This window comes from Heterocephalus glaber, unplaced genomic scaffold (assembly GCF_053883595.1).
Source record: "Heterocephalus glaber isolate CG9 unplaced genomic scaffold, H.glaber_assembly_v1.0 deba00001504, whole genome shotgun sequence".
Lineage (NCBI taxonomy): Eukaryota > Metazoa > Chordata > Mammalia > Rodentia > Bathyergidae > Heterocephalus > Heterocephalus glaber.
In genome coordinates, this window is record NW_028258324.1 from 985,859 (window position 1) to 1,057,947 (window position 72,089).

General features: G+C 41.0%; 1 protein-coding gene across 1 annotated transcript; it reads left to right on the forward strand.

Moving 5' to 3' along the window:
- The first annotated feature begins 3,431 nt into the window (after positions 1 to 3,431).
- Btc (betacellulin) lies at positions 3,432 to 58,618 on the forward strand. The gene is made up of 6 exons (XM_004833908.4): positions 3,432 to 3,741; positions 34,403 to 34,501; positions 49,530 to 49,647; positions 54,694 to 54,840; positions 57,161 to 57,271; positions 58,488 to 58,618. The coding sequence occupies exons 1-5, from the start codon at positions 3,630 to 3,632 to the stop codon at positions 57,267 to 57,269; spliced, it is 585 nt and encodes a 194-aa protein (XP_004833965.1). The 5' UTR covers positions 3,432 to 3,629; the 3' UTR covers positions 57,270 to 57,271; positions 58,488 to 58,618.
- Positions 58,619 to 72,089: the final 13,471 nt, after the last annotated feature.

A 72,089-nucleotide genomic window follows, 5' to 3' on the forward strand; every position in this document is an offset into this window, starting at 1 on the left:
AGTCCATGTTGGAAAGTAATCCCCAAATGTGTGTGCCATAATGTTTGGAGGTGGAGCTTTGGGAGGTGGTTAGGACTATGTGTGGTCACAAGGATGGGCATAGTCATGGTATATGTAGCTTTGTAAGAGGAGGAGGAGAGCCTGGGCTGGCTCACTGGCTCTGACATGTGTGTGACACTCCTGAATTATGACAGTGCAGGAAGGGGGCCTTATGGATGCAGTGGTCCTGTTCCTCAGACTCTCCAGCATGAAGAGCCATGAGCTGATAGACCTCTACTCTTTATCATCCATGTGGGCTATGGTATTCAGTCACAGCAGTAGAAAATGGACTGAGACACTGCTCAGTAAGTTCTCATGTCCTGGTTACTTGCTGTCTTGGTATCTACAGTGTTGAAGAGAGGAGAGGAAAAAGAGTTGGTGGAGAAGGTCAGAGGAGTCTAAGGGATCAGGAGGAGGCACAATGATGCCCCAGGCCATGGAATTTCAGCTCCATGATGACTTTCCACCATTGTCTTACTCTGTGTTTTGTCTCCTCTTCCTCTTAACTAGGAATAATACAGGGTTATTAAGAAAACCAATCCCTCCTGATCTTGTCTATGAAATCTGTAAAATTTAATAACATAACACCCATCATTCATTGAATAACTTCTATTCTGCCAGACTTTCACCTTGGAGACATGTATTATTGTGGATCATGAAGTCTGCAAATCACTGCATCACATTTGACAGATAAGGAGAGGAGGCTGGGGGAAGCCACTGTGATTTGGCCAATTAGTGACAACTCACACACACACAGACTGAACAGACTCCTAAACCCATTCTTCAGATCTTCCACCTTGTCATCCTATGCAGAGGGTGTCTATACTAGGGGACTCCAGGACTAGGTGGGAGGGAGGAAGCCACTGTTCCTGGGGTCTCAGGGAAGGGCACATAGGGGCTTCCCACATTACAGCACTCAGGTCACACCAGTCAAGGACTCTCTCAAGTCACCTACAACTTGGACTTGCAGAAAAGCCCAAGTTTATTTTAAACAGCAGCTTCTTTTAAAAACATATATGAATATGGCCCCAAATCACTACAATGGTGAACTGAAACCATCAAATTTACAGACCCAGAGAGGATTCTGCTTGAGATTTGCTGAACTTGTGTTGAGTTGCCATTTTCAAAAGATAGCAAACCAAAAAGTTTGGGGCACACATATAAAACCAAGGCTCCCCAAAAGACTAATGATGAAGGTGCTATAAAGTGGGAAGGAAAAGGAAAAAACAGTAATAACTACTTTCTCCCAATTAGATTTGAAAACAGAATCCAGTTGTGATTTTTCATTGGTATTTCCTTACAGACTAATTTCAATATAACAGTTTTCAATAAAAATATTTGCAAGTTCTCTCTCTATACCATGCTATTAATTTTAATGATATATAAAGTATTATGCTCATTATTACTGTACAACATTGCACTTTTAAAATCTTTCGTTCTTCTCATTCACACATTCTTACTGAATTAAGTAATTTCAATGGACATTTGGAGAATGTGTTGACCTAGAATGAATGCATTCCAAAATCTTCCTTCCCAACTCCACGTGTGTGTCTGCTGATGTGTTCCACAAAAAACTACAAGCTTATTTTGTCCTGTCCAGAGGAGGGGGAGGAATGTGCCTGCTGGAGGTTGCTCTGGGTGGGAGGGAGGAGAAGGCTGATTCTTCCAGGCCACAAAGGAATCTGCTTGAGCCTCATACCGGGCTTGGGAGGGCTGGTTCTACCTGCCTGGTCCTGGTTTGGGCTAGACACCATTCAAGCCATCCAGCTTGGGGATGCTGGGGCACAAGTTCTACCCTGGAACTCTGGAGTGATTTTGATCTTTTCTTCTTTTAGTAACAGCTTAGCTTATGTCTAAAGGATGGAGACACAGCTTAGTGATAGGGAAAATCAGTTTTTACCTTCAACCTCTACAATTTATCTTCCTTCATAAGCAAATGGAGAAGGGAGGGAGGGAGAGAGGAAGAAGAAGGAGATGGAAGAGAGAGAAAAGGAGAAGAGAAAGAGGAAAGAGAGGAAGAAAGGAAAAGTCTCTTAACCTTGAAGAGATTGGATTTCTGGTGTCAGAAAATGCAGAGGGCACTTTCCTGGGAGCACTTTACTATTTCTGGCAGTAAACAAAGCCCTTAGGGAAGGTTATTAATTTATCTGGCCTATTTAATATATTAAATTACACTATTTCATACTCTAGTGGCCTGAGAAAGTTAATTTGCCATTTGAATGGCATGAATGATGAACATTTACCTGAAGTCCTGACAATGTACAACACTCAACAAACATGTAGTACTTTTTGCTTAGGTGTGCTTTATTTATTTATTTATTTATTTCCTGTGAAAAAGGAAACAGGACTGGAGCACTCTGCTGGAGATAATAGGATAGCTGCTGGCTGGAGTGCCCTCTGGGGATGAGAGGCCCTGATACTGACAAGGGGAAAAGTCCAGAGAGGGAGAGGTGATTCCAAGCCCCTTGCTTTTCTAGTTTTGCCCTTGTCATCTGGAATACTGTGACCTTTTACCCCAACTTTGGGCTTCTCTAAGCCCTTGCCTGCCCTGTGTACCAATGCTGTATGAGCTGTTGTGTGGGGCTAGAATGGAGTCTGGAAAATTAATAGCTGTGGATCTCTTACCTCGGGACTCTAAAATATTTGAATTGGTTTTGGAATGCAATGTCACCTGTGCAAGTAAAGTGTGTGATACATTTGCTTCATTCCAACAGTGGGGTTGGAGGAAGGGGCAGACACTTGAACTGCATTTCATGTCCAAAATAGTGTTTGGTGGACAGTTTGATGCAATAGAAATACAGCTTCTAAAGGGGTGTGCATCCTGGTATTGCTCTTAAAAGAGAAACACAGACCGGCACCTAACACCTGTACCTTTGGCTACTTGGAAGGCAAATATATTAAAAGTATAAGGTCAAATTGGGCATAATTGTCTGTCCTTGAAAACTGAGTGTCTGTAAAATAACTTGTTCCACCAACACCAAACTCCACCTTTCCACAACGCCACAGTGCCGCAGGCAACAATGTTCTTGTTTATACAGACCTAACTAAAATAAAGAGAATTATAGAGGAAGTACAATAAGTAAATATAAATATAGGGAATAAACGAGTGAATGGATGAAGACATTGTAAATGAAATTTCTAAAGTAGATCTCGGTGAGCTGCGTTCCCAGACAGCTAAATTATGGGCAGACAGTGAGCGCTGCAAAGAGGTCACCTTAGCGTCCTGAACATGACGCTGACCCTTGAGTCCCCTGCCCTGAATCTGAGGCTGTGACTGTCAGCAATGACTGCAGACTCAGGTGTTTCCTGGCCCGGTGCACTCTGGTTCCCTGTCCCAGATCCACCCCCCCCCACCCCCCGTCTGGGCTCTGTCCCGGGTCCCACCCCACTCGTCCCGGGGCAGGGGACACAGGTGTCTGTCACCCGGAGCGGGCCGTGGGGCTCGGGCGGCCAAGGGCGGGACATAAATAGGGGGCGCCCTTGCCCTGGAGCTCCGGGACGCGCAGTCTCCTGCCAGCTCCAGTCGGCCGCGCTGATCTGGAACGGCAGTGGCAACGGGAACGGGAAGGGGAACGGGAACGGGGACGAGAATGGGGACAGGGACCAAGACGGGGCCCGGGACTGTGACCGCCCGCCCTGCCCCGCGCCGCAGAATCGCGACCACGCCGCTGCCGCCCCCGCTGCTGCTGTTCCTGGGCCTGGGTGAGCTGAGCGGGGGCTGGGACTGGGACAGGACGGGACGGGACGGGACGGGACAGGAGGGCAGGCAGGGGCCGGCGGGGGCCGTGCACCTGTCTCAGGGTGCTCTGAGCCCCGGGGGGACCGGGGAGAGCTCGGGGACGGGGCGGTGTGCATGACAGGGGACTGGGGTCCAGCGGTGACCGGGGGACCTGGGGGCCGGGGGTCCTGCGGGAGGGAGGGAGGGAGGGAGGGAGGGAGGGAGGAGAGAGTTGGCTGCAGCCCTGCCCAAGCCTGAGGTGGAGAACTGTTGGCCAGAGCTGCGTCCTGGGGCCTAGCCACAGGCACAGGGGGACCACTCTTGGAGATGTGGTGGCTAGCAATGAGATTCACCTCCCCACGTTTTCCTGGACAATTGGGCACCTGGGAAGGAAGACTCAGCTTCTGAGATCTTGCTCTTGTGGCTGATAGGGAAGCAGGTCTGGGAGGTGATGTGTTTATTGAGGACCTGTGGATGCTACACATGCACACATGGAGTCTGTTTCCTCCTGATTGAAGGAGATAGACACTGTGGGGTGGGGGGCATTTCCTTCATTACAAGGTTAAACCTGGTGGTTAGGTTTAAACCTGGGTGTGATCCTCGGGTGAGGGGCAGGTGGTGGTGGTGGCAGAAGCAGGTGCCAGGCACTCATCTCAGCTCCCCAGGCCCCTGTGGGACTCAGGATGCATGCAGGGAGGCCATTCCTCTTCAGGTGCAAGGGGGCAAGAAGGCATCTGAGTGGGGAGATTGCTCTGCCTCAGCGGTGCCCCCTGCTTCCGCAGTTACATGGAGACTGGGAAGGGAACAGACACCAGTGATGTTTCCTGGTCCTAGCTGGAGTGTGGCAGCATCAGGCATTGCAGCTTTGGGAGCAGGGCTCCCAGCCTAATGGGCACCTTGACATCACTCCTACCTTCCGTAGAAAAGGGACCCTCCTATACGTGAGAAAGGACTGGACTTTCTTCCAGAAAGACAAAAACAATGGCACCTAAATGAGTTTTCTTTTGGCTATGTCCTTGGAGTGGTGGAGGTGGCTAAAAGATGTCCTGAACTTGATTGCAGGTGGATTGGATTTAGAGCCTAGGTCTGAGAGAAGGATCTGATTGCCTGTCCCTGGATGGGTGGGTAGAGTATTATATTACCCTTGTGGAGGGATGTGGCATCTGAAGAAGAGCCATGCCCCAAAATTTGGGCCTGGAGACAGCTCAGAGGCTGTACATTCTCCTGCTCCACCTTGTCCAGCTGCAGGGAGGATGCCGGGGGGACAAGGAGCAGAGAAGAAAGCAGTGGGCAGCCTTGCATAGGGAAAGTGCACTTAGTGCAGAGTTGGCAATGTCAACCTGAATGCCTGCCTGAGAAGGCAGCAGAAAGTAGTTCTAAGCTTTTAACAGGCTGCAAAGAACCAAAAAAGTCAGGTTAAAATATTTGGATGCAAATGAATATCCAGTGAAGTGCATATCACCCCAGAGTTTGAATCAGGGAGTGATAGGTTGCAAATAACCAATTAGAGGAGATGAATAGGGCCGCAGGGTGCCCTTTGGGGAGAGGATTACCCAAGGTTGATGACATTCTTTTTTTTTTTGGCCACCTTTACTATCACACAGTGCTGTACTTTTTCACAAAACTTGTCAAAAGTTAGAAATAAAAAAAAACAAACACTGACAACTTCAACTCAGAGCTGTTGTAACCTGAGATGCCAGCCACCTTGTGGGAAGACAGTCTTTTGGGAAACTGAATTTGGTCTCAGGATCCCCTAGTAGCTCTGCTCTCTGCATGTCAACGGGTATAAGTTGTTGGAGTCAACATTCCCATGAAGTGTTCCCATGACTGTCCTCTGCACTTTACTCAGAAGCCCCATCCCCAATTTAAACCACATGTAAGTTTATGTGCTTTTGAAAAGAATATGAGTAGTGTGGTGTGTGTGGTGTGTACATGTGTGTGTATGTGTGTCATAGTGCATTAGAGGCTGGCATGCCAGCTGCCATCCTGTGCCCCTGAAATACCTGTAGTCCAACTTTCTGGCCATTGTCTTCCTCTTTCATCAAATGAAGGAGTTTCCCTAGATGATCACACTTATATTGTCACGTTCTTTTCTAGTGTGTGACAAATTAGGAATGGCTCGTGTGGGTGATAACCGTACCACTTCTTAATAAACACAGTTGGTGTTGAATAGATGGATCTATACAGGGTGATTTTAATTCTAATGTACTAATATTAGGTACTACTCCTTTGGGGAAATTGTATGATGGGAAGAATGGGGTTGGAGATGATATGCCATAGTGTCTTAGTCACCTTGTTGTTGCTGGAACAAAACACTCAACACCCACAACTTATAGGAGAAGAGGTTTGTTTTGGCTCTCGGTTTCAGTCCTGGTCTGCGTGGCAGAAGAACACGGAGGAGGAAAATGTTCTCAAGCCCTGCCAGCCAGGAAGTGGCGAGCAAAGGGAGGAGAAGGGAAGGAGATGATCCTGCTGGGCCACCCGCACCCCTTGTGACCACTTCTTCAGACCCGGCCACCCTCCTAACAGCACAGTCAGCCCAAACTCATCAGAAGATCAATCCATGATGAGTGTATCAACCCCACGATCCGATCACCTTCCCAAAGCCCCACCTCTGAACACATACATGAGTGTTTTAGGGGACATTCCACACCTGAACCCTAACACTTAGGAAGAATAAATCTATATAACATAAGTAAATTTAATATGGATATAAATTATATGGATATATAATGTATTTATATAAAACATGTATATATGTATAATTGGTATCCTTTGTATGCATTGATTTGATTTGATTAAAATGATCTAAAGGCATTCTCACAATGTTAGTAGAAATTTTGAACTATTTAATATGATATTTTCCAAAAATGGGATTTTCCCAACTGTATTCTCTTATTAACAAATCCATTTATTAATTCCAGAAATTGAGAGAAAATTGCCAAAGAGGAGACAATGGAATTCTACTTTTCTGCTTTGTTACGGACTCTGAGAAATAATCCCATTAGAATGATTGCTGGCTCTGAGCCTTGCAGGTGCTGGGACAGAGTCTTTATTCGTGTCTGTTTATGATTCTTTAAATGATTAAGGAACCAAGCCCTTGCTTCCATCTCATGGACAGCAGGGAACACCCTGCATGACTTCATTCTGAGCCTGGCTGGCTGTGCCCTTTTTAAAAGGCAGACACATAAATGATCTTGTTAGCACTTTCTGACTTCTCTAATGTGAATGTTGGAGAATTTAAACTTCTATCACAAAAACATCCCATTTAAACAATAATTGGGGTTATGTTTCCAGGTCAGCTCACAAAAGACTTGCATTTCACAGCGTACTTAGAGGATAGAACTAAAGGTGACTATTTCATATTATATTTGTAAGTAAACATCAGGTTAGCAGAAACTGTATCTTCATAGCATTGGTTTACTTCATCTCTGAGGGCTTTGGAGGAGGGTGAAGTAATATCTGAGTATCTAAAATCCTCTGTCCTCCATCATTATTCAACACATATTTAACTGAGTATCTGTTAGGAATGAAGGCTCTCTGTAGTCCACGACCCTTGAATAAACACCTTTCAACTCAAGGTTTTATTCCTCAGATGGAGGGCAAAAGACAAGCGTTTTTGTGGAATATATTTTTTGACTTATACATCTAAGGTTGGGAGGTTGGATACTGTCTGATCTGGCAAGTATTTAGTATCACCATTCATCTGTATGAGTCAAGTGTATTCCTAAATCACTTACTGGACAGGTGCAAATGTTTTGAATCAAGTGATCCTAAGCCACCTTTTGAGATGAACAGGTTTCCTAATTCATGTGGAGAATTTAATGCTCAAGCACGTTCTGGAGTTGCTGAAGTGACACAGCGACTTAGTCACCATACAGTGAGTTGGCTTCCTGGTTCTCTCACACTGCTCCTACAGCTACACTTGCCCTGTGGGTAACAGTAAGGATCATCTGTTCAGTGTCTGCCACAAGCCGAACTGTTTACCATTGTGGGCTTTGGGAACCTGAGTTCCACAGGAGTTTTAAGCCAAAGATCCATTGTGAGTCACATTTTCCTCATTGTCCCAAGGAGGGTCCATAGCAAGTGCTATTCTAGATGCCTAGGAAAGATATTAAATCAGTTGATACAGTGAATGCTTCAGGACATTAAGAATTAATTCCCTCTCAGGAGGACAGATAGAGGAAGGCTGAGTTTTCTTTAACTCTCAGCACATCTCCAGGAGACAGATGCTATTATTAATGGCCCAGCTTCACATATGCAGAAACTAACACTTTGAGAGTTTTAAGTGGCTCTCTGCAACATACTGTACTCCTGGGACTCACACTCAGGTCTATATGACTCCAAGTGTTGTGCTCTCAACACTACCCTGTCCTCCCTTTGTGCTTCCTTTATTATTAATGGATCTTAATTGATTATCCCAGTTAATACTGCTGTAAAACAATTCATAAATTCCTCGGTCAGAAATACGCCAAGTCAAATTTAAGAGGAAAACAGTCTGATTAAAGGTGGGCTTATGGCAGCTCTCATGGGCTTATTTCTGTCTTTAAAAAGGAATATTAGTAGCTCAAATGAATCTCCAATTGTGAGAATTTTTAGAAATGACAGGTTTTTTTTATATGGCTGGAGAGAGGTATTTAATCTTAATTTATATCAATTAAGCAGTTGGCTACTTTGGTTATCAGCAAGGTCAAGTAACTGTGAAATACTTTCATTCATTCTTTACATTTTTTCCTAAGGATATGTACTGTGTTATTACACTGATTTGTAAATTAGAGACATTAATTTCAAAGTAGGGATGGAAAGGATAATTATGTTCATGTTCAGCCTTCGTATTTAAAAGTGCTGGATTAGTTGCATAACAGAATGTGTTACAAATATAACAGTTCCCTCTTTGCAAAATTATGGAGACAGACCCAGAATGTTGCTGTAGATAGACTTAGACATCTTGCTTGACCATGGAATTCCAACATAGTAACTCTTGCTTTGGGGGGACCTTTAGAACTGAAAAAGCATTTTCATGCCTAATACTTCATTTGCTCTTCATAATAGTAAAGCTGTTAGGTAATGAGGCAGCCAGGCTCTGGTCTAAGGGCTAACTAACTCATTTTGTCCACACAATGTTATCCACCGAACACAGGAGCTAGATGTCATTATTATCCCAGCTATAGGAGTGGATATGAGACACCAAGGGATTATGTCACATGTCCAAGGCTTTGCGAGTTTGAGCTCTAAGTATGAGATGAGGACTTGGCTCATGGTAGATAATATTCCATGCTGAATGTAGCAGACAGGGAAAGGTAAGGTGCCAAAGACAGGGATGCCATGTGGCAAAACCAATACCAGAATTCAGTTCTTCTGACTCATTTAAAAAGCGATGAGGTTCATCCTCACTGTCTCCTGCCCCTGTGCTTGTGCTGCCTACCCATATATCTGTGGCATCCCTGGAATCACCGTGCCACTGGTATTTGGACTCCTGGCTTTTCATCCCACCCTGGAAACCCTGTCTACTCATGGCACAGTCCAGGACATCATTGCTGATAGTGATTGACCTTGTGATTGAACTTGATCTGTGATGAATGCCACTCCAGGCATCTTGGACCCTTATAAACCTGAACTGGGAGGGAGATGACTCCTATGCCCCTTCCCTGTCTGTTCACAGTACCGTGACACTTATGGGTGCTCTTGTGGGTGGATGAGGAGGGATGCCATTGCTTTATATTCTTCCTAATGGCCCTGTGTACTTATGACTGACATAGTGGGTTAAAGGGACCCATCTGAGGCTGAGGTAGGTAATATGTGACCCCTGGCACGATGACTCGCTGAGGTGAAGCTCTGGGCAAGTTACAGCCTCAGTTTCCTCATGGACAGTAACAAAACCATGACCTCTGTGTGCATAAACTTCTTGACTATTCAAGGCACATGCTATTTGCCCAGAATAGAGTAAATTCTGGACAAGCATGAGTCACCATAATAAATAACAGGGAAGCAAAGATTAAATCATTAACAATTAACTTTTTCCTTTTTTTGTTATTGTGATCCTGGGTACTTTCTGAATGTAATTGGAGTCTAATTGATGCAAAAACCTTCTCTTGCCTGCATTGCTTCAATCCTTGCTTCCACTAATTATGAAATTGGCAGTGGATATATTCTCAAATGAGTTTTAATTTGATTTCTTTTGTTAGAAAAGAACAAATGTGAAAAATAAAACTGCAAAAGCCAAATGCCTATCTGTTTAAAACATGCCTCCAATTTCTATCCTAATTTCATGCAGCGGAGGCTTTCTAGCACTTGCCTGATGCTGAGATTAGACACAGAAGTCAGACCTGCACCATTAGCATCAAGTGGAAGGTTTAAAGGGTAACAGTTTCCTCAGATTTTAAATGTGGACAGCTATGCATAAACATTAAGTTGTCCCACAAGAATTGCCTTGTAACACTGAGAAAGTTTCTGAACCTCTCTAAACCCATTCTCTATCTATAGAATAATAATACAAATGATAATAATAATAATAGTAACTGTCATCTCAGGACATGGAATTATTTCAAAGATAAAGTGAGATAATGCAGGAAAAGATTTTAGCAGAATAATTCACAAGTAAATGTTTAGTATAAAATTACTGCTCTCAACTTTGTGAATATGTAGATAACTTTTAAATTATTTCACGACTGTGATCCAAGAGGAGTAATAGAATCACTGTGTTCATTACGCTAACCAGAGTGCTAGGGTTTGTGGAAGGAAATTGCCATTCACCACTGGAGGCAATCGATGAAAAAATGGCATCACCCCACCCTGTGACCATGGTGTCAGCAGGGCTCTGAACAGATTTACTAGAACCAGCTGTATCATACAGGGATTTGTCTGGTTTGGTTACAGTTATACTGCAGTACCCAGAATAGCACCTCTACAGGGTAGGTATTAAATAAATATTGTTGAAAGAATGAATCTGAATGAGGATAGTTCAGAAAGTTCTTCTACAGCTACCTGTTGCTCCTTATAGTGTATCATCCAGAGCTTGATGTAAATTGTGCAGATCTCTCTCTCTGTCTCTCTCTCTCTCTGCTTCCAAAAGCAGAAACTAAGAACCCCTCATTTCAATTTCTCCAATACTCTGAATACTCCATCTGTAATATCTTCAGATTTGCTACCAGTGACTTCTGTTAGATGAATCCTTGCTAAGATGATAGCTGGACATGGTTTACCAAACATGCTGACCTGTCAGAATGAGATCAGCAAACATTAACTTAGCCAAAAGTAGAACTTTCTTGGCCATGGTATAGTGCCAGAGGGGCTGATGGAAAGTGCTACTGTCATTTCTAAAACATGTCATATGACAAAGACAGATTTGAAAATTTTTGCTACTTAAAGTTTCACTACTTTCAGTTGTGCTTAAGAACATCTTGAAGTGTCTCTGAAACTGTTAAGCATTCATGAGTTAATGAGAATAGTTTAATTATAAGCTAGTATCTTTCTAAGAAGGGTTTATAATGTACTGTATAAAAATGTTTGACATGAATGAAACAAAGAACTGATCAACCTTGGCAAAGTTTATATCACATAGTACATATTAAATGTGATCTCAGAGAAGGAGAATTTACAATGGGTTTGAGTGATTGGGAAAATTTGTTGACAAAGTAATGGCCTGTGACAATTCTTCTGTGATGTTGGTGGAGGAAAACATGAGAAAGAATGAGGTGAAAAAATTAATAGTTGCCAGTTTTGTGTGCTGAAAAGTGAGGAGACCCACACGCCTAGAACAAAGGGACCAACTCTGTGGTGATACTGAGGGAACTATCAGCTGAAGAAGGAGATGGCTCCCAGATGAGGAAATCACCCGCACTCTGAATTCTTGGTGCAGTGTCATCTCCATCTCTGTAAGATTTCCTAGGAATTAGAGCCAAGTGATTTTGTAATTTGGATAAATTTGTAGTCTTTGTAACAAATTAAAACTTTATTTTAAAGTGTCATGTGGCCACTTTCATGGGGAGTTTGTGCAAATCTGTGGAAATGTACAGATTGCCCCTAGAGCTGGTTCCCAACAGTGTGCTGAAGAGCCGCCACCTCCTCCCCAGGTCCAGATGGGAGGTCTGACGCTTGGCTTTTCTCCTGGTCCCTGCCCAGGCACTGCCAGTTTTCCTGTTAGATGTGCCTCTTACTCAGCAGATGGCTCCAGGTCCATCCTAAGGAAGCCATAGTATTTGTTAAAAGAAACTAATATTTTAATGACTAAATAAAATGATTAAAATTTTTAATGAATAAAATTTAATGACAAATTTAAGAGAATTGATTCATGAGTACACAACACTTAAATAGAGGAAACCAAGACTGAATGCACTCCATTATTTTCCCCTCAAACTCCACCTTAGCATATGAGAGCCATGTTCTGTAAATAGGGGGACAGCTTTCTGTCCTTACCTCCTATCTGAGGGCCTCCATAGGAATGGAGTAAAGATAGTAATTTTAACAGGGGAGCAATCCAATGAATGCAATGGTTTAAGATTGCTCTTGGTATAGAATGAATCACATGAGGAAAAGGTAATTAAAGGCAATAAAGAGGAAGCTGCTAGGGCCAACTCTGGCAGTGCTAGAGTAAGAGAAAGGAAAAACTTTAATAAATATTTCAAAGCCAGAATTTATCAAATATAATGAGGAATCATGTCTAGGTAAGGAAGAGGAAAGAAGAATTAAAAGCTGTGTCCAAGACTGCTGGTCTGAGGGAGAAAATAATTTTATGGCACCATATTTGAAAGAGAACTCATTTTGTTATGAGATTGGAACTGAATCTGGGATTCTCACAGGTCCAGTGAGCATTTGGAAATGTGAAAGTTGACTTCAAATTATATCAGTGGACCCAAATGTTGTTGTTCTTCCGGGGAATGTAAAAATAGACAGGTTACTATGCCTCTCCCCAAAACTACTACAGTCCAATTTGATATGACCTGGGACTCTAAATTTTAAAAAGACTTTCTAGTAGGAGAAACAGATTTTCCTTGTTGATTGTGATTGTGTTTTTTTTTTTTTTTTTTAGTACTGGGGATCGAACTCACAACCTTGTGGTTGTGAGGCAGGTGGCAGAACCACTGAGCTAAATCCCCGGCCCAATTGTGATTGTTTCATGTGGACCTTCCTCCCTCTAGGAGGTGGATGTTAAATTATGAACCCTTATGAGTGTAGGGTGCACTTGGAAAATCGCTTTTGAAGAATAGAATATGATGTCACAAGTGGCAGGATTTCCTTATTTTTAAGGCTGAATAATGTTCCGTTGCATGCATATACTGCATTTATCCATCTGCATTTTGATGAGCATTTAGTTTGTTTCCATATCTTGAGTATTATGAACAATGCTGCGATATTCATGGATGTGCAGGTATCTCTTCAAGACCCTGTTATCAAATTCTCTAGGTATACATCCAACAGTGGGAATTCTGTACTTATAGAACGAATCTAAAACAGTCAAACTCATAGAAGCAGGGAGTAAGAACGGTAGTGTCCAGGGGTGGTTGGCAAAGGGAAATGAGGAGATCACAGAAGAATTCAGTGACCTGAAATGAATAAGTCCTGTAGATCTACTGATCTGCACAGTACCTGTACTTGACAAAACTGTATTGTATACTTAAAAATTTTCTAAGAAGATAGATCTTAGCTTAAGTTTTCTTATTTCCCCTCCAACACACACACACGTGCACACACACAAGAGAATATTAAAGGGAAATATAGTGACTATAATGCAGAAATTGGTAAATACTGCCTTAAAGTTAACATCACCACAATGTCACGTAGATGCCGTATATCCTGTAATATGATGTAATGAGAGCATTTCACCAATGTAATATTCTTTCCAAAAGTAGATAATCCAAGTCCAAATATGATAAAAACATCAGACAAGCCAAAAATTGAGAGAAAATCTACAAAATACCTAACTAGTAGTCCCATTGTCAATGAAGCCCTGAAGATAGGAGAGACTAGGAACCTGTCACAGACCAGAGGACAGAAAAGAAAGATTAATGGAAAATATGATAGAATCAGAATGGAGTCTTGAGTTTAGTCAATAGCAATGTAACAAAGTTGCTTTCCTATTTTTGAAAAATGTATCACAGGGATGCAAGTTGATAATATCTGAATGGGTAAAGGGTACATTGGGAATGCTCTGCCCTTTGCAACTGTCCTGTAAATATGAAATACTCCAAAAAGTTCTTTTAGGAAGGGAACTTGAGGAGATATTCCAATCATTAGCCAGTTTGGAAAACTACCAGTTTAGAAATGAAAACTGGAAATCTAAATGAGTCACTTAACTAATTATAATTTCAGAGTACAGCACCCTGACTGACACACATAAATCCTGAGTAAGCACTTGTTCAAACAGCAAGTCTGGGGTGTTTTGCGAGCCTAGATAACATTTTTTTTTTTTTGGTACTGGGGATCGAACTCAGGTCCTTGCACTTGCGAGGCAGGTGGCCAAACCACTGAGCTAAATCCCTGGCCCAAGATAACATTTTTAAAAAGAGGACTGAGGTAAAATCAGACAGAAAGCAGAGTGAGTATTGTGGGAAGGCCAGGGGGATGGAGAGTTATGTATTGGATGGATGTATATTCTATATACCTATATGGTTTCAATTTTACAAATTATAAAGAATTCTGGAGATGGCAGGTGCTGATGGCTGTGGCACAATATAAATGTTTTTAATACCACTGAGCTGTTTACTTAAAATCATTAAGATAGCTAATTTTATGCTACATTTATTTACCACAATAAAAATTGGTGGAAAGGCACCTGCAGTAGAGTGTTGGCAGAATCCATATTTGTGGTACAGGAGTCGGAAAAACAGCAGAGTTGAGAACGAGGTAAGCACAAGGCAGGCAGCTGGGTGGGTGAGTTCTGGACGGGGACTGTGGGAGGGGCAGCCAGACTCAAGGATGGATGTGGAGGAGGCTGAGGGTCAGGAGAGGGAGCTGTGAGGAAATCGGGGTGCCCTTGCAAAGAACAGAGACGGGCAATGCCTGAAGCAGTCAGACACCTGAGAGCTGAGAGGAAAGAAGTAGGGTGGAGGTTGGGAAAGAGAAGGGTCTGGTTTATGAGAGCAGCCCTTACAGGAAAAAGTTGTTTCAGCAAAGCCTTCTTCGGCAAGCCTCAGAGAGCACGTCTTAGGTAAGTGAACGTGAATTTCAGGAAAGCAGCTGCATCTGGATTTTTGAGGAATTTTTCTCACATGTGGAGCTTCGACAAGCATGGAATCAGCTGCCTCAGGGTGTGGCATGCTTCCTGTGCCCAGGCATGAGGTGGCACTTATGGGAGTGTGCAGGGGGCATTTCTAGGTGAGGCAGGAGGTGGACCAAATGCCTTCCGGGGCCTGTGATGTCTCTATGAATGAAGGACAATAGTGCCACACTTTGCAGATGTTTCAGAGGCTGCAAGATGGAGCTTCAACCTAAACACTCAACAGCTATCTTTAGGGAGAACAGAAGAGCCAGGGTTTTTGGAGACTCAGAAGGCTAAAAACAATCATCGGTGACTTTCTTCTCATGGGTCTCATCATGGATCAATCCCATGCGCCAGGCTCAGTTTGTGCCATAAAGACTCTGCACTCTATGTTTCCCCATGGATTTGGATAGCAGTTATTAACTGGGTCTTACAGTAAAGGGGAAAGAGCACAACTATAGTTGATAAGTTATGTTGACAAAATTTCAAATCCTGTTATATAAGGAGATACTTAGTTTTAGCATTTCCATCTGTGGTTGAAACTTTTGTGAGAAAAGTCTCTATTCATTTTTAGGTAAATGACCGTCACCCTGTAGTGGAGGAGAAGAAATGCGATTTTAAGTTCGCTACAATTGTGAAATGAGCCCACATGCTGAGTAGTGAGCTTCACTTCTCTGGCCTTAGCAGAAGCCTAGTACAAGTGCTGTGCCTGATTCCCGTCCCTCAGCAGTCCCAGAGTTAAGTACTCATGCAGTGGTTTCCTAGGCCAGTCAGATGCACTATTAGGGATATGTCTCTCAGGATGTGAGCAAGCATTGCAAAGCCACAGCTGGAAATAGGTGGTGTGACTGCCCCTTACTGACTAGTCTAATCCTCACAATGACACAAGAAAATCAGTTGACTTATTTCACAGTCACATCACATGCATCAAGAGGGCTCTTGTTGCTTAGTGCTTTTCTGCTCAATTCTCCACTCCATCTGGACAGCTCTGCACATGATCGCTCCCCCCCACAAGCTCGTTTCTTGTCATTGCCTCTGGTTCAGTTCAGCCCCCTTGCTTCTTGCTGGAATTTTCTCCATGATTTCTCCAGCTTAACACACTGGAATTCCAAAACAATTTATTTTCTATATACCTGGGACTTACAATATTCTACCTAATCTCCTCTCTCTCTCTCTCTCTCTCTCATTTTCTTCCTTCCTTTCTTTTTTCTTTCATTTCTGTCTCTGTAGATAGCTTTATTGATAAAGATAATAATGGATTCATGCTAGAAAGGGTTGACTTACTCTTATCTATTTGAAGATCCTAAATTCTAGGGCTTTTTTGGGTTGAGTAATCACCCACTCTGAATCTCATCTTCTTTACTCTGTCATTATTAAAGTTTGATGACTTTTTCCTCATGGGTCAGAGACTGTGTTATTGCTGGATCCAGAGCCCAACTCTATAATTCCTTCTCACTTTGCACTTAGATAATCCTCCTTGAAAACAAATTGTTCACTTTCTTTGATTCCTTTTCCTCCTCTCTTTGAATTGTTATGAACATTCAATGAATCCAGAGCTTTTTGTTTGAAGTGTTACAGTGTCTGACTGTTTGGTATGGTCTCATCATAAAGGAATAGTCATCAAAAAGTCAAGTTTTGACAACTGATGATTTCTAAGAAACTAGCTCCAGGGTATTATGGGGTTCGCATTCAATTTAGTCATTCTTGTCACAAATTTAATAATAGTAATAGTAAAATAAAAAGGAAATAGACAAGAGGTTGATTTACTGGAAAGACATCATGTGGTGTGAACAGTTTTTGGATATGTTAGTTAGTTTGTGATAGGTTGTGAAATTACTTCCTTCTTTGAGCTTTAAAATCTCAGGTTGTGGAATAAATTTATGACTTAAACATAACATTATCCATCATTCTTAACCTTTATTAAATGCCAAGATATTGTCTTCCACTTGGAGCAGAGTTTCATGAGGGAAGGAGGAGTCCACGCTGAACTTTCCTGATTTCCAATGAACACAACAGCTTGTGAAGATGAATGACTTTTTCTCTTTGTCTGAGTGTCCCCCCGAAAGCCCTGAGAATCCGGGACCTGGCTCCTGAAGATGAGTGACTTGGGAGAAGTGGACAATCCCTATGTCCAGCCCACTGTCCCCCATGAGACATTCCAATGGCCTTGTTCCTCACTTGGCTGGGACATTGACACCATCTGCCTCCTCAGGCCCTGCTCGCCTGCTCTGCCTCCTGCTCTGCCTCCTGCTCTGCCTCCTGCTCTGCTCCCTGTCACACCAACTGGCCCCATTCTGGGCTAGGATGAACAGCCACTGCCCAGGGCATGGGTTCCAGCCTATTGTCCAGCAGAGACCAGAACTGAGAGATGAGCACCCCTGGGAGGGGTCCTGTTCAGTGGGAGGTTGGTGGCAAAAGGGCAGGAGCATCCCTTTTCCTTCTCTCTTCTGCAGTCATCCTCAAGACCCAGCTCCTCGTGAGCACTGGCATGACCCATGTACATGCAAATGCGCATCTGAGCACGTTTCTGTGGCCTTTCTGTGCAGCTCACTTTGGAGCCTCACCTAGCACAGCAGTGCACTAAATGTTATTTCTCCATCCCTTTTTCTGCTTCCTTTCCTTTCCTCCTCAGTGAGTCTTCTGAGGAAAAGCATAACCCTTTCATTCCTCTTTCAGGCTCTGCTCCCTAGATAAAGGTCAGATACTCTCGACTGCAGAATAACCTGCTTTAAGGAAAGTAGATAAAATAAAAGACAGAAGATAAGAGACTGGGAGAGAGATCTTTGACAAAAGGGAAGGGGGCCGTGAGATGGAGGGATAAGGAGGAGAGGAGAGGATGAAAAGAGATTTAAGATGCGCTAGGTTCATGCATCAACTCCCCGTGAATGTGATCATTATGTCTTGAAAAACCTTGACTAATAATAAATAAAATTTAAAAAAGAGAATTAGACTTAGGACTGTATTAAAGCAGTGTGAGCGAGGATAACAGTTTATAGAAAGGCAGAGAACAACAACAAAACATGCAGAAAGGAGTTGAGAGACAAGGAGGGGCACGCTAATGGCAGTGCCACCACTTCACAGTCTTTGGTGGAGCCTCCTGTGAGCCCAGTGACAAACGTGTCATCCCCGTCCTTACTTCCTTCTCAACTCCACAGTGGATGGAGCCTCTTCTTTGATGTGGGAAATACTCTGTGTACAGTAACCATATTCAAGGTTCCCTTTTCCTTCTTGAAGATGATGACCTAATGGGAAATTCCCCAGATGCTTACAGTTTTTGCTCCTAATACTGATTTAAACTTTAAAAGCTTGTCTTTTCAGAAATTAGAGATTTGATGTATAATCCACATGGTTGTTAGATAGTGTACTGTCTCTGATTCTACTTTAACAACTGTATTGCTATCAGTGAATCACTAAGCCAGTCAGTGGAATCAGTAATGGCAAGGGAAATAAATAGTATGCTGAGTCACTGGCAGAATTGCGCTGAGAACACAGAAACACATGTAGGAGACACCAGATTCCTATTAATCAGCTGAGGCATATTAGCTTCAAATTTTCTTAACACTGCCAGGAAGAAACAGCTTGGGGAGGGACCAATTAAGTGCACACATTTGTTCCATTAAGTGCATACATTCACACTGTAGAAAGGTACTATGTATGTATATAAACATGTATTTATCTTTTATAGTTTATATTACAAATATATTTTATACAGAAGTCAAAGTATATCCTAAATCTAGAAATTTTTCAGTATCCATGTGAGAGCAAGGATCTAGCTTTTTACCAGAGTAATTATATTTTTTCTTCTTCTGGTCTCTTATAGTAACTATTTTTGGAATGCTTACTATGGGTATAGCATTACGAGGTTAATGATTCATCATTTTTCTCCCTTTCTTTAAGCACATAGCTAAATCCTTCTCACAGCCATGCAAGTTAGGTATTATGGGCCTCAGTTTATAAAAGGAAAATTTTACTTAAAGCCTGATGGTTGAGTAACACCATAATCACAAGTCTAGCAATTACAATGTAGACCCAGGATTCAAATCCAGCTACATTTTACCCAAAGCTGTTCTTTTCCCATTCCTCTATACTACTTCCCTTTTATAGAAGTACAGTTCTGGGGATCTGACTATGAAATATTCTTCCCATCTCTGTTTTCTTTTTCACTGATTGGTAAATTCTGGTCTTCTAATAGGAATGGACTTTCAAATAGGAATGGACTTTCTAAAAGGAATGTAGTGTAGTTAAAATCTTAGAATTGATAAGCTATGAAAGAAATCTTTCTATTTAGTATACATAAGCAGAAACTCGCAATGTGTCTAAAATGCCCTAAATCATTAACAGAGTCGAATGGGCATTTGGTGATAGTGTTATATTTACTTTTAAAATACCAAATGTACTTGGCTTTAAAAATGGAAAATTCAGCTCAGAGATGAGGCAAATACAACATCCGTGGCTGTTCAAGTTGGTCACATAGAATCTCTTTAAACAGTTGATGCAGCTGCAGGCAGCTTACCTCAGCATCTGCGGTGGCTTTGGGACCTGCCGTTGAAAGCGGGTATTGTTCCCAAAGACTTCACCCTATGCTGACTGATGGGCTCATATTTTAATACATTCTGTAATTTTTAACTTGAGAATCTCAAAGTACATAAAAGTAAGTGGAAGTTTGACTCACTGCAGTAGAGTGAGATTTCTTTCCTCTTTTTCTTTAATTTTATGAGTGGAGTTGATGTTTTAAACTGAGTCCTACAAAGACTCAGCAAGTACAGCTGACAACACCATTCATTTCATTTTGTTTTTACTGTTTTAATGCACCCCAGAAATTCTCAAGTCCAGCAGAGTAGGGAAGTATGTATGATACCTATAGGTTGAAGGAAAGAATCTGAAAGCAAAAGGACTGTGAAATATTTGAATGACAGGTAAAATCTGACCCAGAAATACCTAGAAGTGTAAAACTTATCTGCTTATACACCAAAGATGAAGAGCTTCTTTTTATGGTAAGCAGAATAAAACCACAGTATTAATGTGACAGCCGGAAAAGGCCCATCTACTACAGGGCCACGTTACCAGGAGCAGTGTGCTGAGAGCTCTGTCTTTGCCAGGACCCCAGGAGTGGCCCTTTACCTCCACCTCACATCTAGGGAAGGAGAGCAAGGCTTCAGAGGGGCTTGAGGGCCAGTAAAATGGGGTTGAAGGAACAAGGGCGTTTAGGCTGAGGAGGAGAAATGCTTTTAGGGAAACTGGATAGCTGGCTTCAAATATATGAGACTGTTATGGAAAAGAGAGATGAAACTTACATAGGTGTGCTCAAAGGCAGAGCAAAATAACAGGAAGGCAAACCCAGGTCAATATGAAGGAGCATTTACAGAGGTTTAGAAATAGGTGCATAATGTACTTTTTGAATAAATGAATGACTGTGGTGGAAAGAATGGATGGTTGGACTCTTTGAAATGCACACCTTGGGAGTGACTGCAGTTGCTTTGTAAAATCTTACGTGTGGGCTGGATGGATTCTTCCAGGTGATAATTTGCAAGCAGTTGAGAGTTGGCTGGTGGGATATTTTAAAACTTTTAGTTGTTAGGAATTCTGAAATTTAATATAACCTGTGACTCTTTTGAATGGGAATCTTGTGTTTTCCACCGTAAGTATCATATTTCCATAACATACTATTCATGCTTCTCTTGGTAAAGATAATAATTTAAGTGATATATATTTCTACAAATATTCTTATATTATTTTATTGATTTTTATGAACTAGATTATAGGATGGGCAGGGAACCTATGATCCTAGATTTTCTCAAGGAAAAAGGTCAGGATAATTGTTGATTAGCTCAAAGTCATATAGTGAACTGATGTTTGAGTCTGGTGATCTTTCCATGAGATAATAGTACTTTTCTTTTAAAAATTATTTTGTAAAAGTCACAATTTAAGCCTTTGAAAACTGCACTATTGATTCAGATTGAAGAGATGTATTCAACATGAAAGCTGTGTTTTAGATCAAAAATATGTAAGACAGGTTGGACAGAGCTGTAGCAGTTCCTAAGTGGAGTCACCCTACCACACACACACACACTCAGGGACATCTGGCACTGCCTGGATGATTGTGACTGACAACTCAAGAGTGGTATTTGAGGAGGAGGTGGATGCTATTCACATCTCCTGGGTAAAGGCCAAGAATGCATTAGTCTCCTACAAGCCACAGACTCCCACAACGTATGGGCAGCCTGCTGAAAATGTCAACAGTGTGAAGGTGGAGCAACCCACACAATGTTTCCTCACTCATTTTAAACCAGGGCTTGGGCCCCTGTGAACAATGAGGTGAGGTGTGTGGAATGTGAAATACCTGCCCTGAGCTTGGGCCTCTGGCCACATTTGTTACCTTCTCAGTCTCCTCCTCCAGCACAAACCCCAACCCCCAAGTGGGGCACATTGTGCTGTTTGATGCTGGGTCTTTCTATACTCAGCCCTTTTCTTTATTATAAAGTATCTCCTTGTTTAGAATGCTCTGATTACTACTTTATATATTTAAAAAAATGTATTCTTTAAAAAATGTTATTTTATTGGTACTATTTAGATATATATAATGATCATATTCATCATAGGGAATTTGTACCTGTACATGATGTATCTTCATTCCTCTTTTTCTCCCATTCCCCTCCTGTCCCTTCAATCCCTTTTCCCCTCCCTATTTTTCTTTTTGTATTAAATTCTTTTATTGGTACATTGTAGGTGTACAACACAATTACATTTCTCACTGGGAATTGTACCTTTATATAACGCATCTTGGTTCTTATTTTTTCCCCATTCCTAGCCCTCCCTTCACGCCCTCTACCCTTCCCTATTTACAAAGACTTTATTTCCATTTTTTCCATTTCTCATCATTTTTTCCTTTCCCTTCTTTCCTTTCCCGGGCCCCTCCCACTACCCCTACCCCTTTGGACCTTTTCTTCCTATTTTACATTATCGATTATTCATTCTAATCATTGGTACATTTTAGGTATACAATATAATGACATTCATCACTGGAAATTTGCACCTTTACATAGTCTCTCTTGGTTCTTATTTTTCACCCTTGCCCAGCCCTCCCTTCAACCCCTCCAGTCCTCCCTATTTACAAAGATTTTGGTCCTATTTTTCCATTTTCTCATATTAACCCCATTCCCTTCTATCCTTTCCCCTAGCCCTTCGACTTCCTTCCCCTTTGCCCCTTTTATTCCTGTTTCACATTACCTATTATACATTTAGTCCTTACTTACACTTTCAGTTTCTCACACCAGAGAAACTATTCGGTATTTACACATGTGTGTCCTATTTCTTTCACTTAAGAGTATTGCCTCAATGTGCATCCACTTAGCTATAACTGTCTCTAATTTCTCATTTTTTATGGCTGAGTAGTACTCCATTTTATTAAAAAAAACCCACATTTTCTTTATCCAGTCTCCAGTTGATGGGCATTTGGGCTGTTTCCAAGTTTTAGCTATTACAAACTGTGCTGCTATGAACATGGGTGCACATATATCACTGTGGTATGATTCTTTTAATTCTTTGGGGAAGATCCCCAGCAGTGGAATAGTGGGGTCAAATGGGACTTCCAGTCCTAGTTCTTTGAGGTATCTCCATACTGATTTCCACAGTGGTTGCACCAGTCTACACTCCCACCAGCAGTGGAGCAGGGTTCCTCTTTCCCCACAGGCCTGCCAGCATTTGTTATTCGTTGATTTCATGACAGCAGCCATTCTTTCTGGAGTGAAGTGGAATCTCAGCATTGTTTTCATTTGCATCTCTCGAATGACCAGTGATGTTGAACATTTTTTCATGTATTTATTTGCTATTTCTACTTCTTTGTCTGAGAAATGTCTGTTCATTTCAGATGCCCATTTTTGGATTGGGTCTTTCAATTTGGGAGGTCTGATCTTTGTAAGTTCTTTACAGATTCGAGATAGTAGACCTTTGTATGAGGAAGAGCAGGTGAAGATTTTTTCCCACATTGTGGGCTGTCTCTTCACACTGCTGGTGGTTTTTCTTGCTGTGCAGAAGCTTTTTAATAAGAAGAGATCCCACTTGTTGATTGTTTGTGCTAGTTCACGGGCAACTGAGGTTTTGTTCATAAAATCTTTTCCTACAGCAATGTCTTCAAGGGTTCTACCTAACCTCTCTCCCAACTGGTTCAGAATTTCTATTTTAATGTTTAGATCTTTAATCCATTTTGATTTTAGTTTAGTGCATGGTGAGAGATATAGGTCTAGTTTTATTCTTTGTCAAGTTGAAGCCCAATTTTTCCAGCACCATTTATTAAAGAGGCTATCTTTCCTCGAGTGAGGGTGTTTGGCTCCTTTATTGAAGATGAGATGGCTGAGTGTGTCCAGTGTTGTTTCTGTTTCTTCTAATCTGTTCCACTGGTCCTCAGGTCTGTTTCTTTGCCAGTACCATGCTGTTTTTATCACAGTAGCTTTGTAGTATAGTTGCAGGTTGGGGATTGTGATACTCCCTGCCATGTCTCTGTTACCTAGAATTGCTTTTGCTATTCTGGGTCTCTTCTTGTTCCAAATGAATTTTTGGATTGTTTTCTCGAGGTCTATGATGTATGCTACTGGGATCTCAATTGGAATTGCATTAAATCTATGTAGCAGTTTTGGAAGTATGGCCATTTTCACTATATTAGTCCTTCTAACCCAGGAGCAGGGGATGTCTGTGCATTTTCTGATATCATCTTCAATCTCTCTTTTCAGAATTCCATAGTTTTCAGAGAAGAGGTCTTTGATTTCTTTCATTAGGTAGATTCCTAGGTATTTCAGTTTTTTGGATGCTATTGCCAAAGGAATTATTTGCCCTATTTCTCTCTCAGTGAGTCTGTCATTGGTGTAGAGGAAAGCTATTGATTTTTGTGTGTTAACCTTGTAACCGGCTACTTGACTGAATTTGGTTATTAAGTCTAGAAGACTTTTGGTGGAATTCTTGGGGTCTTCTATATAGAGTATCATGCTAATCTGCAAATAATGACAATTTGACTTCTTCATTTCCTATCTTTATTTCTTTTATTTCTTTCTCTTGTCTAATTGCCGTGGCTAATGTTTCCAGAACTATATTGAACAAGAGTGGTGATAGTGGACATCCTTGTCTTGTTCCTGATTTTAGTGTGAAGGATTTCAGTTTTGGACCATTTAGTATGATATTGGCTGTTGGTTTTTCATAGATGGCTTCTATCAGTTTGAGGCAGAGACCATCTGTTCCAATTTTTTGTAGGGTTTTTATCATAAATGCATGTTGGATTTTGTCAAATGCTTTTTCTGTATCTATGGAGATAATCATATGGTTTTTGTCCTTGGCTGTATTGATATAGTGTATTACATTGATTGTTTTTCATATATTGAACCATCCCTGTATCCCTGGGATGAATTCCCACTTGATCAGGGTGTATGATCTTCTTGATGATCTTCTGCATTCTGTTTGCCAGTATCTTATTAAGGATTTTTGCATCTATGTTCATTAGTGAGATTGGCCTATAGTTCTCCTTTTCGGTTGGGTCTTTCTCTGCTTTGGGGATCAAGGTGATGCTTGCTTCCAGGAATGAATTTGGGAGTATTTCTTCCCTTTCAATTTCATTGAAGAGTTTAAACAGTAGTGGCAGCAGTTCCTCTCTAAATGTCTTGTAGAATTCAGCAGTGAAGCCATCAGGGCCCGGGCTTTTCTTAGTTGATAACTTTTTAATTACATTTTCAATTTCTTTGGTTGATATTGGGTTGTTCAATAAAAAAGTCTTCTTTGTTCAACTTTGGTCATTCATATGTATCTAGGAATCTGTCCATTTCTTCTGTGTTGTCCATCTTATTGGTGTATAGGTTCTGGAAGTAGGTATTGATGATCCTCTGGATTTCTGCTGGGTCTGTTGTCATTTCACCCTTTTCATTCCTAATTGCATGGATTTGGGCCTTTTCTTTCCTTTTTCTGACAAGGTTGGCTAAAGGTTTGTCCATTTTGTTGATTCTTTCGAAGAACCAACTCTTGGCTTCATTGATTTTTTTGTATCATTCTCTTAGTCTCCATTGCATTGATTTCTCCTCTGATCTTTATAATTTCCTCCCTTGTATGAGCTTTGGGGTTGTCCTGCTCTTCTTTTTCTAGAAGCTTGAGGTGCAGCATCAGGTTGTTTAATTGGGATCATTCTGTTTTCCTAATATGTGTATTCACTGCTACGAATTTCCCTCGTAAGACTGCTTTCATTGTGTCCCATAGATTCTGATATGTTGTATTGTCATTGTCATTTAATTGTAGGAACTGTCTGATTTCTTCTTTAATTTCCTCTGTGACCCATTGGTTATTCAGAAGTGTGTTGTTCAATTTCCATGTGTTTATGAAATTTTTTGAGTTTCTTTTGCTATGGATCTCCAATTTCATCGCACTATGGTCTGATAATATACAGGGGATAACTTCAATTCCTTTGCACTTACCTGAACATGTTCTATGTGTGAGTATGTGGTCTATTTTGAGAATGACCCATGTGCAGCTGAGAAGAATGTGTATTCTGATTTTGTGGGGTGGAAAACTCTGTAAACATCTGTTAAGTTCATTTGTTCAAGAGTTCGATTGAGTTCTAGTATTTCCTTACTTATTTTTTGTCTAGTTGATCTATCTATTTGTGACAGTGGGGTGTTGAGGTCCCCCACTACAATTGTATTAGTGCATATATGACTTTTCATGTCTGTTAGCATTTGTTTTATATAGTTGGGTGCACTAGTGTTTGGTGCATAGATATTTATGATTGTCATCTCTTCCTCTTGGATTCTTCCATTTGCAAGGGTGTAGCATCCTTCTTTGTCTATCTTAATCAGTGTTGTTTTGAAATCTACTTGATCTGCCAAGAGGATAGCTACTCCTGCTTTTTTTCAGGTTCGTGTCGGATGTAGTATTGTTTTCCACCCTTTAACTTTCAGTCTATGAGTTTCCTTTTGAATTAAGTGTGTTGCTTGTATGCAGCATGTTGTTGGATTTTGCTTCTTGACCCATTCTGCCAGTCTATTTCTTTTGATTGGTGAATTGAGACCATTAACATTGATGGTTATAACTGAAACGTATTGACTTGTCATTGCCATGACTTTTTCTTTTTGTTGGGTTCTCCCCCTTTACATTTAATTTCTTGTCATGCCAGATGGGTTCATTCTGCTTTGCTTCCTGTGGTTATGAGCCTCAATGTCTGTTCCTAAGATACTGTGTAAAATTCTTTGGAGTGCTGGTTTGGTATTCACGAAGTTTCTAAGGTGCTCTTTGTCATGAAAGTATCTTATTTCTCCATCCATTTTGAAAGATAGTTTTGCAGGGTACATCATTCTGGGTTGGAGGCTGTTTTCTTTTAGGGCTTGCAATATGTCAGTCCAAGCTCTTCTTGCCTTGATGGTTTGTGTTGAGAAGTCTGCTGTGACTCTGATGGACTTTCCTTTGTGTGTGATTTGTTTCTTTTCTCTGACTGCTTGTAGAACTTTGTTCTTCTGTTGTGTTTCTGGTATCTTAACAATTATAAGCCTATGTGTAGATTTTTTTTGATCAAGGCTATTTGGAGTCCTATATGCCTCACTTATCTGTATGTCAAGCTCTTTTCCCCTGTTTGGGAAGTTTTCTCCGATTATTTCTGTGAAGAGATTTTTTATGTCATCTCCACTCTCTCCCGTTTCTTCCTTGAGTCCAATCAGTCTTATGTTATTCTTCTTTGCATCATCTAGCAGCTCCTGGATTGATTTCTCATGTTCCCTTATAATTTTGAAGCAATTTTTCTTTTCCTGGTCACTAATTGCAATCTTATCTTCTATATCTGAAATTCTGTCCTCACATTGCCTCATTCTGCTGTGTAGACTTTCAATGGAGTTTTTCATGTCCTGGAAATCTATTTGTATCTGTTTTATGGATTCCATTTGTTTCTTATGTTGGGATTCCATCATGTTCCTCAGCTCCTCTCTAGATTTATTAATCATGTCTTGCAGTAGGGGCACAATTTCTCCTGTTATCTGAGAAATTATTTCTGATTTCATTTTTTCCAGATCCCCTTTTGTTGCCAGTTCAGTGGGTCCAGGTGGTTGAGTATCAGAGTGTTCCATCTCATTTCCCTTTGGGGTTGCTGAAGGTGATCTGGAAGTCTGGTTTTGAGACTTATTTACGTGTTTTCTCATTTCGACTGGGGTGGGGGGCTGTTAGCGCCTGCACGGATTACCTCCTCTGAACTGGGTGAGGTGGGACAGGGGCCCCGAGCAGCGGTAGGGATGGTGACCCAAAAGCCCTTTCGTGTGGGCTGGGAGCAGCCGGAGGCATGGTGGCAGGGAAACCCCTTCCTCTGGACCAGGAGCAGTGAGATGGTGGCTTAGAAGCCCCTCCCTCTGGGCTGGGAACAGTGGGACTCAGTACCTTGGTCTGGCAGTCTGGTGTCCTCTGCATCTTTGTAGTGTGGAATCAGGTGGCCGCCTGTCTGCAGCAGGGTGATTCGGTGTCTTCCGCGTGACTCAGGACCTCGGTAGGGCATGCACAGACTTCTCCCCTCCCTATTAAAAAAAGCACCATTACCATTTTTTCTTCTTTTCTCAGATTTTCCCTTTTCCTTCCTTCCATTCCCCTCCTTAATTCCCCTACACTTTTGAATAATTTTTTTCCAATTTCACATCATCTATTATACATTTTGTTCCCCATTTACACTGTCAGATTCTTACATCAGAGACACAATATGATATCTACACATGTGTGTCCAATTTATTTCACTTAAGAGTATAGCTGAAAGTATAGCTTTAAATATCTAGTTTATCCTTCTTTATGGCTGAATAACATTCCATTGTATAGAAAAACCACATCTTTTTATCCATTCATCAAGAAATCACCAACAGAGTGAAGAGAAAACCCACAGAGTGGGAAAAAATTGTAGCCAGTTGTCCCTCAGAAAAAAGACTAGTATTTAGAACATACAAAGAATTGAAAAAAATCAGATGCCCCAAATTTAAAAACTCAATCCAAAAATGGGCACCTGAAATGAATAGACGCTTCTCAGATGAAGAAGTACAAATGGCAAATAAATATATGAGAAAATGTTCAACATCACTGGTCATTCAAAAGATGCAAATTAAAACAATGCTGAGATTCCATCTCACCCCAGAAAGAATGGCTGCTATCAAGAAATCAACAGACAACAAATGCTGGCAGGGATGTGGGGCAAAAGGAACCCTTTCCCACTCTTGGTGGGAGTGCAGACTGGTGCAACCACTGTGGAAATCAGTGTGGAGATTCTTTATAAACTAGGATTAGAGGTCCCATTTAATCAGCTATTCCTTTTCTTGGTATCTTCCTGAAAGAATTAAAAGCACCACACCACAGTGATATATGCACACCCATGTTTATAGTGACACAGTTTGTAATAGCTAAGTCTTGGAAACAAATCAAAAAATATATTCTTAAAGTAGTAAATATCCATATATTTATTTACCAGAAGTAGTTCAAGTCTGGTAACAAGAAACAGCAGATCTTTACACTGCACTTTTCACCCTTCCACTTTCCTAGAGACAACAGTGTTTGACTTGCAGAGCTTCTGGCATCCACTTGTGTGTTGCTGAATAACTTGCTTGTCGCCTTATTGTGTTGCTATCTTACCTGCTGAGTTCCTCTTTTCTCTTAACTCCAGTCTAGTTATTGACAGGTCTGATGCCCAAAACATTTCAAAGCCAGCACAAACCTGATTAATCACTTCCAGTCCCCCTGGATGGTACATGTGGGCTGATTACTGGCCCTACTTAGGACAATCTTTGCTAAATTATCAATATTGACATTATTAAAACGAGATAAATATTATCCACTGCTGAAACAAACAATACCCCATGATTGTCTTACTTGCACAGTTTTTGTTTTCTAAAAGTTATTAATTGATGCTTTAAAAAATCATTTATTCCTCATTAAAAATTCATCCACATGCAAGAGAAGACTGCTGCCAGCCAGAGTTGATTTCTACCCCCTGCATTATCCCTGCTGGACTTTACAGATCCATGTGTCTGTCCCACAGGAACACAAGCTCCCTGAGATCAGGGATTCTGCCCTTATCTCTGAACCTGCAGGGTCTTGTGCAAGCGCTAACCACAGCTTAGTAAAAGTGATTGTGCTATGGATGGAAGAGGAGGACTTGTCTCCACGTGGCAGCCTTTAGTGTCTGGTAGACGACTTTGGGAGCATTTCTCTGGTTTCTGAGTTTCTCACAGATCACAAACTCAAATACTGCTAGGATCTGGCAGTTAAGAAATAGGAATGCAGCACAACTCAGTGTCAGTGGCACTTAGAGGAGTTGCCTGTTTCTTCCCCCAGACATTTGTTATGAGAGAAGCCTATGTTGCCAGATTGCTATTTCTATGGAAGCAAAAAGTCAGGTTTAAGACTCACTAAGAGAGAAATTAGGGAAACAATTCCTTTTACAATAGCATCCAAAAAATGAAATATCTAGGAATCAATCTAAGAAAGGAAGCAAAAGGCCTCTACACAGAAAACTACAACACTCTGAAAAAAGAGATCGAAGAGCATATAAGAAAATGGAAAGACATCCATTTTTCCTGGGTAGGAAGAACCAATATAGTGAAAATGGCCATACTTCCAAAACTGCTAAATAGATTTAATGCAATGCTGATTGAAATTCCAACAATATACTTTACAGAACTAGAGGAAAAAAATCCAAAAATACATTTGGAACCAGAAGAGACCTAGAATAGCATGGTGATAGATATGGGTCTACTTTTAATCTTTGGCAGGTTGAAATCCAGTTTTTCCAACACCATTTATTGAATAGGTTATCTTTTCTCCAGAGAGGATGATTGGCTCCTTTGTCAAAGACGAGGTGGCTGAGTAGGTCTGGAGTTGTTTCTGCATCTTCTAATCTATTCCACTGATCTTTGGGTCTGTTTCTTTGCCAGTACCATGCTGTTTTATCACAGTAGCTTTGTAGTATAGTTTCTAGTTGGGGATTGTGATAACCCCAGCCATGTCTCTGTTGGCTAGAATTGCTTTTGCTATTCTAGGTTTCTTCTGCTTCCAAATGAATTTTTGGATTTTTTTCTCTAGTTCTGTGAAGTATATTGGAATTTCAATTGATATTGTATTAAATCTATATAGTAGTTTTGGAAGTATGGCCATTTTCACTATATTGATTCTTCCTACCCAGGAACAAGGGATATCTTTCCACTTTCTTTTACCCTCTTCGATCTCCTTCTTCAGAGTGCTGTAGTTTTCAGTGTAGAGGTCTTTTGCTTCCTTTGTAGAGGCACAGTTTGTAATAGCTAAGGTTTGGAAACAGCCCAAGTGCCCATCAACTGGAAACTGGATAAAGAAGATGTGTTTTTTTGGTTTTTTTTTTTTTATAAAATGGAGTACTACTCAGCCATAAAGAATGAGAAACTAGAGACATTTATAGCTAAATGGATGCATATTGAGGCCATACTCTTAAGTGAAATAAATAGGACACACGTGTGTAAATACCGAATAGTTTCTCTAGTGTGAGAAACTGAAAGTGTAAATAAGGATGAAAATGATTATAATGAATAATTGATAATTTGAAATAGGAAAAGGTCCAAAGGTGTAGGGGTGGCGGGACGAGAAGGGGAAAGGGAAGAAGGGAAAGGAAAAATTATGAGAAAGAAAAAAATGGAAACAAAGTCTATGTGAATGGGGAAGGGTGGTGGGGGTGAAGGGCACATAGATAATGGCAGAAAAGAGAAGAACTAAGATACATCATGTACAGGTACAAGCACCCAATGATAAATATAAATGTATTGTATACCTAAAATGTACCAATTAATATATAAATTTTTTTAAAAAACAAACGCTGGTGGGGCTGTGGGGAGAAAGCAGCACTTCTCCATTGTTGGTGGGAGGGCAGACTGGTGTAACCACTGTGGAAATCAGTATGTAGATACCTCAAAGAACTAGGACTGGAAGTCCCATTTGACCCAGCTATTCCCCTGATGGGTATCTTCCCCAAAGAATTAAAAGAATCATACCACAGCGATATGTGTGCACCCATGTTTATAACAGCGCAGTTTGTAATAGTTAAAGCTTGGAAACAGCCCAAATGCCCATCAACTGGAAACCAGATAAAGAAGATGTGTTTTGTTTTTTTTTATAAAATGGAGTACTACTCAGCCATAAAGAACGAGAAACTAGAGTCATTTATAGCTAAATGGATGCACATTGAGGCCATATTCTTAAGTGAAATAAATAGGATCCACATGTGTAAATACCGAACAGATTCTGTGGTGTGAAAAACTGAAAATGTAAATAAGGATTAAAATGATTAAAATGAATAACTGATAATTTGAAATAGGAAGTAAAGGTCCAAAGAGGTAGGTGAAATGGGAGGGGAAGGGGAAAGGAAAGAAGCGAAAGGAAAAAGTATAACAAAAGGAAAAAATGGAAACCGTCTTTGTAAATAGGGAAGGGTGGAGGGGGTTAAGGGAGGACAGGGAATGGGGAAACAATAAGAACCAAGATGCATCATGTACAGGTACAAGTGCCCAGTGATAAATGTAAACATATTGTGTACCTAAAATGTACCAATAAAAGAATTTAAGCAAAGAAAAAAAAGTCAGTTTTAATGTGACCTGCCTGGATTCCATTTTTTAGAACTATGCAGGCCAAGAAAATAGTTCTCCAAGATAGATCTAGTCACGGCTGAGGCTTTGGGATCTGGAGACTGTTGGGGAGGTTGTGGCATTGCAGGGTGGGCTGACCAGAACCCTGTGTGCCTTGGCAGAGGTTGCCTCTCCTGGGCTGCTGCCTGTCTTGGGGTCCTTGTCCTCATTTTGCCAGTGGACATCAGTGTGTGGAGTGGGAGAATAATAGGTTACACTGTAAATGACACCAGGTAGGAGTGTGACTAGACTAGAACTGTACAGTGTGTGCTGAGCCAAGGGCCTCTGCTCATAAATTTTAAGTTTTATGATAACCCCAAGGAGATCTGGCTATCCCCAATTTGTAGATGTTGAGTCTTTATAAGAATTGGGGATTTGTCCTCCCTCCCTCCCTCCCTCCCTTCCTTCCTTCCCTCCTCTTTCTTTTCTTTCCTCCCTCTCCGTTCCTTCCTTCATTTCTCAGTATTAGAGCAAGGTTTTATTTCTAAAATTAAAGCCTACTTCTTTTGCTGTATGAAGCATGCATATGTATGGGATTTTAGAAACGAGTTAAATATGCTTTTTTATTTTCCACTAGAGATTTCTAGTGGGATTGTTGAATTTGAAGAATGTTTCCTTGTTTGATTGCTTTGGTTTTAGTCCATTGTGTTTTATGTTAGGTATTAGTATTACAAAGATGAGTAATATAAAATTTCTATGCTTGAGAAACCCAAAATGATTGTTTACTTCTGTTTGTTCTAAATATGAAGGGATGGGTAAATGTTGGGATAAAAGTGGTAATAATCAAGAAATTTGGTGGCTAAATTGTGATTCCAGAAAACAAATATATAGGAAGCACTCATTTTTCTCTTGTTTCAACAAACAAAATATACTGTTAGAAAAATTAGAAAATAAAAATAAGCAAAAGTTAGGGAACAATCTTCTAACCAATGTGAGCAACTCTATTTACTCACTACTTATATAAGAGGTTTTTTACACTTCACACATATACAGGTACACATACAGACAGATCACACTAACTTACTATCCAATAGTCTGTTTTCTTAGTTAGAAACATAGAAATGCCCCTTTAATGCCTGAGCATCATTTTTATAGCTGAATGGCAGTTTTGGAACCCTACCTTCCCTCTGAATAGCATTTTATTGCACACAGATAACCCATACATATTTAATCAAACCCCTACTGTTAGATATTCAGATAATTTCTAATTTTTTAAAACTTATGCCATATAGAGAGATATTGTAGCTAAATCTCTTTGAAGATCCTGATTTATTTCCTTGGGGAAACTTACTGGCAATGTAGTTACTAGACTTAAGGAGGTGTACATTTTGAGTTATTTTTGTTTTTCTGTTTTGTGTAGTGCTAGCTTGTCCTCCAGAAAAACAACACACCATTACCCTCTCCATTGGCTTTGAGTCCGATTGTCACCACTGTTTCTAGCACTAGGAACCATGTCTCCCTTATAAATCTTGTCCAATTTGACAGATAGAATACCATCTCTATCAAGACCCTTTGCGAAAATGCTGGAGAAGTTTGAATTGGTAGCCACTGCTCTTTCTTTTTGCCGTACTTTCACTTTGGGTTAGGGCTGATTGTTGGCCGATACTATCTTGGTGGCTGCAGAGGAACTGAGAGTTTTACCTGTGTTCTCCTGGGTGTCGATGGATGCTTGGTGACTCAGAGAAGCAGTGTTGTTAAGAAATCACGGGCCTGGTGTATTTTTTCCAGCATGGCCAATGAGAGGTTATGTTCTTGTCAGCTGCATAACAGTGATTTTTCTGAGGTCTGATGATTTCCCAGTACTGTGTTTAGGCTCTGCATATTTAACCCACACTCAACATATTGAACTCTGACAAAAAAGGTCTCCTGCTCAGCACCAGCTAATTCTAAGCCATCTCTCTTTTCCTCTCTGCCTTTCGTCTACCCTCTCCTCCTCTCCTTTCCATCGTAGACATATGTCATATTTACTAATCAGAGCAAACAGCATAGCAAACTTCCACACAGCAATATCCAGCTTCAGCCGTTGCTGACAGGCAGCCTCGTCCCCTGCACGCCTGTCCCTCCTGACCTTGCAGGCTCATTCCCTTGTTGGATTATTTTAAAGCAGACTCAGATATGTTATTTTCTTAGTAACTATTTAAATACAGGTCTCTAAGTGACTTGGACTCTGTCAATGTAAACTACAATATCAATTATACTTCAAAATATTTATAACAGTTCTTTATTATCATCTAGTGCCCAGTGAGTGTCACATTTCCCTGATGATCTCATAAGTCACTTTTTCACACTGGGTTTGTGTGGATTTGGTTTATTGTATTCTGAGCCATTCTAAGCACACAGAGGATTCCTTTTCCCCTGGAAGTTGGGGAGACTATCCATATCTCTTGAATCAGACTCTTAGCTGAGGGAACCTCACTTTGAAACTCCCCATGGGCTGAGTATCTATTCCCATCTCCTCAGAAGGAAGGATATTCTACAGCTAACACTCAAGAAGCCTGGGTCAGTGTGGGATGGAGAAGCTGCGTTGCACTGTGGGCTCACTGTCCATTGTCTGGGTATCCATCCAGCCTCTCCACCCCTCTGCTTTTGAGATGAGGCCCCATTACACACTGTGGCTGGGCCTCCTGCCTTAGGATGCAGGTGATGCTGGCTTGCAAACTCTTGTCTCTGGCACTGGTCTGAGCGCCTGTAATGTGCCTTGGAAAAGGAAAATGCAGGTGCCCTGTTTTCTTGCGTGGATATTGACTTTGAGAAGGTATTTCACATTAAGTAAAAGTTCAAGTTCTCATGTTTGTTTTTGGTTCTTTTTTGAACTTGAAGGTCTCATGCTCCTCCACTGTGTGCTGGCAGATGAGAATTCAACCAGAAGTCCCGCGACTCACGGTCCTCTCTGCAGAGATCCTGTGGAAAACTGTACAGGTAACGCTTAAGCTTCACATGCAGTCTGGAAAGTTGATTTCCTCGAGTTTGAATCTTTTGATGATAGTAATAATAGTACTAGGTGTTTCTCTGAGCACACACTAATGTACTAAGTACTGTGCTAAGTGCTTTAGGTGGGCTAATTTACTCATGTATCATAGCAGCCCTATGAGTAAGATAATTTTTTTAAAAATATTTTATTTCAAGGAAAATATTAGAAACTTTAAATAACTCGCTCAAGGCCACAGCCAGTAAATAGCAAATCTGAGATTTGAATGCAGTCTCTGATTCTTAACCACAATACTGGGGTGCTATAGATGTATGCTGCAGAATCTAGCTGGGGTATCCTGAGCTGCAGTTTTAGAAAGTTGGTGAGTTCTATTCAAATTTAGATTCTTCCTCTCTCTTTTACAATTCTGTACCTTAATAAAGGGAGGAAGGCAAGGGTTTTTATATATTTTGCCTTGGAGGTGCTTGCATTAGTGTTCGCAGAGTTCTTAGTCTAAGTCCAAGCTGGCCCGGACTGGAGTTGGATGGTAAGTGTTTTAGGCTTTGTCCCAACCCTCAGTCTTGCCATTGACTGTGAAGCAGTCATCCAGCTATGCACATGAGGAGGTGTGGCTGTGTTGCATGGATGCTGAAACAGGCTGTCAGCCAGGTCTGGCTGTGAGACCACAGTTAGTTGACCCTGGTCTGAGGTGCTGTTGTTCTGTGTACATTATGTGATCTGATCTTCTACAAGGGTTGTTTCTGATTTTCGAAGAAAGCACAGGCCAATTCAAAAAGTCAGGTGGAGTGGAGAAACCTCCTGTATTCCCTGGAGTCCTCTCTGAGCCGGGAGAACGGTGATTTGGTATGACACACTCCTTCTTTGCCACCCTGGGGACGCTGCCGCTGAGCCAGGAACATGCTGGGCAAGTCTCCCCGCTATGAGTCATCAGTTCCGGCCTCTCCTGCTCATCCTCACAGCTCTGGGTGGGAAGCAGGGTGTGTGGGCTGGGGAATCCACTGGCATCTTAGGTCACCTGTGCAGGCCTGGCCTGTCACCATGGAAGGAGGACACGGCCACCTGTGTGTGATTGTGTGTTTCTGTGGACTGGTTTCAGCAGTCTTAAATGATGGCATTTCTCAAGAAATGATTCCATGATCTGATAATGGACAATGTTCAAAAGTCTTCCTCATAATCCTCTTAAATAAGTTGTCTAATTTTGCTTTTACTGTAATGATAACATCTAACATGAAATTTCCCTTTTTAAACAAATTTTAAGCTGGACATATAGTTTTGTTTAGGCATGATGCTATTAGCACATCTTTGGAATTTATCCATTTGCATAACTGAATAAAACTCCTGTTTCTTCCTTCTTCAAGACCCTGGCAACCACCATACAACTCTCTGCTTCTGTGAATTTTGCTGTTTTAGATACTTCATGTGAATGGAATCATCTGATATCTGTCCTTCAGTGCCTGGTTTATTTCACTTAATACCCTCAACTTATTCATTCAAGATGTGACATATTGGATGGTTTTCTTGTTTTAAACAGATGAATATGATTTCATTTTATATATATCTCATATTTTCTTTATCCACTCATCTATCAATGGACATTTGGGTTATATCCACCTTTGACTCCTGTGGATAATGCTGCAATGACCAATGATAGTGCAGACATCTCTCTGGGTTGTTGATTTCATTTTTTTTTTAATACACAGCAGTGAGATTGCTGTCATAGGAATATGGTAGTTGGGTTTCAAATTCTGTTAAGGAACTTTCATACTGTTTTCCATATCAGCTGTGCTGTTTTACACTGCCACCATCAATTTACAACTGCTCCAACTACTCCAATTTCTCTCTCTCTCTCTCTCTTTCTTTCTCTTTCTCTCTCTCTCCCTCCCTCCCTCCAACTCTCACAAGTAGGAAGTGATCTCTAACTGTGGTTTTAATTTTCATTCCCTTGATGATATATGGCATTGAGCATCTTTTTATATCCATGTTGGCCATTTGTAAGTCTGGTTTGGAGAAATACTGTGTAAAGCTAGCTGTTGATTTGAAGTCTTCATTTTCAAAGTAGGCATTTGTCACTACAAACATTCCTCTAAGTACTCTTTGTGCTGCATCTTATAAGTTTTTATATGATATATCTTTGTTTCAAGATATTTTCTAATTTCATTTTTAATTTTACTTGTGGCCAGTTGGTTGTTGGATTTTGTCACTTTCCTGTGGCTGGGACTAAATACCCAATACCAACAACTTAAAGGAGGAGAGGGTTATTGTGTCTCACAATTTTAGAGAGTTTAGTCTATGGTTGGCTGGCTCCAAGCCAGAAACACCATGGTGGAAAGACATGGTAAAGTGTGGAAGTGGTGTGAACTCTTTATTCGCCCACAGTCTGCTCTGGTAGCCCTGTCTCACTGTGTGCACTGCTGTCCTTGTCTTGACATCACATGCTGTACAGACACCACCATTAAAGCATTTTCATAGCGAAAACAAAAAAAAAGAGAAAAGCTGCTCAACCCATGGCAGCAGCCAGGAAGGAGGGAGGGAGGGAGAGAGAGAGAGATGAGAGAAAGAGAGAGAGAGAGAGAGAGAGAGAGAGAGAGAGAGAGAGAGAGAGAGAGAGAGAGAGAGAGAGAGGAGACAGAATGAATACATGACAGAATGAATACATCCTCTACATCATGCCTGCAATGAGTCCCCTCTTCAGACCAGGCCTCACCTTCTAACCACACATTCAACTATGAACTCATCACTGGATTAATCCACTGATGAGTACAGACCCTCCCAATGCACTCACCTTCTAAACATCCCACCTCTGAACATAGGACACTTTTGGGGGACATTTTAGGTATAAACCATAACAGTTGTACAGGATTACAGTGTTTGATTTCCACATATTTGTGACTATTCCAGCTTTCTTTCTGCTGTTATTAATATTTGGTTTCATTTCATGTGATTAGAAGAGACACTTGGTATGATTTCAGTCTTCATAAATTTGTTAATACCCTTTTGGCATGTGATCTATCCTGAGGAATACTGTGCGTGCCCTTGAGAAGGTATGTATTCTTCTGCCTTCAGGTAATGAGTTCTGTCTGTGTGTTTTAGGTCTGTGTGGTCTGTAATCTTGTTGGAGTCCACAGTTACCTTACTGGTGTTCTGTCTGGGTGTTCTCTCCGTTACTGAACATGAGATGTTGAAGGCTTCTGATATTAGTGTTGCTGTCAGCAGGACAGCTTTCTACAGGTCTTGGACCAACCCAGATCTCTCCCCTTTCTCATTCATCTCTCTCAAGGAGAACTGTAGAATGTGCTTTTTTCAACATAGGAGGAACTGGCCAGAGTAGCCTAGGTCTTTTCTTGTCCCTCCTAAAACAAGATGCTCCACAGTGCATTAGACCGGTGAGTCTCACTGGCCCATGGGCACCTGGTTTCCAGGGCCCTTACCTGCAGTGTCATGGGAGACACTGGGTAGAATCCATCTCCCTGTGCAGTGTTCCTGGGCCTTGACAGACTCATTCTCCGCTGATGTAAGGTATTGTCTCTTGTTGCCTGTCTGTAAGTAGTGACTTTTTTTTGCATAACTTGTCATGTGAGTGCCCTGTTCACTGGACTTGTGTGTGTTCACGACTGGCCTGTGGTTGGTGATCACTATTTCTCCTTTCAATTCTATCAGTATTCACTTTGTATATTTAGATGTTTTGATGTTGAGTGCATATATATATTCATAATATATAATATATATGTATATATATATATTCATAATCATTACATCATCCTGGTGAGCTGCAAATTTTATCTTTCACATGTCCATCTTTGTCATTAGTCTTTCGTGACAGATACTGAATCAAAGCTTATTTTCTCTAATACATATATGGCTGACCCTGATCTCTGAATGGAAGCTTGTCCATCCTTCACTTTCAGTCTATATATGTCCTTAAATCTAAAGTGAATCTCTTATGCAAGAGATTGTTTTTTTGTATCCATTCATGAACTCTATATTTTAAGATTGGGGAATGTAACCCATTTACATTTAAAGTAAATTATTGACAGGGAATTCATTAGTGATAGGATTAATGATATTGTAAGTTTGTTGTTATCTGTGTGTCTTGTAGTTCTTTTGTCCTTCCTTTCCTTTTTATTATTTTCTTCTAGGTTTTGTGGCTTTTTTTGTACTTATATGCTTTGAATGTCTTCTCTCTTTTATGTGTTTTACTGTAATTATTTTATTTGTGGTCACTGTGGGGCTTATGTAAAATATAATTAGGGTAGACTAAAGATGGTAAAAACTTCAATCACATATAAAAACTCTACACTTGTACATTTCTCCACTCCATAGTTTGTGATTAACGTCACAATGTACATTATTTTCATAATGTGTATCTATTAATGAATTTTATATTTGCAATTACCTTTGTACTTTTGTCTTTTAACTTGTATAGTAGAATTAAAAGTGACATAACCATCACTAATGTAGTAATACAATATAATTTGTCTATATATTTACATTTACCAAAAAAATGTATGCTTTCTTATGATGTGACTGGTTAGCATTCTTCAATTTCAACTTCAAGAACTTCCTTCCTTTAACATTTCTCGTAAGGTGGGTTTGGTGGATTTTGTTTGTGAATGTCTTTATCTTTCTTTCATTATTTATGGGCAGTTTTGCTAGGTATAGTACTCTTCATTGACATTATTTCTTTCAATGATTTGAATATATCATCCTACTTATTTATGGTCTGCAAGATTTCTATTAAGATTTTATGATAGTCTAGCAAAGATTCTTTTTACATGAAAAGTCTTGCTGGTCTCAAAACTTTCTCTTCATTTTGGTTGTTTTTTTGAAAATTTGACTATAACTTATTTTGATGTGGATTCCTTGGGTTCAACTTATTTGGGATATTTTTGGCCTCCTGGGTCTGGACACATAGTTATTTCCCTAACTTTGGAAAGTTTTTGGCCTCTGTTTCTTTGAATATGCTTTCTGCCTTCTTCTCTGTCTTGTTTCCCTCTTACCTTTATAGAGCATATACTGGCATGCTCTGTGGTGTGCCATGAATCCTTCAAGCCTCTTCTCTCTTTTTCACTGTTGTTTCTTTGCTCCCATAATTGTTTTATTTCCAGTGACCTGTCTTCTAGTTCACTGATCTCTTTTTCTGCCTGATACAATCTGCTTTTGGTTCTCTAGTGAATTTTTCAGTTCAGCCCCAAGATTTATATTTACTCTTTTAAAATTATTTTCTATTTCTTTGTAGAAATTTTTACTTGTGCTTTGTTCTCTTGATCTTGTGGATACTTTTACAGTGAGTTATTTTGAATCCTTTGTGACATATTTCTCCAGTCCATTACAGCTGGTTTGTTTTGATCTTCTCTTTGGAATAATTTTGCTGTTTCTTCATTTTCTTTGAGTCTTTGGGTAGTATCTGCACAAGAGAGAAAACAGTGACCTCTTGCAGTTTTCACAGGCTGGCTTGTAGGAGAGGAGACCCTCATCATTCAGTCCAGGCAGAGACTTGGGGGCGCTGCACGTCCTCATGCAAGCCTAGCGCATTCCTTTGTTCTTAGTGCTCCCAGGCCTTGAGAGTACACCACTGTGCTGTAGGCTGAAGTCAGTCTCTCAGGCAGCCTTGGAAAGTTTGAACAGTCTGACTGTGTTCCTCTGCAGGGAGAATCTGGGACCTGGGCATTTGCCCACTCACATTGTGCTGATGTGGTTGACTGGTGGGAATGGGAACTACTGTTAGCTTCAGCCATGGCCTGTCCTCACTGTTTTTCAGATGGCCAGTGTATGCAGGGTCCCTCTAGTGTGCCAAGAGAGGAGAGACAGAAACAAGTCCTCTGACAGCCCCCATCCAAATCTGGGTACTGACCATGAAGTCCTGCTCTTTTCCTCCCCTGGAGACTCTGGGAGTGGATATTCTTCCCTTGTTTGCTCAGGGGTGAACCAGGGGGATGGGCTATGGAAATGCCAGGCATAACTGCTGCCTCCAATTTCATTGCTCCAGGTAGGTAGACTGCCAGGTTCTGCCAGCATCCCTAAAATGAAAGACAACAGCCAGTCTTCTGGGCATCCCCAGAAACGTTGAGGTGTTAGACTTGCAGTCTGGCTCTTCCTTCCAAAGGAGAAACAAGGAACAGCACTGTAGGTGACAAGTCTCTAAGAAAATGTCCCCTGTTTTTCTACTGGCTTTGGATGTGGTGGTTTTGTGCTCATCCAGAGTACAAGGCCTTCCCCCCTAGTTCCTGAATTTCTCACAAAGGGAATTTGCCTGATTTTGTTGATGACTCATTGTGCTCATGGGAGGAAGGAGAGGTGAAGGCTTTCTATTCTGCCATTTGCTGATGTCACTCCCATTTTTCTAATGTTTTTGTGGATGTTGTTTTTATATTTCTCCTTATACTGTTTAACAAAAAGGGGGTTAAGTTAATCACTGGACAGAAAACTCCCCAGCTTCTCACCCAATTCTGCTTATCTCAGGCATCTTTCTCCTTCCAGCACCAAAGTTTCTTTCTTTAAAGATTGCATATGCCCCTGAAGAATGTCCCAGTGTCACCCCCAGAGGAACTCAATGTTTTGTTCTTTCAAGGTCCTGGCTGCAGACACAGCCATTCATTGCATTAAAGCCCACTTCTCAGAGTGTGAAGGTGTAGAATATGATCTCTAACTTTAATCTTTAAAATTAAAACACTCATTTTGGCATATTTGAATAATCTAGGGTGTTTACATAAACCTCCAGTTGTACTCTGAAGGATCAGTAAGAAATTAGTTATTTTTCCTCCCAGTAAAATCCATTCCTTTCTCTGGGTTTTTCCCAAGGAATTTCCATCAGTTGTAATTTCTTTTTCAGGCATGATCTGGGAACAATCTCCAAATCAGTACTTTTTGGTGTGTTTTCTGCTTTCTTCCTGCAGCTTCTGTGAAGAGACAAATTTATTAATCCTGGATTCTTTACTGTCATTTTTGTTTCTGTTCATTTTCACTCATGTGGGAGTTTAGGGTGGGATTGTGAGAGCTTATGGGTACTTGGGTGCCATTATTAGCAAAGTTGAAAAGCAACTAGAGCAGTGATTTGGAAGAGGGTCAGAGTTTTGAAAAACAGCACAATAATAATTGGATGTCAGCAAAACTATATTGGATTTTTCTACATAGAATATAGAATTCTTTCTTGCAAATGGGCTTGAAAATACAATAATATATTTTATTATTTGAGAACTATTACCTGGAGATGGAGGGAAAACAAGCTTCAAGATGGTCATATTTTGGACAAAATTGGGGAAGCAAATGAGAAACCAGAAATTTAGAGCAAAAATACTTATCTCTTTGGTTTTCTCTTTTCTTAGTAGATTTTTTATTTTAATATCCATACAAAAGGAAAACAAACAAAGAAACAAAAACCTCCAAAGAGATGATTCCTTTGATGTTGAAAAATCAAGTGATGTGATTTTGAAAATGCTAATAAGGAACAGGGCTTCCAAATTTTTGTGACATAAGGGGTAGTAGTACTTAAATTTCTTTTGAACCTTTATATTAGCAGGCTAAATGACCGCATTGTGTTAAAGTATCTGCAAATAGCAATGCATGAATGACATTAAACATGACTGAGCTAGGTGCTTCAGTATTGAAGCTACACAGGCTAACTCTTATACAGGGGCTCCATTAGAGCTGAATCTGAATAATTTTTTCACTTCCTTTCTTTTCCATTCTTTCCTTCTTTCTTCCTTTGGTCTTTCTTTTCTCCCTTTCATTTCTATTTTATTTTATTAAACTTTTATGCATCAAGGTGTACATAACATCACCAGAAAAAACAATAACCATTTTAATCAAAATAATAGCGTCTATCATCCATCAAACTTCTGCTGCATGCTGAGTACTGTGCTATATGCTTTACGTATATTTTCACTTAGTCCTATGAGATGCCTTCATTATACCCTTCTTCAGATGAAGAAATTGAGACACAGCAAGGCTAAGTAATGTGTTTAAAGTCACACAATAAGCAGAGTAGCCATGAATTTGGAGAGATCATCTTTTAAAGGTACAGTGATGATATCCTGAATATAGCTAATGTGTATATTTCGAGTACAGCTAACATTTTGATCACCATACTAAACTGCTTAGAATCATGTGGGAAGATTGAAATGCAGCACATGCAAGAAGAATCCTAAAAAAGAAAGAGGAATCAGTATGGAGCAGTAACACATCTTCTCTGTGTGAATTGAGTGAGCCACCTGGGCTTTCAGAGATGAGTTTGGAACCTGTGAAGTGAGGAAGTGATTCAGATGGTCTTTATGTGCCTTTTCTGTGTCTGAGTCACTCTATAGTTTTATGTAAGTAGCCCAGCATTTACACATCTCTTTTTTAGATAGTCTCTGTCCGGCTTGCCTAGGGCGTTCATTCATCCCACTGGCGTTTGCAGGGAATGGGGAAGGGTACATTACCAGGTCCTCTGCCATGGGTCCTGGCCTGTGAGCCACCACAGCACAAGGTGAATTCAAGAATAGACAGAAACGAGACTTAGAGTGGAGAAGTTGACTCTTGGGTCCTGGTCAGTGCTGCTGATGGCAGCAAAGACAAAAGCTCCCAAGTGCAACCAGTATTTATTGAATACAATTGTGGGACTGAATAGGGAGCCGGGTATGCTTTGAAGGCATCTAGTGAAATACTGCTGAACACCTGGCTTGATGGTGCCAGGCAGGGCTGTTAGGGAGTAAGCACTGATTATCTTGCTTGGATAGAACAAACTGGTACTGGGACCAGGTACAAATAGCATGCAACCCATCGGGTCAGTGAGAAACCATAATTCAAGGGAAAGGATTTTAGTTGGGGTCACGCTGACCTCTGGTGCACATAACTCAGCAGAGCCCTGACACTTCACAGACCAGGGCCTGAGTTTCCATGGCAGCCATTGAGGGAGAAGGTATACTCACCCAGTCCACCATCTGACATGCCCATTTGAGTCACCTAGGGCTTAAGTTTGACTCCTGATATAAAACAATATAGCCAAATTGTGGAAAGCAAGAAGCAGGTGCCACTTATAGCCCACTAATGCTGGGCATTCATCAGTGCCTAGGGTGCAGCAGGCCTTCTTCCAAGAGCCAGGAGTAATCAGAGAGCACCAAGGGGAAGATGAGGTATTGGCATATGGATCCTGGCCGAGGATGACGTGGCCTCCAGCTTTCACCCTCAGTCGTTTCAGCTGGATCATGCTGGTGCCTGTGCAGCCTGGACAGTTAAGGGGCCAAGGCAGAAGCAGGGCGATCAGTTGGAAGAGTTGCCAGGGAGAGCACTTCCAGCCTTGGAGTGATGTTAAGCCATGGGAGAAAAGATAGGGAGATAATTCTGTGTATATTTTGAGTACAGGGAACAGACTTTGTTGATGTGTTGGATGTAGAGTAAGAGAGAAATACGTCCAGACGTTGTCAAGATATTTGGCCTAAATTGCAGAAAGGATGGATATTATTTACTGAGATAAGAAAAGACCACCTTTGAGGGATGAGATTAAAAATTCCACTTTTCAGCTGTTAACTTGCAACACCCATTTAGACATTAACTGGAGATATTCATTGGGTATGGCAGGAAGATATCTGGGATGGAAAATAAACTTTAAAATTGTTGCCATGAAGGTATGTTTAAAGATAGCAGATTTGGATTTCCTCAGAGGTGAGGAAAAACCAGCAAAGGAGAATGAGCAAAGGGGCGTCAATTATATTAGAATCCTGTACCACCAGCTCCTGAGAAGGAGATAGGAACAGGTCTCTTCCTGTCCAGTGGTCTTCCTTGGCACACGCAAACACACTCACATTTCAGCATGTGCGTTCTTCAGGGTTCCAATAAGGCAAGAAACACTTGGACTAACCAATGTATTAAGAGAAGAGGTTGATTTTGGCCCTCAGGTTTGAAGGACTTGCTCTGTGGTTGGATGGCCTTGGGGCAGCAGACATCATTGTGGAACTTGTGGAGGAGGAAGCTGCTCACCTCATGGTGGTGGCTGGGAAGCAAAGACAGGACACTGGCATCCCATAGTCCCCTGTGACAACACATCTCTCATGACCTTCAGCCTCCTACAGAGCTCCGCCCACCTCCAAACAGGGCCCTGAGCTGAGGACCGAGTCTTTGACAACCAGGTCTTTGGGGACACTTATCCAAACCACAGCAGCATTGAGTTCTTTGTTTCCTTGAAAGGAGAATGGAAAAGGGAAGCTCTGAGTGAAGCCCAAGCCTATGGTTGGCACAGTCCTCTTGGCTGAGAGACAGGCTCAACTTGCTGTATCCTCACCCCCCAGACACATCCTGGCAGCCAGGACAAGGTAACAAGGACAGCATGAGATTCAACTTCCCTTTCTGCTTTTCTGTAGAAAATGTCATTTGATGTAAAACAAATGGGAATCCTCAATTAGAATACATCTCCAAATATGACATTTCTTCAAAGGCACCATGAATTTTCATTTCCTTCCTTGAGATAGTTGGCAGGGTAAGAAGAAGTTAACTTGAAAAATATGAACTTTCTTCCTAGCCTTTTGGCTTACAAAGATGTAAAGTGAGGGAACCCATATGGGGAAGAGGACTGGAAGCCAGAGTTGAATATTAAACCCTTCTGCTCTGTGCCTCAGGTGAGGGAGAATTTTATGTTTTGCTGTGACCACTTCTCTCTTCTGTGCACTTCCGCTTCCTTTTTAGTCAGATATGTGTGAGGAAAGATGGATGTGTAGTCATTTGTTTTCCCTCCCTTTGCTCCTTGTTAACCCTGTGGGACTTCTGTTTCAAAGTGTGTCCTCTGCCTTTAGGTCTGTGACACAGAGTTTTGCTGTCTGTCTAGTGCAGGGGCTAGAAATACTGTGAGGTTACAATCATTGCAGTGACTATGACGAAAAGCACTAGCAGTAATAATTGTAGTGTTGATTGTCATTAGGGTTGACTGCAGAATAAAGGCTCTGAGCCAGTGCCATTTACAGAACCATTAAATAAATTTATAGTGAGCATTGCTGGAGTAATGAGTGACAGATTATGAAAAAGAGACCTAATATATCCGTTCTGAAGAATTCGGTTCCAAAGACATGAGAGAACCTCTTCTGAAGTATTAGAATCCTATAAAGAAAGACAAAGGAATCACACCGTGTTTAATCAAAGCATCCAGCAAATTGAGAAAGTTTTCATACTGGACTAGTTCGTTAGGTTATCTACTAAATTACTGCCCTCTAGCATACCCCAAAGGAGCCTGCTACATCTGATCTGACTGAGAGACCTGACAAGATGATCTCTTCTCCTCTAACTGATCATATGATCTAAGACACATCCTTGCTTCTGGTCCTTCCTGCGAGAGTTTCTTGTTTAATTGGCTTTTAGAGTCTTTGGCATTTAGTGCCCCACGCTGAGACTGAACTCTGTTCCCACTTGGGTCTGTCTACCTTTGGGATTGTGTGTGCCTGCCAAATGAGAAGATCTCATTTTCCAGTGAAATTATGTAGCACCATCTTGCTCCCAGGGGAGGCTCTGGTTGGAAAAGTGGGAAGGAAAAGATCACTTTAGGATCAAGAATTTTCCTGATTGCTACATGTCTCAAGACATGTCATGCCCTTTTCAAAAGAGAAACACACACACACACACACACATCACCACACACACCTAGGTAAGGACTAATCATTCTTTTGTCACTGGGTTAACTTTCCTTCTTCCCGATACACATCTCCAGATAATAAAAGGGTAGATTGTTCCCTCCACCATCAAGTCTCATGATAAGCAGAAAAATGTGCTGCCTTATAATTGTTGTGTTTTCAGAAATTGTGTCCTTGATGGATACTAGATGAGAAGCAATAGAAATTCCAGGTGTAGTCCAAAAGGGAGAACACAGACAAGCTTCTCATTTCCAGGAAAGAGGGAGGAGGGACCTCATCTGCGTTTCTGTTTTGTTCTGTTTACATGGCAATATGTATGATTTATTTTTCTTTCGAGCTGCAAGTTCCATGGAGAGATCACTGGACATTTTCTGCCTGGTGGCATGGAAAGGTTTTAAATCCAAATATTGCTGGGCACACTTATGAGCTTGGTTCTTTGGCAGTGGCATGAGCTCTGTGAGTGATCAGAACAGAACTGGCAGCAGTCTTGCTGGCGTGTATTTGTGCTGGGTAGATGGACTAAGACTGATCAAATTGCTGCAGCCAGCAGCTGCTGGTTAGTTTGTCTTTTGGAATTAAACTTGGTGTGGTGTTTATTAAATGTTTAGATACATTTAAAGAGGCACAGCCACTCAGGGAATTAGCACTGCTTAGACTACAAAGCCAAATCCCTTGTATCTAAAGCCAAGTACACTTTGCTGAGCAGGAAAAGCTTCCTGGAGTGAGCACACAGGAGCTGCCTTGGGATCTTGTTGCCTCTTGAATTCGTCTCTTTGCCCTCAGTGCCCTTTCCTGGGCTGGTGTCACTCTTGTCTGCAAGGCTCAGGTTGTCCTCATTTTCTCCAGGGCCCCTCTTCTTCCTACTCATCCCAGTCTGCGGTGCCCTTGCTGATGAATAGAGAGAATGCTTTCCAGCTTAGAGTGTTCTACAGCACTGTTTCATTCCACCCACAAGAACTATCTTCAGCTCTCTCTGCCTGGCTTTTACTCAGCCTACCGACATTTGAGGTGTTCCACCCCACCCTAACCCCGGTGCCCAGATCCTCAGCTGCCCATTTCTGGCTCCTTCTGTTCAGTTGCACCTGCCCCACACCCAATGCCGCACGAGACCCCTGACATCACGCCCTTGCTCCGGACATTCCCCGTAAGTAAACTGCTTGCTTACTGCCTCCTACAGTCTGTGTCTTCAGGAAATTGTCTTTGATTAAGGAAGCACCTTTCATACTTACACAAGATTTCTTCTAAGTTTGCCAAGATAGGCCAGGTTATAGACTCATGTGCTGGGGACCCTACTGTCTTAGGCACTCTGGAAGAAACTTCCATGGGTAATTTATGTACACATCTCCACAGCTCTTTAAAGTTGGGGTTATCATCTCCATATTACAGACTAGCAAACTGAGGCTTTAGTTAGGTTGATTAAGTTTAAGTAGCTTGATTCAAACAGTGAAAGATAGAACCAAAATATAAACACTAATTTCCTCCCTCTGAATCCCGGGTTCTTTCCACTGGTTCCCTCAGTACTGCACCTGATTACATGGTGCCTGTGGTGGTCTTTATGGTTGATTACTTGTTATTGTTTCTGATTTATTCTACTGCCCCAATTAAGATGGATAGGTAGGGTGTTCTTTGTGTATTTGATGTATTCCTGTACCTCTTACCAGTCTCTGGGAATAGAAAACCCTCCACAGTGGAAGTTGAGCTATGAAGTTATTTGTCAAATAACCCAGGTTTTTGCCTCTGACACACGGATACAATTATTTTTGAAAGAAACATCAGTCCCCCTGATGAGTCCCACTGATGTCTGGCATGCATCAGCTGTCAGCCAGCGTGGTTAGCAAGTCACCACCAAAACCTGGTCAGCCAGTTCCTCTGTGACATTCTGCCATCTACTGTGTATGTGGGTTCTATCTCAATAGAATCAGCCAACTGTAAACTGGAAATACCCCAGTGGAATTCCTCCTGTGCCAACATCCACAGACCATTCTGGCTATCATTTCTTGACAACACAGTGTAATGACTACTTACACAGCATTTCTGTACTCTAGGTCACAAGTTATCTAGAGATTAGACTTACAGTGCACAGGAGGATGTGTGTAGGTTCTGTGCAAAGACTACCTCACCTTACACAAGGGGGAGGATCATCCTCAGATTCAGGCATCTGGAAGGGTCCTGGGACCAAATCCCCTGGATCCAGAAGGATGACTGTACTGGATCCTGGCGTCACCGATGTGCAGCCTGGAGATCATCCAGTGTCCCCTGTGGGTCTCCTCTGTGGTTCTCTCCCTGTGGTCTGTGCGATTGTATGCACCTGTTTCCTAGTGCTAGGACATTCAGAGACCATGGCCATCACAGAAGTGTTGTTTAGTGCTACTGTGATGCAATGTGCTGTGGCAAACCCAGTTTGGATGCCTCCAAAGTGAATGCTGTGTGGTTTTTCTGAGTGCTATACAGTGGTCACACAAGCTGCTGCTTATTGTGGATGTGGGCAGTTTAACCTGGGCTGCAGCCAGCTTTTTAGTTGTTGTCTCTGATGTGGGCATATGTCAGTTCTCAATCAATCAACAAACAAGACTGCTAATGATTATTTCTGTACAGTCAGCAATTGTAATTATTAACCCTCTTATTCGTGAGTGGTGGGACAATGGTTACATATCACTGTCCTTAGTTAGGACGTGGGACAGTCAAGGCTCTAAAAGGTAGGCAAGGGAGTCAGTGTGGAGCAATAGAAGGCATCTGTGGGCCAGAAGAGAGGAGATGAGTGTGACTTCTGGACATACAGGTTGAGTTCAGTTGACAGATGCTGGCTCGGCTGCTGGTCCCAAGAGCGCCAGAGGGATGTGGCTGGCAGTGTGGGCCCAGGGCAGGGCTGCCACCCCCAGACATATAACCCTGGGAGGTGGCCTCCTCTCTGCGTGGTGCTGTGCTGTCTACAAGCTGGAGGCTCAGATGGTGTTCACCTCAGAAGGCTGTGTGGTCAGCGAGCAGGCTGGTGTGTGAGCAGCGAGTGGATCGCATGGGGACTCTGTCCCTGCCCCATGTGTGCACGCTCATGGGGTAGAAATTAGCAGCAGCAACAACACCAGCAGCCAGCAGACTTCTTCCTCTAGCAGGGTTCTGATAACAGTCATAAAAAGAAAGCCCTCCTACCTGTCACACCCAAGCACTGCTTGTTAAATGACACCGACATTTCGGAGAGGTGGTTTGCACAGATATTAACTAGATATGAAACATCCCCACCCAGATCCTCGTTATCCAATCTTGAGACCTGTTCTGTAGCCATGAAAGTTTGGCTTTTATCTCAGAGTGAGGAGAGGGAGAGATGGGAAATTGAAGTGTGGTCTGCAGAAAAGCCATGATAAGAATGGGGCTCAGTTCTGAGTAAGTGTGCAAAGTGAGTTGACAGATCCAACTCTCTTTTTTCTTCCAGCCCCCACCACACAGCCGAAGCGGAAAGGCCACTTCTCCCGCTGCCCCAAGCAGTACAAGCATTACTGCATCAAGGGCAGATGTCGCCTGGTGGTGGCTGAGCAGACACCCTCCTGCATGTAAGTGAGCTTGACAGCCTGCTGAGAGGTGGTGCCCTCCGGGGTGGGCCTCGGAAAGCCTGAGCTCACCACGCCATCTGTCCACAGGGCTCTGCCTAACTCTGCCCTTGGCCTCTTGTCCAGGGCCTGGTCCAAGTTGCTTATGGAGAGGCTGACGCACACTTTTCCGAAACACAAGCGTGGGAGCTGGATCCATGTCCAGGCTGGGCCGTCCTCACTGCCTTGGCAAGCGAAGCTGATTCTGTCCAGGGTTAGGATGCTTTTCAGCTTCAATAATTGCCTGGGTGGTTCCCATGGAAACACATTCTCCTGGCAGCATTAGGAGGCTGGTCCTTAATGTAAATATGGAGGAGCTGCTGCCAAAGTAAAAGCTACTCTTGCAAGTGTCAGCCATGTGCAAAGATGCCAGCTTTGTTTGTAAGCAGAGTCTAGCACAGTGGGAACCAGGAGAAGGTTCTCCTTCCAGCTTTTCACAGAGTGAAGGCCCAAGTTTAATTTTACTCAGGCACACACAGCTTTAGCATCTGTTTAGCATTCCTTTTCTGATAAAGAGATGTCCTCTAACGTGCTGCTGAGACCTTTTGTCAGAGGAACAAGGGGATTCCTTGGATCTGAAATTCACAGAATGGTTATGTTCTTCCATATATTCTCCAATTTACATTTTTTCCATTAAGATCTGAGTGATTCCAAATCCTTTTTTGTGGGAACTTGAAAGGTCATAGGCTTCTTCAAATTTTAATTATATAAAGTTCATTTTGCAAAAGAAATATGCAAGGATAATTCTTTGAAGAGGATAAGAATTGCTGAATTATTACTGTAAAACAGGTAGGAAAGTGTGTGTGTGTGCACGCATGCGCGTGTGCTCGTGTGCGTGTTAAGAAAGGTAGAGTTTTAAAAAATTTCATTTAATTATTTACTGTGTTTAAAATATGAGTGCCCTCACATGTGTAAATACCGAATAGTTTCTCTGGTGTGAGAAACTGAAAGTGTAAATAAGGACTAAATGTATAATAGGTCATGTGAAATAGGAAGAAAAGGGGCAAAGGGAAGGAAGTGGGAGGGCTAGGGGAAAGGATAGAAGGGAATGGGATTAATATGAGAAAATGGAAAAATAGGAACAAAATCTTTGTAAATAGGGAGGACTGGAGGGGTTGAAGGGAGGGCTGGGCAAGGGTGAAAAATAAGAACCAACAGAGACTATGTAAAGGTGGAAATTTCCAATGATGGATGTCATTATATTGTATACCTAAAATGTACCAATGATTAGAATGAATAATCGATAATGTAAAATAGGAAGAAAAGGTCCAAAGGGGTAGGGGTAGTGGGAGGGCAGGGGAAAGGAAAGAAGGGGAAGGAAAAATGATGAGAAATGGAAAAAATGGAAATAAAGTCTTTGTAAATAGGGAAGGGTGGAGGGGATGAAAGGAGGGCTAGGAATGGGAAAAAAATAAGAACCAAGATGCGTTATATAAAGGTACAATTCCCCATGAGAAATGTAATTGTGCTGTATACCTACAAAGTACCAATAAAAGAATTTAATACAAAAATACAAAAATAAAAAAATAATTAAAAAAATAAAATATGAGTGCCCTTTTACCCAGAGCATCTCTGTAACTGATCCATATGCTCACCCATTTATTGTTCTTTAAGATCACTGCTTTTGGAAAGAAAACCACAGTGTATGATCTGCCTGCCACAGGTGTGACCTGACACTTGTCCTGTGCCCTGGGAAGTTAAAGCTCACTTCTGGGGTTTCCACCATTCCTCTGATCCCGGCTTAACTTTCCAGCCGCACCTCTCAAATGTTCCTCTAAAACTCTCCACTTCTTTACTGGTTTTTTGTGGGAGCTCCTCTCACAGCTGGGAGCTTTTCCCATTGATGGTTTAAGATGTGGACCGACACCAGCTCCTCCAGGACTCACATTGAGTCCTCCTCGAGCGCTTCCTCCAGGTGCTGAGGTGGGTGCCCCTGCTTTGCCATCTGCTCCCACTTGTAGACAGCGGGCATCCACCGGAGTGAGGCTGTTGGTTTCTTTGAAGGTCCGCTCTGACTGTGTTTCTAGTGGGCTGGGCTCGTGCTTATTCCTGTTTGTGTCCCATTTGTGAGTACAATGCCAAGTTTAACAGCCTTCATTAGAGCTGGGAGCATTGTCCCTGCAGCAGAATTATACAGAACCAATGCTGGTGGCATGACATAAAGGTCCAGGTACTGATTCTAGAGTCAAGAGACCTAAAGTCAGGCTTTGCCTTCATCCACCATACGAGGTGGTAGCCATGGGTCAGTTGTCTTTCCTACATCTGTTCAATCATCTATAAAAGGAGAAAATAATACTCTACTTTCCTCTCGAGACTTGACGATTAAGCCAAATAATAAAAGCAACACAACTTGTATATAATGATCCAAAAGAGAGCAAGCATTTTAGGACTATACCCTTGGGAAGAGTGGCAGGTATAATAGCACCCAGGCCTGGCCTTTCAGGTGGCTTGCTTTTGTACGAAACTCAGGCCAAACTCTTTGCTATCGGTGATAGTGCCATCTTGGGAAAACAAAAATGTCCCCTTTACTTGGGATCACAGGAGTTTATGGACTCCTTTTTTACACACATGCGCACTAAATGTGTTTCAGAGAGTTCATATCCTCTATTAGTCTTGTCAGTACCTTTTTGGAAAGTGTGTCACCTGTTTTTAGATATGTAATTTTTAATAATTTATACACAACAGTTCATTTACATTTCATTGAGCCAGACGCCCGTGCTGGAATCCCTGCCCCACTCACTCCGCTCCTCAGCACTGCAGTCTTTTCACCTGCTATCTGAGGTCCACACAAGCACCTCTCTCGAAGGCTGCTGTCACAGTCCCGTTGATATCTACACATTTTGATTATTTCAGGAGAGTGATTGCAAAGCCTAATTTTGAAGTTTCTCAAGAGTCATGGAATCCTCCAAAGTTGTATTCACTTTCACTTTACCAGACATCATTCAGTAAGGTACTTATTCAATAGTCTACTTACCATTCAGTGAGTGTGGCGCTTGCTTCCTGTCTCCTCCTCCTCCTCCCTATGGAGAGGCACTCCCTGATCATGGGCAACAGCTGACAGTCTCACGGTTTGTGGAAGAGTGAATGTCCTGAGAGTCACCATAACTATGTGAGAATCTGTCTCTCTGGCAGGACTTCCTGGTTATAGCCTATAGGAACTGTGGCTTACTGAGCAACTCAACCAAACCACAGTTCAGCCACTGAACCAGGGAGCAAAATTGGGAAAACATTCCAAAAGCTCAGCCAGGAATTGGGCTCTTCATGGGCAAAGCTGTTGTTTAAAAATGCCATATTTATTGCATTTGTTAAAGAAATATTTATGCTGATTGGAAGAGAATATGTATTTGTAAGATTTAAATACATTCTTAAAACAAGTTTTGAAAACATCTTCCTACATGCAATTAAAAATGATCCTCCCACAATTTCAATTCTGTGAACAACAGACTTTTTATATTTCCAGATATTCGTAAGCTCCCTCCCTGTATTCTGACCTTGGAATGAAGGTACCTAGTTATCATGCTGCAAGCAGTTCTGTCTTGTGTGTCCTGGGGTCCTTTTGTGACAGATAGCATTGAGCATCTTCTGTCTTTGTTTCATTGCAGTTCACCTTTCAATTGATGATTGTTATTGAGGTTTTGTTCATTTTGGTTTTGAAGCACTGCTCTGCTACAATGTTGCCCTTAAAGGATTTCTTTACTTGAGAAATATGAGCTTTGTGGAAATTAACTGCCATGGCTCTTGTCAAGCATAGCTATAGAACAGCCTGGCCAGGAATACTTTCTTGGAGAAAAATGAGGCCACACAGAAATCTTTTCAAGTTGCAGAATGTAATCTTTCTGACATTGAGGTAATTATGCATATAGCTAGTTTTATGCATCTGAAGAGACAAGGGAAAATATCAACACAAGGGTGCTGATGTTACAAAAGACAGGTTGGTTCAAAGGTCCTCAGGAAAATCTTTAGGTATCTCTGAAGCTTCTGCTGCAATTCTGATGCTGTTATGGGTCGTCCACAGAACATCAAGCTGTTACCTCTTCTAGCATTGCTCAGATGGGTTCCAGGGTGGTGGGACAGATTGACAACTGGAACGCAGGTCTAGGACACCAGCTGCTGTTCTCCTAAGGTTATAGGGAAGTGGTGACTCCACTTACAGAGCTGGTTGATTCTGGTTACTCCCTTTTGAAAGGGCCAGAGGATGAATACAAGTAGGCCATGAGAAGCCAGTGGAGAGAGCAGCTAACTGATCTAGAGATGCAGATGGAGAAGGGCTAGTACAGGACCTGAGTTGTTCTGAGGGGATGTGGTTGGTGAAAGGGTGAATGCATGAGTAAGAAAGAACATTACCTAATCCAGGACCTCCCAAGCAGAAGCATGAAAGTGGAATGGGAGAGGGATTCTGTAGGATATTTATGGGACTTTCTATTTTGGTCACTGGGCTATGAGCTCTCATATACATTACTGTGTTTGATTATATGAAACAATGTAATTTTTGTTTGCTTACTTTTTGGTGGTACAGAGGATTGAGTCCAGGCTTCACACTTGCTAGACAAGTGTTCTACCACTGAGGTGCATCCCAGCCCCAAGCAATGTCATTTTAAAATTATTTATAAAAGCGAGTGGGCATGCTGAAATTGTGCACATTGGCCTATGATGAAATGGGAAATCCTGGGGATTTCTGAATTCCTTGTCAGGGAGGTTTTTAAGCACTGGGGATGTGTGGAGGGACATTTTCATCCCCTTCTGTTCAAAACAAGGATTACAGTTCCAACACATATTTTAGTAATCTGTCACTATCCTGGCTTTATTTATATTAGATACATTAATAACATCCAAGTGATGGCAGGGCATCAGCAAAGCAAAGAAAGAAAAGTTGCTAATGAGTGGGGAAAGCTTTGCTGAGCAAAGGACCTGTGTTCCGCATCCATGTCAGGAAGTCTTTCAAAATGAGGTGGAGTTTCATAGAAGTCTCGAGTTTTTACCTTGCTGCCTTTGCTTGCTTTTGTTTTACAGCTGTGATGAGGGTTACACTGGAGCCCGGTGTGAGAGAGTTGACCTGTTCTACCTGCGAGGAGACAGAGGACAGATTTTGGTGATCTGTTTAATAGCAGTGATGGTCATTTTTATCATTCTAGTCATCAGTGTCTGCACATGCTGTCAGTAAGTACTTTTAAACTTAGTTTTCAGTAAATTTGAGAAATAGTGTGTTGCTTATTGCTTTTTTCCTACCTTCTCTTTCCCTTTTGCTTTGATTTGAATAAATCCACATTTTGAGATTTGTTATCATTATTGAGGTATTTATAATAAAACACATAAAAAGCAATTTTTATCATCTTAAATTATTATTTAAAACAAAACTTGTATAAATATTTCAGTTATAGCTAATCATTTTGTCCTAAAGTCAGGTCCATTTTGTGTTTGTTACTAGGCTAACTAGGACTTTCATTTTCTAAAATGTGCTATGACACAATACCATTGAAAAAACAAACATTTGTTTCTAGGTTGGCCACATTAAATAATTTTATGTGCAAATGGTGGTCACAGCATCCTCCCTTAGTTCTTGTTACATACCACAATATTGGGAGCCGGAAATGCCTTGGTTTTTCTTTGAGGCAGAGTGGCATGGCACACTTCTCAATGAAGCCAATTTCTTTAACACCTGTTCTTTAATCACAGCAGAGCCACCCTACAGTATGCGGAAAAACCACCTGACTAGAGTCTGCCTTCCTGACATGAAGAGCCAGCCCAGGCTCTGTTGTGTTTTCTTTTTCGGGGCTGTCTGCCCTCACCACTCCTGTTAATGCAGTACTTGAAACAGGAGCTGGAGCAGTCAGGCAAGGGGATATGTGCAGGAAGTAAAAGGGTATGTGCAAAAAGGGGAGAAGTTAAACTAGCCTTCTTGGCAGACAATGCAGTCCTTCCTTTACAAAAAAACCCAAAAAGCTCCTCAAAGACTATAAGAACTAATAAATTCAGCAAAGTAGCAGAATACAAAATCAATACACAGAAATCAATAGCGTTCCTATACACCAACAGCAACTCCACCAAGAAAGAAATCAGGAAAATAATCTCATTCACAATAGCTTTAAAAAATTAAATACCAAGGAATTAACCTAACCAAAGAAGTGAAAGACCTCTACAATCAAAACCTTTGTACAGCACTCTGAAAAAAAGATTGACAAGAACATTGGGAAATAGAGCTACAGTGTTCCCTGTTCCTGTATAGGCAGAACCAATATTGTCAAAATAGGCATTTTACCAAAAATTTTATTTATATATATATATATATATATATATATATATATATATGTCTATTGCAGTTCCAATCAAAATACCAAGAGCATTCTTCACAGAACTAGAAAAATTGTCCTAAGATTATATAGAACCAGAAGAAACTCAGAATAACAAATTCCTGAGTAACAAGAGCAAAGCAGGAAGTATCACAGTCCTGGACTTGAAGTTATATTACAAAGCTATAGTGTGATAGAAACAGCATGGTCCTGCCACAAAAATAGGCATGTGGATGAATGGAGCAGAACAGAGGGCTCAGAAACAACCCCAGGCACATTCAGCCTCTGGTCTTTGACAAAGGGGCCAAAAACATACACTGAAGAGAGGGCCTGTTTGGTCCAGCTTCCTAAACAATTGCATCTACTTCTGCGCTGTGGCCCATACCAACAGAGGGTGCCTGGAAATTCCTTTCTTCACAGTGTCCTGGGCATCAAAACACAAGCATGAACATGTCTTTGATTCCTGGATCAGCTCTGCCATTGTGTCTCTGAGACTTGGCACAAATTTCTCAACATCTGGGAACTTTAATTGCATTTTGTGTAAAACCAAAGCATTAGACCAGCTAATCTATAGGATCCCTTCTAACTATAAAATTGAAAAATATTTTTGATTTTACATACTTTATGGTGGTAGGAAATACTTATAATGCCCGATTTGAGGCAGAGGATGAGTGGGCTGTACCGAAAAATGGGCTATTTGGTAACACTAACTTCTAACGGCACTTCCAGGAAACTGGAAAACAGTGCAGAATACAGTATTTAACCACTTTGATAGATTCAAGTATGTAGAAGCTTAATTAATATATCCAGAGGCTGCTGTCACTTTATTTTTAATGCTTGTTACAATTTTTACAGTTTTTTCTTTACACTCTGAATAATGCTCCTTGTTCTACTTTGTAAAATGACGTTTCCTGGAAACTTGTCTTGTGCCCTAACTAATTTCCATCAACCATTAGCTGCATAGTCTTCCTGTTAGATAACGCTTCTCTACCCACACTGTTGCCTGCTGTAGCTATCATCTGAGCCTAGAAAAAGAGATGTGTTAAAGGAGAGCTCAAAATATTTAAGCAAAAATGAACTTACGCATTTTTAACAGTCTAGAAATAAGATCACAGGCTTTCCTGTTGAATAATTTTATATTTGCTTGAATTAACAGGCCCAGATTAATTTCTGACATGTTATTTTCTAAGTCCTCTTCAGAAACATCGTGAAGAAAGGAAGAAAGAAGAAGAAAGGGAAGCTTTGGGTAAAGATACGACTCCTCTAAATGAAGGCGTTGAAGAAACTAATATTGCTTGACAGTAAGTGTGGTGGACTTGGCAGATAGGAAACTGTCCAAGTGACCTCTAAGTAGTGAGATGGTCTAATAACCTCCGGCAGGAATTTGGTTAAGTTTTAAAACATTTAAAAATAAATTGGTGGCTTTTTCAGAGAACTGTAGCCCAAACAAAGGACTTTGTCATATGTTTCTTTTGCACATAATCTGCATGTCACATGTTTCTTCTGCATGCATTCTACTTTTTCATGGGGGTTGTGGTTATTTTGTTTCTTTCATTCTCATTTGAGGGGCTAGAGGCCAGGTATTTTCACTTACACTCACTAAGCATTTACTATGTGCTGAGTGTTGTTTCAGTGTCATCTCAGTCAGGGTCCCAGCAGGGGTCACGAGTCCTCTCAGGTCATCCATGGAAGAGATTTTGGTTGCCCATGGGCAGCCTAAGGGAACTTTGGGGAGCTTGAAACTCTCAGCAGCAATGACAAGGAGCTGTTGTCCCTCCTGTGCCTCGGCCATTGGGGTAATTTTCACCTGGCACTCTGAGGAGCTCGGGATAGGAGCCTGCCAGGCAGGAGGCAGAGCTGTGGCAGGAATAGGCACCACTGGAGCCTGTGCAGAGACAGAGGAGGAAATAGTGAAACATCCCTAGCTCTCCTTGCCAACCTTCAGACCTCTTAGCAGGTGCCTCCAATAGTAAGCCCAACCAGAATCCGAAGGCACAGAGCAGGTGATGTGATCTACAGCAGTCAGCACACTGGAGACAAAGTGGGATAGATGGGACAGGGTGCAGAGTAGCAGGACCAAGCAGCACAGCATTGGTGGTGGTCACACTGAGTCCAGCTCAGACTGGCTCTGAGTCGGAGCAGCATGAAGGCTCCTGTGAGTGGCAGCTCAGAGGTGAAGCAGGCTTCCAGCCTGGTCAGACCAGATGCGCACTGAAGTGGATGACTTTTCTCTTTCTGTTCACTGTTCAAATGGCCAATAGCAATTGGGCCTCATGCTCCCTGTGCACAGCCAGCATGATGGAGCTGTGGCCCACAGCAGTCTCTGTAGTACCATCTCCTGCCTCCAGCAGCCAAGAGCTTCCTAGGTACAATACTGTATATGCCCATGGAGGAATTATAGTGTGCTCCTTCCTTGTTACAAAGAAACACTAATGCTGACTCTGGATTTTTACTACCACTATTATTGCTATATAGTATATTTCTTTTAAGTGATCGCTCTTACCTTTTCACCCACAGGCCATGAAGTTTCCTCCCGGCTGGTCCAAGCTACACACTGCCTTGCTCATTTGAAAACAGAAGGAACACGTCTCAGGAAAACAACTTGTAGAAATGAACTTTAAATACTGTACTTCTTATTTTTAACTTTGTGTTGTTTACTGTCATTTTTTACTACTACTACTAATAATTTAATTATAGTCTAGCAATTGGGAAAAAGCACCTCATTAGGTAGCAACAACAACAAAACAGGACGTTTCAGTAAATTTCCACTTAGGTTTTGTCACCAGGATTATTAGTCAAGTAAAAAAGAAAAGTGGCAAGGAGTTTAGATCTTAGGAAATTAATTATCAATAAAGCTACTGTTTTCACATGCTATGTGCTAAGGGTTTGAAATATATTATTTCATTTGGTCCTCTTGGCAATCTGTGAGAAAGGTATTATGATTCTCATTTCCCAGATTGGGAGAGGCCCAAAGAAGATACATAACCTAGCCTAGCTCTAAAGAGTTAGGAATCGGCAGGGCTAGGATTAAGACTAAGTCTATCCCTTTTTGAAGTTGGTGCTCTTCATTAGCCTCTTTGTTCATTTGGGTTGGCGTCACCTAAGCCAACAGCATAAGCCAGGATTTCTGTTGCCCCTTGTGCTCCTCACTGTCAAGGCCATATTCCTGCAAGGACACAAGGTGCAGAGTCCCAGCCAGGGTGGGTGTGATCATTGTTCCTTTCATAGAGTTGACATTTCTTACCTTTCTTTGCTTCACTATGAAGTCTCAGTAACTCAAATGAATTCTTGCATTACCAAAGCAAACAGAACTGTTCCATAACTAGAGTAATGAATAAAGCTGGGTAAGCAAATGCTTGGCATTTCTTAAGTCCTGCTGAAGTACTAATGCTCAGCTTAATACTTCTAAGTACTTAAATGACTGCCCGGGAAGAGACTGTCCATGTTGGTGACAGCATCCGAGGCCTCAGGCAGACCCCGGTTGTGACCATTTCTGGTCTTTCTTCACAATAGCACACAGCGTTGGTCTCAGGTGAGGTTGGGGGCACCAATATCATGACCACAGCATCCATTACTTGATCAATTCTGCCAGACGCTCCTTCAGCCTCATGGCCTTTTTAGTAAAGACTGTGTTAACCCTGAAAAGGTGAAATCTGGATTTAGCCAATATTCCATAGAATGCCTGACTTTACATTGATTAGATGAGTCACTTACAAAAACGAGTGAAAGATGTCCCCAAATTGCTGCAATCTGTGACCATCAGCCAAGCAAAATATTCATCAGAATCTTTGTAATGTGGGTTCCATAGCCAACATGAAGCAGAGTGTTCACACCAAAGCCCAGCCATGCATCCTTTTGTCGCATGCGCAGTGTTTGAGTGAGCCTGCTCTGAGTGCTCACATGTGACGCAGAAAAGCTCAGCTACCAGTTAGGGCACAGTCGCACAACTGGTGATGTTCAACATTGATTATTTTTCCTTCAGACTTAATGGTCATCATTGAAGCAGTATTGTACTCAACTTATTAGTGTCATTTTTGCTTTATTTCCGGTCTCCTGTGGGATCCTTTTGCCCCTTAGCTCCTCAGTCTTCTTTGATACTGAAGGGCTTGAGAGAAATGCCCCCTTGGAGCATTTAGAAACACTAAGCAATCCAGGAATGTTTCTTTGCTGGACTGAGGCTGGTTGACCAATGAAATCTCTCAGGCCAGTTCAGGCTTGGGAAAATTGTTTAGATTATAAAATTTTAATGATGCCTTCTGAAATTCTGATATCAAGAAAGAATTTCAAGCACTTTCATGTCTTTTGAAAATGTGTTTTATAATTGTTTTTTGCATACATTAAAAGACTGGTTATGTAAACTATCAATATTATATAATAAAATAAATTTATTTTTAAAACAAAGCAAATATGTTTTTACTTAGGCATTTTCTATTGGTACCATTAATTAATAATAGAAAAAATTTGAACATTATTGCTTTAAAAACATACTTTATAGAAAACATTCACAAATACATTTGGAATGGTCCATTCTGATTGCATTTTCCTTAAACACGAAAGCCCTGGGAAGCCTGGTACCCACCCTCTGGTGTGTCTGCGGGTCCCTGGGATGTATGGTTGAGCTCTACCTCCAGCTGCATGTAGTTGTCTGAGGAGGGCACTTAATGAGGCCGGGCCAATTGGAGTCATTTGAGAAAATTGGGAATGTGAACTGAAATCCATCTTGCTTGTGTTCCTGAAATATAAAATGTGTGTTTGAAGCTATTGATAGTTATATTTTGCTTCAAGTGGACCAGGAAAGCAAAGGGACTTGGTCAGCAGAGAGAGAGAAAAGATTTGAACAACTCAGTGGAGAAAGTATGGGACGTGCTGCTCCTGAAGTCCCTGTACTGGTTACTCCATCATCGGGTCTTAGCCTCATTGTTGCCTGTGGGTTCCATGAGACATATTCGTGTCTCTACAACAGCTTTCTCATTTGGCTTAAACTAATTCTCCCCTCCTGGAATCAAGATCATGATGAACTCAGGTGCATCCTCAGACTGTGGACAGTTTTCTCTGTGAAACGGAAGAGCGAACCATTGTTGTCGCACAGTACTGGCATTGTGTTGGAGAAACAACACAGCTAGCAATGAAATGTAGCTTTTACCATGCAGCCATTTTGGGGAGCACAGAAAAGGAACAAGGGTTTGGCAAACATTGATTAGGACCGCTGTATTCCAGGAGCTGTGCCACCCCCTGGGACGAGTCCCAGAGAGGTGTAAGATGTAGCCCTCCAGAAGTTAGGAGCTGAGTAGGGGCCCGGCGGTGCACAGATCATTTCAATACAGACTGGTGCTGTGATGGCTGATTTCAGGTAGCTGCTTGCCTGGAGCTTGGTGGTGGATTATTTGGTGTACACACTACCATGGAAACTGGCCTGTGAGTCTGACTGGGCCAGGAGAGGAGGACCTATCTTTACTGCCACCATCAACCTGGAGAGAACAAATCCAGAAGGAAGCCAGCGTCTTCTCTATGAGGGAGGTAGATTTCTTTTTGCTCACTTGGACATCAGAACTTTGGGCTCTCAGCCTCTGATTGAAAGTTATACCATTAGCTTCTCTGGCTGTGAGGCCTTTGGGCATGCTGCTGGCTCCCGGAGGACATTACACTTGAACTGACCACAGGCTATGAGCTCTAAACATCTCTGCCCAAAATCCTGGGCAAATGCCAACATTTCTTGAGTACTTACCAAAAACTCAAGGAGCACAGGGACCAGTGGACCCTGCCACAAGGAAACAGAGGAAGGGGGCGGGGAAGCAGGGGCTTTGTGTTTTGGTCCAGGTGCCCTGGGCATGGCAGGCAGTCTGTGGACACATGGGTGGTAGGGAGATTGTCCTGGTCTTGCTGGTATTGTGCAATTAAGTGATAGGCTGAGTTAAAGCTTTTTATTTCCTGCAGTGAATTATTTAGGCCTTTCAAATTTTCTACTCTCTTTCATTGCCTATAGTAAGAGCAAGTTACACAGAGATTGAAATAAGATGTTCTAACTCAAATAAATTGCTATTTAGACGAGACCCAGTTTGCACAGTTTTGTGATGGAAGTTAAGGGCATATTTCAGTCCTATGGCTTTAATACCAAGATACTGCCATCAAAAGACCATTTTTGATTACGTTCTGTGCCTGATGGTTAAGATAGCTTGGACATATTGGAGCATTATTACCATTCATTCATTCATAGTCAAGTATTAAATGTCCATTAAGTGCCCATCAAATGCCAGATACTTTAGTTCTTGTGATTAAACCAGTTACATAAAACAGTTTTAAAGAAAATGACATTATTGAGCTTATCTTCTAGTGGATGTAATCTTCATAGTGTAGAATTTAAAACAAGACATATCCAAGAAGTTGTGTCACCTACATGACATTGTCGTAAATCTTAAACCGTTGTCTTGCATCATGAAACACAAGATAAGCTCTCACAGAAGAACCCAGAGGACAGCAGGTGTTGTGAGTTCCTCTTCACCCTGAATAATTGGTGTATTTTACTAATGACTAGCAAGAACACAAAAAGTACAACTATGCTTCTTTAGTGTAAAAATCTTTATTTATGCTTTTGTTGGCAATGCCCAGTGAATATTGGTGCTGGACTGGGCATCTGTTCTTCAAAGATTGCTCCGTGCTTTGAGCATTTCTTGCAGAAGAAAACAGAGTCGGACTTTCAAAAAGCCCACAGTGTCTGTTTGCTGTTGCTACTGCACCCTAGGAATGTGTCTTACAGTAACACTGAGGTGGCACTTCTGTAACCCTCTCATTCTCCCCAGGACCTGTCAGTTATTGGTGCTTGGAATTCTTCATTAGAAACATGTGTAAACTATGTAACTTCATAAACTATACCAGTGATTATTGTTCAAGAGGTAAACAGAATTGTTTCTGGAAATTTCAAAATGTGGATTTCAAGATATGTTTAATGAACAATTATGGTCAGAACTTGGGTTCTAAAAGAAACGTTAGCCAAAAATGTTTTTAAAGAAGTTTTCCCTACATGTTTTCTTATTCTCGCCAAATTTAAATTACATAAGTAAAGTGCAACAGAAGCACTTTAAGAGGCTTGCTTTCTTCATCTTTTCAGTTTAAGAGAAAGAGAAATAAACACAGTTCTTCACAAACACAGAACTCCTTAATGCTCCTCACTGTGTATGGAGAATAATGAAATATTCTGAAACTCTGTGACCCAAGGTAGACAATGAGGAGCAGTGTGAAGGTATTAATGAGAACTGAAAGAGGAAAAAAAACTGTATCTGATTTGCTCTCTGAAACTATTTTCCAAAGACTGCAATGGGTAAGCTAATTAAGAGGAAACTCTTTCTAGTACATACTTTTTCACATCCTAGGAACACTGTTTTTACTCAGTGAGCCAGAACTAGCAATTCTAAAGGTCATTTATATAGTGGTTTTTGTGTGGTTGGTTGGTTTTTGCTTTACTCAAAGTAAAGATAACCTAATCCTTGAATACTATACTACCATGCCTCTGCCTTCTTATTCCATCTGGACTTTAAAATACCTGAACTTTGGACCAAACCAGTGCTTACAATCATTACAGAAATCCTGTGGGCATGGGAAAATCTGCCTCTAAGTCTTACAGTACAGAGGCTATCAGCATAATATCTTCATTCATACAGAGCTGGGCTTCAACCCCAGTTGCTACCTAACTGTGGGGCCCTGGGCTGATCTGAAAAGTCAAAATAAATAATTAAGGGAGTGAGTTAAGAGGATTAATTAAGATTATGCCCCTAAGAGGCCTAGCCTGACAGCTGGAATAAAGTACTCTCTAGGCACAAGACCAATTAGTGCTGTCTTACCATCACTCAGCCAGTAAGAGTAATGATACTGGGGTACCGATAATTTTGATATTCTGTCATCATCTTACGGAAAACAAGGAGTTCTCAAGTTGAAATTGAGTCATGATACTGACATGGTGAAAAGTCTGTGTTCTTAAGGATTTATGATCCCTGTGAAGGAATGTGTCTATTCCATCAAAACAGGCCATGTTTAGGGGAAGAATTCTGCCTCAGTGACTAATTCTGAGAAAATCCATCATTTATATTCCTACATTCTTGTCTCTCTTACCTTTACTTCCCATAAGAGAAACCAATGAGAACAGTGAAGGAAACCCACCACAATGCCATTAGAAATAAGCAAAGGCTGTAGCTGACATATGTGAGATACTGTTGGTATTGTATGTTCAGCATCAAGGGTGAGTTTGAAAACAGGGACCTGAAATGGCCCCTTGCTTTGGGTGTACACAGGGGGCCTTCATGGTGAGCACAGAGCTAGGAAGCTCAGGTCAAAGGTCATGATGCTTGTGCAGCATCCTTGTCACCTTGACTTCAGTCTCTCCCACTCTGAAATCTCTGAAACAAAAGTGCATGAAGTGTTTCTGATGGGGGGACAGGGTATTGTTCTGAACTCCATGGACTGGCTGAATAAGTGATAGCTAAGACTATGTAATATACATATTATATAAATCATATAAGACTATGTTATATATATATATATATATCTTTGAAATAGTTCAAAAAGTGAAAAACTGGACTATAATAAAACCTGAGAATTCTGTAGCAACCTACAAACTTCTTGTTTTAATTCAACCTTTCACCTGGGTTTAGCAGGCTCAGCTCTCTTTTCTTAAATCTACTGAAATATCTGAGAGTCTGAGAAAAGGACATGAAACATAATACACTGTGTGCAGACGGATCAGAAAAAGCCAACATGTTGGGGTCGGAACATCTCTAGACAACACAGAACATGAAGAGGTAAGCAATCAAGGAAACATTTTTCTCCTGAAATTTTAAAATGGGTACAGATAGAAAAATTTTATCAATAACAAAAATTAGTTAAACATAGCTGAGTCTGCTGAATTCAATGTAACTTCATTAATTAGATTCTACCAATCTGGAATTTGTCATTGTTGGGAATGGACTAGACAAATGTTTATCTTTATGATAATGAAAAAATAGTAATTTTAAAACATCAAAGTGGCAGTGTTAACTACTTACAAGACCAATTATTTAAATACAGGATGACCAACAATTGCATCTTTCCATAAATTTTATAAGGGAATATAATAGGATATATAAACACAACAATTTTATCAAATTAATTTAATACAAAAATCTACTGGTGGAAATGACTCCTGACCAAGAAATGCTTGGGGTAGTCAGTATGTAAACAAATGCGTTACCTAAGAGATGCTCAGGGTAAATTGATAAGTGGTTAATTTTATATTAATTTTATTGGTATGTTTTAGGTATACGATATAATGACATTCATCATTGGAATTTTGAACCTTTACATAATCTCTCTTGGTTCTTATTTTTTTCGCCATTCCCCTGCCCTCCTTTCAATCCCTCCATCCTTTCCTATTTACAAAGACTTTGTTTCCATTTCTTCATTTTCTCATATTAATCCCATTCCCTTCTATCCTTTCCCCTATCCCTCCCACTTCCTTCCCCTTTGCCCCTTTTCTTCTTATTTCACATTACCTATTTTACCTTTTAGTCTTTATTTACACCTTCAGTTTCTCACACCAGACAAACTATTCAGTATTTACACATGTGTGTCCTATTTATTTCACTTAAGAATATTGCCTCAATGTGCATCCATTTAGCTATAAATGTCACTAATTTCTCCTTCTTTATGGCTCAGTAGTACTCCATTTTATTAAAAAAACCCCCACATTTTCTTTTTCTATTTTTTGTTAAATTCTTTTATTGGTACATTGTAGGTATACAACACAATTACATTTCTCATTGGGAATTGTACCTTTACATAATCCATCTTGGTTCTTATTTTTCCCCATTCCTAGCCCTCCCTTCACCCCCTCTACCCTTCCCTATTTACAAAGACTTTATTTCCATTTTTTTTCCATTTCTCAGCGTTTTTCCTTTCCCTTCTTTCCTTTCCCCTGCCCCTCCCACTACCCCTACCCCTTTGGACCTTTTCTTCCTATTTTGCATTATCGATTATTCATTCTAATCATTGGTACATTTTAGGTATACAATATAATGACATTCATCATTGGAAATTTGCACCTTTACATAACCTCTCTTGGTTCTTATTTTTCACCCTTGCCCAGCCCTCCCTTCAACCCCTCCAGTCCTCCCTATTTACAAAGATTTTGTTCCTATTTTTCCATTTTCTCATATTAATCCCATTCCCTTCTACCCTTTCCCCTACCCCTCCCACTTCCTTCCCCTTTGCCCCTTTTCTTCCTATTTCACATTACCTATTATACATTTAGTCCTTATTTACACTTTCAGTTTCTCACACCAGAGAAACTATTCAGTATTTATACATGTGTGTCCTATTTATTTCACTTAAGAGTACTGCCTCAATGTGCATCCACTTAACTATAAATGTCTCTAATTTCTCATTTTTTATGGCTGAGTAGTACTCCATTTTATAAAAAAACCACATTTTCTTTATCCAGTCTCCTGTTGATGGTCATTTGGGCTGTTTCCAAGTTTTAGCTATTACAAACTGTGCTGCTATGAACATGGGTGCACATATATCACTGTGGTATGATTCTTTTAATTCTTTGGAGAAGATTCCCAGTAGGGGAATAGAGGGGTCAAATGGGACTTCCAGTCCTAGTTCTTTGAGGTATCTCCATACTGATTTCCACAGTGGTTTCACCAGTCTACACTCCCACCAGCAGTGGAGCAGGGTTCCTCTTTCCCCACAGCCCCAACAGCATTTGTTATTGCTTGATTTCATGATAGCAGAAATTCTTTCTGGAGTGAGGTGGAATCTCAGCGTTGTTTTCATTTGCATCTCTCGAATGACCAGTGATGTTGAACATTTTTTCATGTATTTATTTGCTATTTCTACTTCTTTGTCTGAGGAATGTCTCTTCATTTCAGATGCCCATTTTTCGATTGGGTCTTTAAATTTGGGAGGTCTGATCTTTTTAAGTTCTTTATAGATTCGAGATAGTAGACCTTTGCCTGAGGAAAAGCAGGTGAAGATTTTTTTCCCACATTATGGGTTGTCTCTTCACACTGCTGGTGGTTTCTCTTGCTGTGCAGAAGCCTTTTAATAAGAAGAGATCCCACTTGTTGATTGTTTGTGCTAGTTCACGGGCAACTGAGGTTTTGTTCATAAAATCCTTTCCTACACCCATGTCTTCAAGAGTTCTACCTAACCTCTGTTCCAACTGGTTCAGAGTTTCTATTTTAATATTTAGATCTTTAATCCATTTTGATTTTAGTTTAGTGCATGGTGAGAGATAAAGGTCTAGTTTTAATCTTTGGCAAGTTGAAACCCAGTTTTTCCAGCACCATTTATTAAAGAGGCTATCTTTCCTCCAATGTGGATGTTTGGCTCCTTTGTCAAAGACGAGATGGCTGAGTGTGTCTGGATTGTTTCTGCATCTTTTGATATGTTTCACTGGTCCTCAGGTCTGTTTCTTTTCCAGTACCATGCTGTTTTATCACAGTAGCTTTGTAGTATAGTTTCAATTGGGGATTGTGATACACCTTACCTGTTCTTTATTGCCTAGAATTGCTTTTGCTATTCTATGTCTCTTCTTGTTCCAAATGAATTTTTGGATTGTTTTCTCAAGGCCTGTGAAGTATGCTGCTGGGATTTCAATTGGGGTTGCATTGAATCTATATAGTAGTTTTGGAGTAAGATCATTTTCACTAGGTTGGTTCTTCCTTCCCAGGAGCAAGGGATGTCTTTTCATTTTTTGATATCATCTTTGATCTCTTTTTTCAGAGTGCTATAGTTTTCAGAGTAGCACTATTTGATTTCTTTCATTAGGCTGACTCCTATGTATTTCAATTTTTTAGATGCTATTGTGAAAAGAATTCTTTGCCCCATTTCTCTCTCAGTGAATCTGTTGTTCATGTAGAGGAAAGCTATTGATTTTTGTTTGTTGACCTCGTATCCAGCTGCTTTACTGAATTTGGTTATTAAATCAAGAAGACTTTTGGTGCAGTTCTTGGGGTCTTCTACATACAGTATCATGTCATCTCCAAATAATGACAATTTGACTTCTTCATTTCCTATCTTTATTCCTTTTATTTCTTTCTCTTATCTCATTGCCATGGCTAATTTTTCCAAAGCTATATTGAACAGGAGTGGTGATAGTGGACATCCTTGTCTTGTTCCTGATTTTAGTGTGAAGGATTTCAGTTTTTGACTATTTAGAATGATATTGGCTGTTGGCTTTTCATAGATGGCTTTTACCAGATTGAGGTAGAGACCATCTCTTCTAATTTTTTGTAGGGTTTTTAATCATAAATGTGTGTTTGACTTTGTCAAATGCTTTTTCTGCATCTATTGAGATGATCCTATGGTTTTTGTCCTTGGCTCTATTGACATAGTATATTACATTTATTGATTTGTATATGTTGAACCATCCCTGCATCCCTGGGATGAATCCCACTTGATCAGGGCGTATGATCTTCTTGATGATCTTCTGCATTCTATTTGCCAGTATCTTAGTAAGGATTTTTGCATCTATGTTCATTAGTGAGATTGGCCTATAGTTCTCTTTTTTGGTTGGGTCTTTCTCTGCTTTGGGGATCAAGGTGATGCTTGCTTCCAGGAATGAATTTGGGAGTATTGCTTCCCTTTCAATTTCATTGAAGAGTTTAAACAGTAGTGGCAGTAGTTCCTCTCTAAATGTCTTATAGAATTCAGCAATGAAGCCATCAGGACCTGGGGTTTTCTTAGCTGGTAAATTTTAACTACATTTTCAATTTCATTGGTTGATATTGGGTTGTTTAGAATTTTTAGGTCATCCTTGTTCAACTTTGGTAATTCATACATATGTAGGAATCTGTCCATTTCTTCTGTGTTTCCATTTTATTGGCATGTAGGTACTCCAAGTAGGTATTGATGATCATCTGGATTTCTGCTGGGTCTGTGGTAATTTCACCCTTTTCTTTTTTAATTGCATGGATTTGGGCCTTCTCTTGATAAGGTTGAATAAGGGTTTGTTAATTGTGTTTATTTTTTTGAAGAACCAACTCTTTGCTTCATTTTTTTTTTGTATTGTTCTCTTAGTCTCCATTGCATTGATTTCTCCTCTGATCTTTATAATTTCCTCCCTTGTATGAACTTTGGGTTTGTCCTGCTCTTTTTCTAGAAGGTTGAGGTTCAGCATCAAGTTGTTTAATTGATCTCTCTCTGTTTTCCTAGTATGAGTATTCATTGCTATGAATTTCCCTGGTAAGATCACCTTCATTGTGCTCCATAGATTCCAATATGTTGCACTGTCATTGTCATTTAATTGTAGAAACTGTCTGATTTCTTCCTTAATTTCCATTGGCTATTCAGAAGTGTGTTGTTCAATTTCCATGTGTTTACAAAATTCTTATGGTTTCTTTTGCTGTTGATCTCCAATTTCATCACACTATGATTTGATAATATGCAGCGGATGACTTCAGTTCCTTTGAACTTACTTAAACATGTTCTATGAGTGAGTATGTGGTCTATTTTGGAGAATGAACCATGTGCAGCTGAAAAGAATTTGTATTCTGATTTTGTGAGGTGGGACACTCTGTAAACGTCTGTTCAGTTCATTCATTCAAGATTGTGTTTGAGTTCTAGTATTTTGTTATCTATTTTTTGTGTTGTTGATATATCTATTTGTGACAGTGGGGTGTTGAGGTCCTCCACTACGATTGTATTAGTGCTTATTTCATTTTCCATATACATTAGTATTTGTTTTATATAGTTGGCCACAATAGTGTTTGGTGCACATGTATTTATGATTATCATGTCTTCCTCTTGAACTGTACCTTTTAAAAGGATGTAGTATCCTTCTTTGTCTCTCTTAATCAGTTTTGGTTTGAAGTCCGCTTGATGGGCAAAGAGCATAGCTACTCCTACTTTTTTTCAAGTTCATGCTGCATGGAGTATTTTTTCCACCCTTTCACTTTCAGTCTACAAGTTTCTTTTTGAATTAAGTGTGTTTCTTGTATGTTGGTTTTTTGGTTTTTTTTGGTACCGGGGATCGAACTTGGGACCTTGCGCTTGCGAGGCAGGTGCTGGAACCACTGAGCTAAATCCCCGGACCTCAAAAGCATTTGTATGTTGTATTTTTTTTTGAAGTGTGTTTCTTGTATGCAGCATAGTGTTGGATCTTGCTTCTTGACCCATTCTGTCAGTCTATTTCTTTTGATTGGTGGATTGAGACCATTGACATTGATGGTTATAACTGATACACATTGACATCATTGTCATGAGTTTTTCTTTTTGGTGGATTCTCCCCCTTTGCTTTAATTTCTTGTTGTGCCAGATGGATTCATTCTGCTGGGCTTCCTGGGGTTGTGATCTTCATTGTGTTTTCCTAGGATATTGTCTAAATATTTTTGGAGTGCTGGTGTGGTATTCATGAATTTCCTAAGGTGCTCTTTGTCATGAAAGTATCTTATTTCTCCATCAATTTTGAAAGATAGTTTTGCAGGGTACATCAATCTGAGTTGGAGGCTGTTTTCCTTTAGGGCTTGAAATATATCACTCCAAGCTCTTCTTGCCTTGAGGGTTTGTGTTGAGAAGTCTGTTGTGATTCTGATGGGCTTTCCTTTGTATGGAATTTGTTTCTTTTCTCTGCTTTTAGAATGTTGTTCTTCTGTTGGGTTTCTGGAATCTTAACTATTACATGCCTATGTGTAGATTTTTTTTATCATGGCTATTTGGAGTCCTGTATGCCTCACTTATCTGTATGTGAAGCTCTTTCCCCCTACTTGGGAAGTTTTCTGCCATTACTTTTGTGAACAATTTTTTTATGTCATCTGCCCTCTCTCCTGTTTGTTCATTGACTTTTATCAGTCTTATGTTATTCTCCTTTGCTTTGTCTGGGAGCTTCTGGATTGATTTTTCTTTGTTCCTTAGTATTTTTTTTCTTTTGGTACTGGGGATTGAACTTGAGTCCTTGTGCTTGCAAGGCAGGTGGCAGAAGCACTGAGCTAAATCCCTGGCCTGTCCCTTAGTATTTTTGAGAAATTTTTCTTTTCCTGGTCACTAATTGCAATCCTATCTTCTATATCTTCTATATCTTATCTTCTATATCTCACACTTGCTCATTCTGTTGTGCAAACTTTCAATGGAGTTTTTAATCTGGATATCTATTTGCATCTGTTTTATGGATTCTGTTTGTTTCCTATGTTGGGATTCCATCATGTTCCCCAGCTCCTCTATTTTTTTTATCTGTGTCTGCTCTAGATTTACTAATCATGTCTTGTACTATGGGCACAATCTCTGTTGTTATCTTAGAAATTATTTCTGATTTCATTTTTTACAGATCTTCTTTTGTTGCCGGTTCAGGGAGTCCAGGTGGTTGACCATCAGAGTGTTCCATCTCATTTCCCTTTGGTGTTGCTTTAGGTGATCTGGAAGTCTGGTTCTGAGACTTGTTTATATGTCTTCTCATTTCAACAGATGCAGCCTGCTTTGCCTTTGTTGGGGCAACTTTTTGTTCACCCAGTGGTCTTCAATACTCAACAAACCACCAATCAACCTTTTCTCTGCTGCTTACCTGTTTACCAATTTATGGGTTCAGAATGATTGCCTTCTGGATCCCTGAGCTGAACTGTTGTCTGGGCAGGTTTCTGTCTGGGGCCTGTGCACACTTGGGATGTATCTAGGCATACCTCTGGCTAGGGCCTCCCACCTATGTAGCTGTTGTCTTGGAAGACCTTTGCCTGGGGGCTGTGCACTGCAGTCCCTGATGTCTGAGCAGGCTTCTGGCTAGGGTCTCCGCGCACTTACTGATGGTATGGGGCAGGCCTCTGACTGATGCTTGTGTGCCTGTGCAGCTTTTTGGCTTGGGCTTGTGTGCCTGAGCCACTGGTGTCTGGTCAGGGCTCTGACTGGGATTTGCCTGCAGCCATGCCACTCTGATCCACACTTGCCAAGTGGTCAATGTTATAAAATGTTCCGATACTGAAGTTGTTTTACTTCAGGTATTTTGAGGTATAGTAGTATCATCACTTTATTTGTCTCCAGTTACATGTTTAAAACCAGATATCATTATTCTAAGTCAATTGATTAAATATTACAAAAATCTGACCATGGGTTCACACACAAAATTGTTCTAAGTCTAAGGGGAAAGTTAAAGGGAGAATAAGA

Bases quoted from the DNA above. Each gene is read 5' to 3' on its own strand.
- Btc (XM_004833908.4), top strand. From the start codon at position 3,630: ATGGGGACAGGGACCAAGACGGGGCCCGGGACTGTGACCGCCCGCCCT. The intron at 49,648-54,693 runs GTAAGTGAGCTT...TTTGTTTTACAG, and splicing joins GAGCAGACACCCTCCTGCAT to CTGTGATGAGGGTTACACTG. The intron at 54,841-57,160 runs GTAAGTACTTTT...TTATTTTCTAAG, and splicing joins AGTGTCTGCACATGCTGTCA to TCCTCTTCAGAAACATCGTG.